We start from the raw sequence: 72,089 nt of genomic DNA, 5'->3' as shown, positions 1-72,089 counted from the left end.
ATGGGTCTTGACTCTTTATCCAGTTTGCCAGTCTGTGTCTTTTAATTGGAGCATTTAGTCCATTAACATTTAAGGTTAATATTGTTATGTGTGAACTTGATCCTGGCATTACGATATTAACTGGTTATTTTGCTCGTTAGTTGATGCAGTTTCTTCCTAGCCTCGATGGTCTTTACATTTTGGCATGTTTTTGCAATGGCTGGTACCGGTTGTTCCTTTCCATGTTTAGGGCTTCCTTCAGGGTCTTTTGTAAGGCGGGCTGGTGGTGACAAAATCTCTAAGCATTTGCTTATCTGTAAAGGATTTTATTTCTCCTTCACTTATGATACTTAGTTTGGCTGGATATGAAATTCTGGGCTTAAAATTCTTTTCTTTAAGAACGTTGAATATTGGCCCCCACTCTCTTCTGGCTTGTAGAGTTTCTGCCAAGAGATCTGCTGTTAGTCTGATGGGCTTCCCTTTGTGGGTAACCCGACCTTTCTCTCTGGCTGCCCTTAAGATTTTTTCCTTCATTTCAACTTTGGTGAATCTGGCAATTATGTGCCTTGGAGTTGCTGTTCTCGAGGAGTATCTTTGTGGCATTCTCTGTATTTCCTGAATTTGAATGTTGGCCTGCCCTACTAGGTTGTGGAAGTTCTCCTGGATGATATCCTGAAGAGTGTTTTCCAACTTGGTTCCATTTTCCCCCTCACTTTCAGGCACCCCAATCAGACATAGATTTCGTCTTTTTACATAATCCCATACTTCTTGCAGGCTTTGTTCATTTCTTTTTCTTCTTTTTTCTTTTGGTTTCTCTTCTCGCTTCATTTCATTCATTTGATCCTCAATCGCTGATACTCTTTCTTCCAGTTGATCGAGTCGGTTACTGAAGCTTGTGCATTTGTCACGTATTTCTCCTGTCATGGTTTTCATCTCTGTCATTTCGTTTATGATCTTCTCTGCATTAATTAGTCTAGCTGTCAATTCTTCCACTTTTTTTTCAAGATTTTTAGTTTCTTTGCGCTGGGTACGTAACTCCTCCTTTAGCTCTGAGAAGTTTGATGGACTGAAGCCTTCTTCTCTCATCTCGTCAAAGTCATTCTCTGACCAGCTTCGATCCGTTGCTGTCAATGGGCTGCGTTCCTTTGCAGGGGGAGATGCGCTCTTATTTTTTGAATTTCCAGCTTTTCTGCCCTGCTTTTTACCCATCTTTGTGGTTTTTTCTGTCTCTGGTCTTTGATGATGGTGACGTACTGATGGGGTTTTGGTATAGGTGTCCTTCCTGTTTGATAGTTTTCCTTCTGACAGTCAGGACCCTCATCTATAGGTCTGTTGGAGATTGCTTGAGGTCCACTCCAGACCCTGTTTGCCTGGGTATCAGCAGCAGAGGTTGCACAAGATAGAATATTGCTGAACAGCGAGTGTACCTGTCTGATTCTTACTTTGGAAACTTCCTCTCAGGGGTGTACTCCACCCTGTGAGGTGTGGCGTGTCAGACTGCCCCTAGTGGGTGATGTCTCCCAGTTAGGCTACTCAGGGGTCAGGGACCCACTTGAGCAGGCAGTCTGTCCTTTCTTAGATCTCAACCTCCGTGTTGGGAGAGCCACTGCTCTCTTCAAAGCTGTCAGACAGAGTTGTTCGCGTCTGCACAAGCCTCTGCTGCTTCCCCTGTTGTGCCCTGTCCCCAGAGGTGGAGTCTACAGAGACAGGCAGGTTTCCTTGAGCTGCTGTGAGCTCCACCCAGTTCGAGCTTCCCAGCGGCTTTGTTTACCTACTGAAGCCTCAGCAATGGCGGGTGCCCCTCCCCCAGCCTCCCTGCTGCCTTGAGGTTAGATCGCCGCAGACTGCTGTGTTAGCAATGAGGGAGGCTCCAGGGGCGTGGGACCCTCCTGGCCAGGTGTGGGATATATTCTCCTGGTGTGCCAGTTGGTTTAAAGCGCAGTATAGGGGTGGGAGTTACCCGATTTTCCAGGGTGTCTCAGTTCCCCTGGCTAGGAAAAGGGATTCCCTTCCCCCTTGCGCTTCTCAGGTGAGGCAATGCCTCGCCCTGCTTCAGCTCTCACTGGTCAGGCTGCAGCAGCTGACCAGCACCGATTGTCTGGCACTCCCTAGTGAGATGACCCCAGTACCTCAGTTGAAAATGCAGAAATCACTGGTCTTCTGTGTCGCTCACGCTGGGAGTTGGAGACTGGAGCTGTTCCTATTCGGCCATCTTGCTCCGCCCCCCTGTATCTTTATTTCTAGCACTTATTTGTTTATGTTCACTTTTTAAAGTTGAAGACACTGAATTTTGTTATCTACCTCTAAGTTGTAAAGTTTTTTTTTTTTTTCAACAGTCTGTTATTAGTACATTATCTTGATTTTACTGAGGGTTAGCTTTAATTTTACTTTATATAGGACAATCTATTTCTCTTTTGTCTGTTAATCCTAGAGAGATACCCTTAGTTCTGAGATATGGGTTTTAATTACAAGGCATAATCCTTCTGGGATTTTAGTGGAAAGCCTGAGATGGCTACTAGGGCCCTATAATTTGGCCTAAAATGGACATCAAACTCTTTCTTTCCAGCAGCCAGCAGCAATTAAAATCTGTGCTAAGATCTTTCTTCCTTAAGAGCTGTTGTTTCTCATGGACTGTATGGAGTCTCATCCTGTGCATGAACAATTCAGGTGTCAGCCACAAATTTATGTACAAGCTTGTGTGACAGTTTACACTCACACTTTATGGTCTCTTCTTTGTCCAGAATTTCTTTCCTTAAATTCTAGTTTCTCACTCAGTACTAAACTTCAACATCTGACTGCCTAGTGCAATAGGACTGCAGCTTTCATCTTGATCTCTACCTTCTACGTGGCTGTGACTCTAATTTTCTTTAGACAATCTGAGTATGATTTTCTTATTCAATAGTCATAGTGCCTCTAATTTTACCTTTTTCTTTTTGTTCCTCAGTTCCTTTCAACTGTTGTTTTACGTATATTGTCCTGGATTTATGATTGTTTTTATTAATAGTAGGAAATGTATAGTAGGAAATAGTAGTATGATATAATTTATATAATCTACCCTACCATTACTGTAAGGGCTAGAAGAAAAAGAGTTATTTTTTTATTTATTAGTTAAACTTTATCAGATGTGTGCACATATGTTATTCTCTATTTGCTTTTTTAATCATTAACATTTCTGACATCGATTACAATGTGGAACCTCTCTCAAATGACCATCTAGGCATTTTGGCTGTAAATGTTCTTTAGAAAATAACAAATAGTAGTGACTCAGTACCATTTCTCAAGATGAGTTTGGGGAGTCAATTTATTAGAGTGTGATGAGTTAATCACAAGTAAAAATAAGGATGCCTATGAGTAGACCATACCATTAATGAATGCACTATCTTTATTCAGTTCTTGAGCTCTGAGAATACTCCTCGGGCTTTATTGAACATATATATGCTTTCTTGCTTCTTCCCCTTTATTCACTCAACACTGATTGTGTGCCTACTATGGACCTATGTATTGTTCCAGATGCTGTGGATTAACTGAGCAAACCCAGAATATACCCTGGAGTATATAGTACAATGGCAGAGAAAGACAAAAATGTATATACATATACACACACACACACACACACACACACACAGAGGTTTAATTTCTTTTATAAGTATATATATAATATAAAAATATATAAAATATATAAAATTATAATTTATATAATATATAAAATATATTTTATCAAATATATTTTTAAAAGGTGTGTGTGTGTATATATATATATATATTTTTTTATATATATATATATAAAATTCAGATATTCACCATGAAATAGTATATCAGTGTGAAGGTCTAGAGTTACAGGTGCTATTTTAGTTAGAGTAGTAAATAGGGCCTCTCTGGCAAGAGAGTATTTAAACAGAGGTCTGGCTATAGTGTGTGTATGGGGAAGAGCCATGTAAATAACCGTAGAATAGCATTCTAGGTACTAGAAATAATGAGAACAAAGGCCTTGAGGATACAGTGTAATCAACATGCTCAAAAACAAAACAAAACAAAACAAAAACCATAAAGGCCAGTGGGATTGAAGCAGAATAAATGGAGGGTATAGTGGTAGAGATCATAGAAATAGGAATGGCTAGATGATGTTGGCCATGATAAGAAGTTTAGATCATAAAAGAGTAAAAGAAGCAAAACAGTTTTAAAAGCATGAGTGATAGGATCTTACTTATATTTTTAGCAGATTATTCTGACTGCTGTTGAAGAATAGACTGAATATGAGAAGCATGGAATAAGGAGATTATTTCTGTAGGATGCTATTACAGTAGACTATCCAAGAGATGATGATAGCTTTACTCAAAATCAAAGTCTTGAAAGTAAGTTGTTTTCTTTCCCAAACCATTAGCCTGTTTCAAAGGGATGCTTGCTTTCTTTTTTAATGATAGAATAGAGTCAAATCAACGTATGCCCTCTCTTAAAAGTACCAGTAGTGAAAAATAGCAATATGCGTCTCATAGAAAATAAACTTGCTTTACCATTAATAGGCCTTTTGAATAGTACTCTAGTTTAAATAAAATTGGGATAAGGAAATGCAAACCTATTAGTAAAGATATACAGCATTCATTTTAAAGCTAATCACATATAATGAAGCACATATGAAGGTTGTTCCCAGCAGCCTTAGTTTAGTGAGACAAAAAACGTCGTCCCCTTGTGCTGTAAAAATAGCTATAAGATTTCCATGTGAACAAATTTTCGACTATAGGATGGTGTAAAAGTAATTGTGTTTTTGCCATTCCTCTTAATTTCTTTCCTTAAATTCCAGTTGTCATTACTTTTAATTTCCTTTCTTAAATTCCAGTTTCTTTTGCCATTACTTTTAATGGCAAAAACTGCAATAGAAAATACTAGAAAATATTTGAAACCTTTAACAATCGTATTAAAAATACTGTTGGTTGGTGCAAAAGTAATGGCAGTTTTTGCCATTAAAAATTAAAAATTAATGGCAAAAACTGCCATTACTTTTGCACCACCCTAATACTTTTTGTTGACGCTTTATTCTGAGAGGCTTGAATCTTGGGTTTTAGCTTAGTATTTAGTTTGGTATCTAAATAGGCAGAGAATGCTATAATTGGAGACCCACCTGACATCTTCCTATCTGGGGATAAATGATTTTGTAAGTGAAGGAGGCAAAGGAGCACTGATATCAAGTAGAATCAGCAAACATTTATGGAATATCCTACAGGTTTAAGCACAAGAACAGTGTCGTAGGAAAATACAAATATTAGCTCTAATAGAAATAGGTCTTAATTTTTATCCTTTAAAGAAAACAGAGGTGTTCCTTTGTCAAAAATATAGGTGGTCATTTAGCTCCATGTGAAAAATAAGTGTTAGGGACTAGTATTTTCTCCTCAGTTTTGTTCTCCTAATTTCCATCCCATAGACAGAAGGCATGTGCTGTTTGGAATGTAATCTAATTATTGGTTTATGTAGTCTATCAGTATGCTTATCTGTAAACTTTATTTCAAAGAGTTCAAATCGCAGAGTGGTGAAACCATCGGCTATTGTTAATGGTAATGTTTGCTATGGGGAAAAGAAGCTGTTGAAACTCACTTTTATGATTCCTCGCCAGCCTTCAGCTTCTCCTGTCACTTCCATGCTGAGAAAAGAGAAAACATTAGCTGATCTCTAGAGAGAATCTCAGATAAGACTGTTGGGGTGAGGGTAGACTGAGCAAAATTTTCTGTCTTATCTTTCATCTCAGATACCTCACCCAATTTCTCATCAAAGGGTCTCTTTGAACATTTCTTCACACACAAAGAAAACAGCAGTTGTTTCTTTGTGGGTGCTAGATTTTCATAAGATAGGCAGGGTATGATTATTTCCCATGTGTTTTTATTTTCTAGCCTGATGAAAAAAGTTTGCAAGTTTTACATTTTCATAAAATAAATAGCACTGGGATTTTTGCAAAATATGCAGCTTATTTTATGTAGTTTTTCAGTTCTATTAGATGTTACTCAGTTACATTTTTTTTTCTTTAGATCCCGTGAAAGAGAAAGGTGAGGTGTTAAGAGAATACACTCAGAGACTTATTAAGGCAATAAAATAATGAAAGCTTGCAATGAGAAATACTGGGGTAAATGCATAACACACACACACAAAGACGAATAGGAGAATAGAGGAATGAAACAAATTAAGTATAGATATATGTATTGTTGTTATCTTCTTGGGTTTGTTTGGATTTTGTTTTCACATTTGGCTGGATATTCTTTCTTCAGCTCTTAATTATTACATGATGTATTAATAAATAACAATTATTTATTTCTAGAAAATAAGTGAGAAAATTAGCCTTTTGTTGTATAATAAAGTGAATATGATGGTTGGAAGCAGGTGAAGGAAAATACCTGTCTACTTCCCTCTGATTTAGATAATATTTAATTCTTTAGAAAATCCATTAAGTAGATAATTACTAGTTTTTAGCTTGTTGTCTTACCAACCTAAAATGTCATCTGTAGATGAGTAGCAGAAAAATATTACTTGGGAGCATATTGGAAATACAGAATCACTGGATCCACCCTAGAAGAACTGATTCAGATGTTCTGAGATGGGTCCGGGAATCTGTTTTATCAAATTCTCTTCATAGTTCTATGTATGATAAATTTTGAGAAACTCTGTTGTAGTTGTGTAGAAGTGCCCAAGATTTTGCATTTCTGAGAAGTTTCCAGGTGATGCCTATGCTGCTAGTCCATAATTCTGAGATTTTCTCTCTTCTTTTTGCCTTTTTCCCATATGAAAATAAATGTAAGTTAAAAGCTGTTGGAACTCCCCAAATACTTTATGTCTTGAGGGAGATGTAACTATGATCTGAGTCACATATGGTTACAATTTCTGTTTCTCAGATTATAGATTGACAAGCTTTCTTATATTTCTTGTTCTGTACAATGACTAGAGAGAATTAAATGACATCAGGGACAAAAACCTCCTGCCTTTTAAATTAATGATTCTTGCTATAGATTAACTTCCCCTTTGTGACCTGCTTTGCTTAGGCCAGATGACAGAAAACCCACGGCTATTAGACCCCCTGTAAAAGGTGTCAAATGTACCCTTTCCAAAAGGAAACATTGCCTATAACCAATCAAATTTATGTAACTACTTGTCAGTCTTGTATAAAAAATGTTGTCTGGATAAAGAAAATGTGGCACATATACACCGTGCAATACTATGCGGCCATAAAAAATGATGAGTTTATGTCCTTTGCAGGGACATAAATGAAGCTGAAAACCATCATTCTCAGCAAACTAACACAGGAACAGAAAACCAAACACCACAAGTTCTTACTCATAAGTGGGAGTTGAACAATGAGAACACATGGACACAGGGAGGGGAACATCACACACCAGTGCCTGTTGGGGGTCAGGGGCTAGGGGAGGGATAGCATTAGGAGAAATACCTAATGTAGACGATGCGTTGATGGGTACAGCAGACCACAATGGCACGTGTATACATATGTAACAAACCTGCCCGTTCTGCACATGTATCCCAGAACTTAAAGTATTAAAAAAAAAAAAAAGGTTGTCATCCTGCTGAAAACTCTTGTCTCTGACTCTATAAATGAAGCCTTTACTTTCCTATTTTAGATCACTGGCTCCATTACTTTGAGTTGCTCTTCTGGGTGGTTCATCCTCACAGTTTTCACTTGAATAAACTCCCTTTAAATTAGATTCTAATACTTTTGATTTCTTTAGGTTGACAGTCTCAGTGTTTACCTAACACCGCTCTCTCCTTCCCATACATGTGCACTGGTTTACTGAATGACTGGTATCCACCAAGCTACAAATGTAACATTTAAAAAAAAATATTTTTCCAATGACTGGTACCTTCAAACCAGCTCTACTGAATCTCTTTTTCCTGGATCCATAATAATATTCAAGATAGATTCTGCAACTTTACTTGTCTGTAGCCTGAGTCACATCAGTAGGAGCAGAAATTTGGTTATACTTCCCAACCTCTAGTTCTAGCTCCTCTGGGATGGGAGAGAAAGATGGAAAAAAGGTCTCCTATACTAGGCTACATTTTGGTAATGTGGAGAAATCCCTAGTTTCATATGTCTCTGTTAAGTATGTTTTCTGATAATAGAATCATTGAACTGCTGAAGTTCTTTTCTCTTCAAGGCGAGTCTTGGGTGCTGTGAAGAATTGCTAATTATTTTTTTCTCCCAGACACATAATACCTTGGTCCCTTATTGTTCAGTTGATGTAACCTTTTCCAATAGGCTTCTTCAGTACATTCTATGAAGGAAGTAGACGTAAGAGTCTATGTATGAGTGAAACTTATCCTAGGAGACCCACTTCAGGTTCACAAAACAATTCTCTTACTATGCACCATTTTGGCATTAGAACCTTGGAGGATCTGGAGCTTTCTGCAGATGAGCCAGTATTCAGCCACAAAGTAATAGACCTGGTCTTGTTCATCTTACTGATTATCTGATGACATCATCTGAGGTTGAGGATGTACAAAGTCAACAAGTTCTTCTTGATTCTTCTTCCTACCCACCAGTACATAGACAGCTTATTAACAAGCATTGAGAAAATTATCAGCAGGTACTATCAAGCTTTCTGTAGAGAGTCTGGTTACTCAATGCCTCTTTGACCTTATATATGATATATCTTAATTGTCAGGCAACTAGAAATATTCAATTACAAGCATATTGTCCTCCTCTTTGCTGCCAACATACCCAACTCAGCTCATCACTTACTCTACGGGTAGCCCCTGCTATTTAAATTTTATTGGTTAAGGAGAGAATTGCAATGGAAGCAGCCACATTTAGAAACCTTAGGCTGAAGTATTTGTAACTCAGATGACTATAAAGTAGTCTGTGGCAGAAAAGAGTTCTGAAGGCAGAAAACAAAAATCATTACCATCTTCCTTCTTTGAGAAACTCATTTTAAAATAAGCACAGATTATTGTGCACAATCTTGGTTATATACTAGAGAAAGATTATTTCTTTTATCATTTATAGATAGCATTTGAGATCACAAAAGTATATTAGAAATTATCATGCCCAATCCCTTTATTTGAAAAAAGAATCAAATATAGTCATGCATTAATTTAATGGACATTTGTTAGGTGGCTTCTATTGGCAAAAGACTGAATTTTAATAGGCTTTCTTAAGAAACCTTAGTGGTTAATGAAGGAGTTTACCACCTGGGTTCTGCCTGCTTCATGGTTTCACGTTTAAAAAATGTTTCCAAGTAACACTCTGTCTTTGTCAATTTTCTGTTACTTATGACAGAAGGCCTGAAACTAAGCAATGTATAAAGAAGAAGAATGTATTTCATGTAATTCTGGAGGCTTGGGAAATCTAGGTTAACAGGGTGAGAGCCTTCTTGCTGGTGAGGACTCTTAGCATCTTAAGGTGGCACAGGGCACCACATGACGAGGGGGCCGTGCACGCTTTCTCAAGTTTCTCTTCCTCTTATAAAGTCACCAGTTCCAATCCCAGGATAATCCATTGATTCATTAATCTATTAATCTATGAATTAATTAATCCATTCAGGAAAGCAAAGCTGTCATGCCCCAATCACCTCTTCAGGGCTCTACCTCTCGATACTTATGCGTTAGAAATTCAACTTTAACATGAGTTTTGGAGGGGACAAAATTAATTAAATGGCACATTTTAAGTATTAAAAATGATTCATGTAAATACTTAATTAGTCTTCTAAGAAAAGCCCTTTCATTTGGAGATAATGATGAGCTTAAATTGGAGCTGATTTTGGTATTTTAAAATTTACCAAATTATTTTTAAATGTGCCATTTATCACATCTTAGTAAGTCACAGTGAGGTGTCACTGCTTGCTTTATGATATTTCTGGTATAATTCAGGAACACTGCAGCCATTATGCATAGCAGCCCACATTACTCTTGACAGGTAGCTATGCCTTCTGGGAACCAGGGCCTATGCTGCTCCTGGAAGTAGCCACAGGGGTTCTCACTGTGATGTAAACACCTGCCCACCATGCTGGTAATGAGAGCCTATCACACCTGGTATCCCTTTAATAGCTGTAGGATGACCTGTCAACCACGGGCCAAATTCTGACTGATTACCACAAGGTGAAAAGTCTCAAATCCAATCAGCCATCCCATGAGCTATTCAGCCACCTGTACATGGTTAACATCTGTTGTTTGACGTTTGTGACTTTTTTGTTTTCTTTTCAAGCAATGCATTTTTTAAGCAACCAATATGAATTATGAAAGCTGATGATCACTTCAGAGAAATATTATAAAAATATCTCCAACAAAGTGACATTCCCATTGTAAATATTGTTGCCTTTAAAGTGCACATTTGGCTAAAATCTTACCTACTCAGTAATAAAGGTTTTGGTAAGAGTGACATGAGGAATGTTGAAGGGTCCTTCAGTAACATGAAGTGACTGATAACTCTTATAAAGAAATTTTAACCACTGTGTCTATCTTAGGAAATGTAATGAAAGCAATAATTATAAATGAAAATAATTTTAAAGATAAATATATACTAATTGGGGGATGATACAGTTTGGATGTGGTCCCCTTTAAATTTCACATTGAATTATAATCCACAGTGTTGGAGATGGTATCAGGGGAAACCCCACCCCCGATATTCAACGTGGGTTCTTTTCTATTTCCCTAAGCATCGGCTGGTCTGAGAAATAAAGGGAAAGAGTACAAGAGAGAGAAATTTTAAAGCTGGATATCCAGGGGAGACATCACATGTCAGCAGGTTCTGTGATGCTCCCTGAGCTATAAAACCAGCAAGTTTTTATTAGCGATTTTCAAAAGGGGAGGGAGTGTATGAATAGGGTGTGGGTCACAGAGATCACATGCTTCACAAGGTAATAAAATATCACAAAGCAAATGGAGGCAGGGCGAGATCATAGGACCACAGGATGGGGTGAAATTACAATTGCTCATAAAGTTTTGGGCATGCATTGGCATTGATAACATCTTATCAGGAGACAGCATTTGAGAGCAGACAACCTGTCTGATCAAAATTTATTAGGCAGGAATTTCCTCGTCCTAATAAGCCTGGGAGTGCTACAGGAGACCAGACCAAATCCCTTCAGCTTTGACTGTAAAAGACAGCTGCCCCCAAAGGGGCCATATAGAGGTCTACTCTCAGGGGCACATTCTCTTTCTCAGGGATGTTCCTTGCTGGGAAAAAGAATTCAGCAATATTTCTCCTATTTGCTTTTGAAAGAAGAGAAATATGGCTCTGTTCCATCTGGCTCACTGGCAGTCAGAGTTTAAGGTTATCTGCCTTGTTCCCTGAACATTGCTGTCATCTTTTGTCAAGGTGGCCAGATTTCATATTGTTCAAACACACATGCTCTACAAACAATTTGTGCAGTTAGCGCAATCATCACAGGGTCCCAAGGCAACATACATCCTCAGCTTATGAAGATGATGGGATTAAGAGATTAAAGTAAAGATAGGCATAGTAAATCACAAGAGTATTGATTGGGGAAGTGATAAGTGGCCATGAAATCTTCACAATTTATGTTGAGATTGCAGTAAAGACAGGCATGAGAAATTACAAAAGTATTAATTTGGGGAACTAATAAATGACCATGAAATCTTCACAATTTATGTACTTCTGCCACTGTTTCAGCAGGTCCCTCTGTTCGAGGTCCCTGACTTCCTGCAGCAGATGGGATCTGATGGAAGGTGATTGGTTTATGGGGGTGGATTTCTCATGCACGGTTTAGAGCCATCCTCTTGGTAGTATCCTTGCCATAGTGAGTGAAACAGTTCTCATGAAATCTGGTTGTTTAAAACTTTATGGTACCTCCTTTCTCTCTCTCTCTTGCTCCTGCTTTTGCCATGTGACATATCTGCTCCTGCTTCACCTTCTACCATAAGTAAAAGCTCCCTGCAGTCTCCCCAGAAGCTGAACAGATGCTGGCGCCATGCTTGTACAGCCTACAGAACTGTGAGCCAAAAACTTCTTTTCTTTATGGATTACCTAGTTTCAGGTATATCTTTACAGCAATGCAGGAATGGACTAACATAGGGGATATTATTGTTTTGAAGTACTGTATAATTTTATAAGATGAGTAGTTCAATGAAATTGCCTTAAGAAGGTGGATGACTTTAATTTGGCCTTTAAATACGTCAAACTTTCTGAGTCAATGGCAGAAGAGAGAAGAGAGTTCAGCAGCAAATCAGCATAGTAAGAAAGCTACTGCAGCAAGAATTAATTAATGTGCATGAGGAAATGGGTCTGAATAAAACAAATGGGCCGTGGAAAAGAGCAGTAGAAAGGCAACTTTTGTAGGGTAGAGGGAGTCTGAGACTTCAGAATTAATACAAGTAAAATATAAAAGTCACCGTGAGTTTTTCAAGGAGGCACTTGGATGAGCCCAAAACAAGGTTCAGGAGTCTGACTAATGTTTGTTTGATCAAGAAAGGATTAAAGGAGATGGTAAGTGTCGTCAAATGTAATATTTAAAGAAGGATGAATTAAGTTTGTAAGGGTAAAATAGACTCTGTTGCACATTTTGGAATTCGTAATTGAGAAAGTAATAATATATGTAATGTATGTCAATGTTTCTCATGTTATTAGCACTCATCTAAGCTGTTGTTTTAATACTTTTTCACAAAAATACTCCTAGGAACAGAAAGACATTGGAGTACAGTTTATTTCAAATTAGTCTGGTGGTATAGTTTGAAGCAGCAGATCAAAAACATGAAATGCATTAGATGTCTTATGTTTTACTGTAAAAATACATCAGATTTTTTTCCCACAATCTACTGATATCCTGGCTAACCTTTCAAAATCTGAAAGTCTAAAGCAAGCAAAAATTAACAAAAACATCCTTTTTAAATAAACTTTATACAATAAAGTATAAATATATTTCTTTACAACTCCACGTTTCCAGACACCTCACAGTCTGAAGACTACTGTCAACTTTTGAGACATATTGCTGTTTTTAGCTGTATGTGCCCCCTCCCCTATCCACCTCTATCAGGCCACCGAGTTATCTCAATTCATCTCCCAAGCATTGCCAAGAGAGAATACTCTACCTATTCCAGGACTGAAGTCAAAACAATGATACCTGTGGTTAGAATAAACAAAGCAAAGGGAATCTGTTATCAGATATTAATTTACATAGAATGGTGATGAAATTTGGAGAGGAAGAAGATGGGTATGTAATAATACAGTTGTTCTTGAGTATAAATATTAGGGTTTATATCAAACTAAAACCTCCTTTTTTGGTTGTTGTTATTGTTATCAGCCTTGTTATCATTGTTGCTTCTTCTAATTTTTATTCTGATTTCTAACCAGTATCTACATTTTGGGGGGTTTCACATTGTTGCCCACTTCCATTTCCAAACTAAGATTTTATATCCTTTTTATATTATAACCGCTGTGACTTGGTGTCATAGGTTCCCTTGCTTGGCGCCTGTGCACTCCTATCCCTATAATGCTAATCTATCCTTTTTTTTTTTTTTTTTTTTTTTTTTTTTTTTTTTTTTTTAACTAAGGCTGTGCAAACCATTCCATATGTTCTTGAGCCAAAATGTATAAAGGCTAAGCAGCTATTGTTTTCAGCTGGTGTTAAATTGGCCTATGGGTGTTTTCAGAATTCTTCTACTTATAGTGCCATTATTGATATAAGCTGTGATTTCTCTGTCAGGTAAGTCTACTTATTTCTGCAATGCTATTTGAACTCAACATTGATTCCTCCTTTATTGTGGATTATGGGCTGAAAGTGTGTGCACATTTTAGAGGACACTGCTAGGTTAACTTCCAAATACTTAACATCAATTTGTAGTTCTTGTAATCATGTAGGAGCATGACTATTTCCTATCTGTCATTACACTAGATATCATTTTTTAAAAAAATTTTTTAAAACCTAAGTGGTATAAAATTGTTTCCCAAAATGTTTAATTTACATTTACTGAACTGTTCGCGAGTTTCATGTTTTTATCAGCCATTTGAAATTCTTTTTTATAAAATATCCCTTCATAGCCTTTACTATATTTTCTAAGTGATGCTTGCCATTTCTTCATTGATATATAGGGGTACTCTATAACTACAGATAGAGAAGTTTTCTAGTATATGTATTTCAAGTATTGTGTCCCTGTCTACAGTTTGTGAATTTTGTATACAGAAAATTTTGTCGTGTAGGTTATTATAAATACATCTAGTCATAGTAAATGTCTCCTTGACTTGCTCAGGCATGTCTTCCTCACTGTGAGATATTTTGAAGTCATTCATTTTCTTCCGATTAATATCTTTTTTGGTTTTTTTTTTGAGTCCGAGTCTTGTTCTGTCACCAGGCTGGAGTGCAGTGGTATGATCTCGATTCACTGCAACCTCCGCCTCCCGGGTTTCAAGCAATTCTCCTGCCTCAGCCTCCCTAGTAGCTGGGACTACAGGAACACGCTACCACGCCGAGCTAATTTTTGTATTTTTAATAGAGATGAAGTTTCACCATGTTGGCCAGGATGGTCTCAATCTCCTGACCTCGTGATCCGCCCACCTCGGCCTCTCGAAGTGCTGAGATTACAGGCGTGAGTCACTGCATTCAGCCATATCTAATTCAGATATTAAATTCCATTTGGAATTCATATTAATGTTTGCAACTAGGAAGAAGTTTAACTATATACAGACACACAACACGCATTGACATATATTTACAAATAAACAATTATATAAATTCCTTTATTGAAAAACTTATCTCTTCTAGGTTAGTTGAGTCACCATTATCATATATTAAATGATCATACATGTATGGTTCTGCTTATATTTATTTCTCTACACCAGGTGGAATATTTAGTAATGTTGAAACAGATACCATTGTTTTGTTCTGGCCTTATTAAAAAAGTCTTTGTACTTGAGAAGCAATATGATGTTTGATATTGATCTTAGATAATTATGTTTCATAATATTCAGAAATTCTTCATTTAGTCCAATTGTATCTTGGTAATTTTATAAAAATGTGTGGTGTATATTATCAATATTTTTGTATCTACTATATATTCATAATTTCTTCCCATTATTTGCTAACTGGATGATAAATGTTTGTTTTCTCATACTTATCCATCCTTGAATTGCTAAAATTAAATATGTTTGGTCACATTTTTGCATTTCTAATGGAGCATGGATACATCTGTTACAAATTTAGATGCTATATTTAACTATAAAATAAATGTTTTTTAATAAAGGACCCATAAAACAAACAAGTTTCTCAAATGATTAGTGAAATAAATATACATTTACAATATAAATAAAATAGTTGCAAAATTCTCAGAATTTTTTTTGCTTTGCTTGTTTTGAGACAGAGTTTTGCTCTTGTTGCCCAGGCTGCAGTGCAATGGCTCTATCTCAGCTCACTGCAACCTCTGCCTCCCTGGTTCAAACCTCCCAAGTAGTGGGGATTACAGGTGCACACCACCATGCCCGGCTAATTTTTTGTATTTTTAGTAGAAATGGGGTTTCACCGTGTTGGCCAGGCTAGTCTGGAACTCCTGACCTGAGATGATCTGCCTGCCTCGGTCTCCAAAAGTGCTGGGATTACAGGCGTGAGCCACTGCACCTGGCCAATTCTCAAATTCTCAGAACTTTTTTTTTTTTTTTTGAGACAGAATCGCTTTGTTGCCCAGGCTGGAGTGCAGTGGTGTGATCTCGGCTTACTGCAACCTCTGCCTCCCAATTTCAAGCAATTCTTTCTTTCCCCTCACCCTCCTGAGTAGCTGGTATTACAGGAAGCACGCGCCACCACACCCAACTGATTTTTGTATTTTTAGTAGAAACGGGGTTTCATCATAATGGACAGGCTGATCTTGAACTCCTGACCTCAAGTGATCTGCCTACCTCAGCCTCCCAAAGTGCTGGGATTACAGGCGTGAGCCACCACACCTGGCCAATTCTCAGAATTTTATACCCACGCATGCACACACGCATGTGTGCACACACAGAGACTCACGCAGATTCTCTTTAACCATGAAAGTCTAAAGAGCAGTTATGAAAAGAAATAGATTATGGAATAAATTTTAGCACAGCATGATTCTTTAAAAATAGTGTAGTGTGAAATTTTGACGAAAAAATTTAGCTTTAAAAATCCTAGGAATTTAGCTTTGTACTGTCAATATAAATAACAGAAGGAGGCTCTCTAAAAGAAAGTAATTAATAGGTGTTAGGGAATAGATCACTGCAATGGAATACGTATGTCATAGTAAATGGAATATTCAGGGAGGAAAATAAAAACAAAGGTCTTCAAAGAAAAAGAGGAGGAGGATTACTTTTGGGTACAAAGATCAATAAGGAGGGTCAAACTAGTCAAAGGTTGGACAGGCAGTGGCTGAGAAAATGTCCTTGCAAAAGAGAAAGCTTTTTTGTGCAAGATTGGTATGGTCTGTGTGCAAGGTTGTTGGTTTTGCAGTCTTTTGTGATTTTTTTTTTTTTAAATAAGTCATTTATGTATGAGAATTCTTCTCTTCATGATCTTTTTTGGCTCTATTTGACAGGTACTCCCCAACTCCCAGCCCCCAACACACACACACACACACACACACACACACACACACACACACGAAACTTCACTTTGATTCTGATAGCTTTCACATTTCCTCCTTTTGATCAAGATCTTTCTTCAAAAGCATCACTAATCAATCATCCCATAGTTACATTTGTATGTTCCTTGGTGTAAGGATGGACCTGTCCTGAGTCGCTGGTCTTATCCTACATTGGAAGGATTGAATGGTGGGTAGGAGTCAGTGTTAAAATGCTTTTAGCCACATTTGAGCAACACGGGAGGATTGAAAGGAGTGGTTCGCAGACTAATTCTACTAGGAGTCCATTATTAAGTTCAGTTATATCTGTTCCATAGTTTCATAAAGTGCTGGGCCAGTATTATTCTCTTAGGAGTTATTGTCCGCAAAAAATTTTAAAGTTACATATACAAAGTTTTAAAAGGAAAAATGAAAAGAAACATTAATAGTAATATGACAGTCCTACTTTTATAATAGTTTTGAGATATGAACTGAGGCTGAAAGGCAGCCAAATGAATAAATTAAAGGACCTTTAGCTTGCCAAGTGAAAAAGTGGGCACTAAGATGGTTAAGAGTCTCATTATAACATGTCCTGGGAAACGTCTTGGGAAAAGCAGTGTAATGGGTGAAAACTTCAACTTATTTTCCAGGTTTGTAGTTTGAATGTCTCTGGTTATGGCATTGGGTGGGTTTGTGAATATTTGTGTGACCCTGGACATCAAGCTTGATAATTGTTTTGAAAAATGCATCTAGTTTCAGCTTACAGGGCTTCAGAAACAGAGCAGTTTTCATTTTTATTAATTCTGTGGAAGAAAATTAAACTGGAGGAACCTGGAAGAATTTAGGATTTAGTCTATTCTACTGGTTAAGAAGAGCTTGAAAACAATGCATAGAGCTACAGTCTAAAGCCAGGTATATAATAGCGTTTCCTTAGAAACATTTCTTTTATCTACATTAATCACACAGGAATCTCAGATTTAAAAATCTGTTGAGACTAGAAAGCCAAACCAAAGCAGACTTTAGATTTTTACCAGATTCCAGGCTTTCCAGGAAGTTACAATTTTTATGTTATCACTATAAGCTATAAATCCTTGAAGCCGGGTATTATATGCACTCAAACACAATATTTTAGTCAAAGTCTTAGTAATATAACCAGGGTTTCACTTGTATCATATTATAATGAAAGGGATGAGTTTTACTGGACATATGCAAATAACATATTGCCATAAGAATGCTCATGAGTAGCTTCTGTATTATGGAGAAATTAAGTAGGTAAAAAAAGACAAATGCTCTTATCTTTGTTCACAAAAACATATTTTAACAAATTGCTGTAAAGTATACATAGCTTAAGAAAGAAAATTTTCTTAAATGTGGAAAACACAACATTTAAGTGAAAAACCAATGTGTCAAGTAAAAGTCATAAAAACATTACCATCATCAATTATTCAATTATTTAATGGAAAAGCAATTTTTGGCTATAACTGATTACAGACGCTTTTAGAGCAAAATTAAAAAATAACCATAGATGAAAAAAACTTTTAATAGCCGTGGTTAAACTCAAATGAAAGTTCACCACTGACTAAAATTTAGTTATTTCTGTTATATACAACCTTTTATGTAATAACCAGAATCATGACAGTTTGAGAACCAGATTATCAAATGTTTATACATTTTATATCATCTTTAGAATATACACATAAGTAATATTTCTATACAATATAACTTTAAAAAAGATTTGACATAAAATAGTTATAACTAATAACATATTAGATTTTATGAATTTATATCATTTTTGAAACACTTATATCAATATTAACTTATAAATGTAACTGAAAAAATACCTAGACTTATCATTTGACAATGTTTCCCATACAATCTACCAAACAAGGCCTGATAATTTACTATATCTACAAGATGAGGAATACATTCTTTGAGGCTCTGCAGGATTCCCAACTTGAAAATCTGTAAGTTAATTCTAGATAACATAAGACTTAAATTTGAAGTTTTTGTGCTTTAAAAAATAGTTTTATTGAGGTACAATCAATGTACAAAGAATAACACTTATTTAACATGTGCAATTTGATAAATTTGGATATAAACAAACACCTGATACCATCACCAAATTCACAATGATAGACATATCATATTGAACACTTCCCAGAGTTTCCTTGTGTTCTTTTGTTTTCATTTCTTCTTGTGTGCGTGTGTGTGTGTGGGGGCGGGGGTAAGAACTCTTCACATGAGATCTTCTCTCAGCAAATTTTTAAGTGTACAATACTGTATTATTATCTATAGAGAATATTTAATAGAGCAGGTCTATAGAATTTAATAATTTAGAATTTGATCTTGGGAAGGTCTGCCAAAGATTTCAAAACTGTTTAAAATGCTTGATCATAACAAGATCACAGGTTAGTGTGAAATAACAATAATTTAAGTGGGGTGATAACTGAAAGCTTCATAAGCAATATAGAAAGTTACACACATATAGAAAATCTTAACCTTTTCAAAGCTCAGTTTTCTTAAGTAATCAATAACATAGAAAAGAGAACACAGGGCATTGTCTTAACAAAACACAAAATTATTATTTTTAGGCTTGTTACCAAAAAGGTAAAGGAAAATCCCCTGTACTGTGATTACTTCTCCTTATTGGGAGTCTATTCCATTTAGATAACCTGGAAATCAATCTGATAAAAAAGAGTAGTTGAATTTATCAGACACAGGAAGAGTGTGTCCAAGGTTATGCATGTATACCAGATTCTAGGGGAATGTAAACAAGAACACTAATATGGTGATCAGGGGAACACGTAACTTTTAGTAACAGCATGGAAAGTATTCTGCTTAAATGAAACAATTCAGATACATCAAGAAAAATGAAGTGTACCAAGTTACTCTGGAGGAAAACTTTGCTTCCTAGGCCTTTATGATACACATTTCAGCATTAGGTCATAATAGTAAAATTAGAATAGCAGAAGAAGGTTATAAGACCTGACAAAAAAAGTAAAAGGAAAGAGAGATTATCCCAGGCCTCTTTGGGAAAAATAACTAAAAGTAATGATACATGAACTAAAAAGAATATACTGTTGATTACAGAAAAAAATTAAAGTTTTCAGGTATGTATCTGAAAAGCTTCAAGAAGAAATCTTTGCTGCAAGAAATGAGATTACTATGCTGAATATAAAAAGATAGCATTTCTTATCTGAAACTTGAAAAATTAATTAAAATTAAGTAGGAGATACATGGCAGAAATAGAAGCTGCCTGCAGTTGAAAAGATGGCTATTACACAGATTTTAGAAATAGAAATCAATACCTGTTCCAGTTTGGCTAACAGCAGATTAATACTTCAAGAAAACCCTGTTGTAATATAGGGGACCAGATTTTCCGTTTTGTCTTAGTTTATTTTTAATATCAAAGCTCAAACTTTTGAATGGCATATAAATAATTTTCTTCTAATTATAGACAACTAGATCACATGCAAAATTACTTTGATAAACAAAGGAATGACAGTGTGAAGTTAGTCTTACTTATCAATCAACAAATATTCTGTTTAGGCTGGGTTTATTGTCTTAAAACCTTTGTGTCAAACCCTAACCCCTTAAAATATTTAGCAAAGACAAATTGAAAACTATATGACTCATAAATCCAGGAAAAATATATGTTATTTTGAATATATTTCTATTTGTATTTTTCCAGCAAGTTTAAGACCAAATTATTTATTAAAGATTAACTCAAATTGGGTTAAGTAAAAAGCATTTGAGTTAATTGCTACATATTTTACATGAGTGCTCATTTATTTAAGCCAAGCTGGATAGGATTCCTTAGGGATTTCTGGCTAACAATGCCAGATTTTACCATGTAAACACAATATAACATAGTGCATGTGCATGAGTATAAATACCTTTACACACACATATACACACAGAGATCTTGTAGCTTTCATTTAGAATTTTAGTCACAAGGCAACAAACATAACAATACAAATTAACTTGTTTACAAAAGATAGTTGTATCCAAATACTTCTGACAAAATAGGATCAGTTCACGCGAATAAAATTTCTTTGCCCCAATAGGTAACCTAGTGAAGACGGTGGATTGCAATTTTGGATAAAGCAGCTTTCATAGTATTTTAAGTTTAAAATGTTTCTTATTCAGTTTCAAATAAGTTGAGGTTAAATCTTTAAAGTTTACATTTTAGCTAAAACCGGTTGAATTGTGGAAGAGAAATAAAATCCTCAAATAATCTTAATTTTTCAGGAACAAATCTATCTTTTGTTTGCTATTTGGTTTGCTTAACTAGTCAAAATGGGCAGAGAAGCATTTTAGCAGTTTCCTTTTTTATTTCACTTGTTCTGCCCTTGCATGGCAGAACAATTAATTTGTATGCCTGACTGAAACAATGTACATTATTACTGTGAGCTCAGGATTTTGACCTATTTGATATGAAAGCCTAACTTTTATAAACTTTTATCTAGTTCTTTTGTCATTGACTATCAAGCCTTCAATTAACTGTTCTATCAACCTAGCAATTATTATCAAGTAAACCTAAATTTACATTTCCAAAATGTGTTTGGGTTGTTGATTAGCATGGAGTTCTTGTAATTTGTAAAGCCACTAATTTAGAAGTCCTTTAGGATTTTATTTTTAATATTGGCTGGAATACCATAAGCAGTGAGTTTTATTTCAACACCAGTAGACCTGACAGGAGATTCAAAATAGCAGAAAAACAACCAACCAACCAACCAAACAGACAATACAGTTATGAAGAACATAGAAGGCTCTACGTGTTAACTCTGGGAGTTAACATGTGTATTTGATACTTGTTTTTCAGGTTTTGTAAGAGAATTTGAATAGGGACCATTTTAACTCTGAACCTTCCTTGATGTAATTTGTCCCTCAATTAAAAATGAACACAAGAATGAACTACACTGTGTAGTTGGCTGGAGTCACATAAAACTTTGGCATTCCATAATGTTTGAGAATCCCATTACATTTCTTATTAATTTTCTGAAAGAAGTGAAAAATTTTATAAATCCTGTCAGAGTGTCAGAAATTTGGACCTGTATTTTAGATGGTGGTGACTGACTAGTCACTTTACATTAGCCACCATGTGTACATCATTTAGAGTGTTTCTTTCTGCTCTCAGAGGATTTTTAGAAATAAGCAAAGGAAAAGAGCCAACTAATTTATGAATGCATTGTAACTAAATCAAAATAAAATCACAAAGAGTGTTCACAAAAAATTTAACCCAGGTGCACATATGAAACAAAATATTAAATTAGGCATGTAGAGAGAACCAAAAGTAACTTCACAAGAAAAGTCATGCCTCACAGGCAGAACAAATTTTGTAGAAAGCAGATTTTGTAGAAAACAAGCAGAAAGATGCTTGTTTTCACACCTGAAAGGACTTGCCAGAAAATACAAAGAGTATTTTGTTATTCCAAGAGGGATGTAAAGATTTTTATTAAGGCAGGCTTAAAACCAAACCAAATCTCAAATAAACTGAAAACCTTCTAGCAAAAGAGGGAGGCTTAGTCTGAGAGAGGACTCACCTTGAGGAGAAAAGGTGAGTTGTGGAAACAAAGAGCTCAAAGGTTTCAAGTGGGTACCTCACACAGGTTTCAAGAATCAACAATTTTTTTTAGTGATTTTTCTTAAGACCCTATTTTTGACACAATTTATGTCAACCTAAATAACAAATAAAGAGAGATTCTCTAAAAGAAAATGATATTTATTTAAGAATAGGACATTGCAATGAAAATATGTGTGTCATAACAACATATGTGTGTATTCAGAGAGGTAAAGGAAGACAAAATTTTTTAAAGGAAGAATGAGGAGGATTACATTACTATCTTGAGATAATTATCCTTGGCTACAAGTATCACTGACAAGGGTTACATCATTCTAACTTTGGACAGGCAGTTGCTGGGCAGATGTCCTTTCAGAAGTGCTTTCTGTGTAAGGCTGTGATGACCTGTGTGCAGTGTTGTAATTTTTGCAGTGTTTTGTGACAGTATTTGTTATCAGGCATTTATGCATGAGAACTCACCCTTCCTGGCCTTATCCAGCTCTATTTGTCAGGGTTTTTTTTTTTTTTTTTTGGGGGGGGGCGGGGCTCTAACACCAATGACTCTATTTTGATGCTGACAATTTTCACAGTGCTTCTACTATTGAAAAAAAGATGAAAAATTCCAAGCCACATTTCTTTTCTATTATGTTATAGTTAAAAGCTCTATTCACTTCAGTGCTCTTTTGAAGGAGACATAACTTCCTGACTTTTCTTCCACTGCTTCTCCTCATTCTCTTGCTTCTTTACAAACTCCTTTTGGCTTTTGTAATCTGATTCTGTTAAGTGTGGGCCAAGGCAATAATGGGATGGGATCCCAACAATAAGCTGTGAATAGAGGCAATTTCAGAGACAGTAATATGGGTTTCAAGTCCTGTCTTGGGGTCATGATGCCAGGTACTCTCAGGGCAGAAGGGTGACTCTACACAATCAGAAGTTGAGCCATGACATAGGACCCATCCATGGGCAATGCTGGCCCAAGGGCATGATGACTGAAGCATCTCTTGAGAGTCACCTAGTGTTGCTGATGAAGCATGAAGGATGAGTTGACTCAGTTTTTTGTCCCCTCAGATCAATTTCCTTCTTTGTATATGCTTTGAAAACCTGAACACTTAGGTATACCAGACATGATCAGGCTTGTATATTCAGTTTCAATTCTCTCTCTTGGAATCCACAGTCTTACCATATACAATTTTACCCAAAAAGAAAGAAACATTCTCAGAGTTCAGCCATTTTGCAAAGGGAACTATTTTGCTGTTCTTCAAATAATTGCCACACTGGAATGAAAGTGTTGAAATCTTCTCACTGTCTTCTAGGAAGAAACCATTACAAAAATACCTGTCCCTCGTGTTTCACTGTGTGGTCTTGGAACTGCTCCAGATTCTGAAAATCTTATATATAGCCAAAATAAATATAATAATATAATTTTACTTAAAACGTGTCTCTTTTTGTCTTGTTTAAAAAGTGTGTAGTTGGCCCTCTGTATCCATGGGTTTTACATCTGTGAACTCAACAAACCATGAATCAAAAATTTAAAAAAAAAACAACAACTAAAACTACAAATAAAAATACAGTATAAAAACTATTTACATTATATTAGTTAATATAAGTAATCTGCAGATGATTTAAAATACACAGGAGGATGTGCATTATATGCACATACTACATTATTTTATATAAGAAATTTGAGAATCTTAAATTTTGGTTTCTGAAGGGGCACTTAGAACCAATCCGTTATGGATACAAAGAAACTACTCTATAGCAAGAAACTTATTAGGTATCAGAAAGGTATGGAAGGCAAATTGAAGTAACATTTCTGTATTCCTCTGAGACACTGAGCATATTCGTAAGTGAGACTAAGTGTGTTTTCTTTTCTCTGTTTTCTTCTTTGTTCTCCCTCTCCCTCTTCTCCCTTTCTCTCTTCTCTTATTGTTGATATTTTAAAAATGTTCTTTTTTTGTGTGCTGCCAGACATTTTCATTTTAAGGGCACATAGCCCAGATATCAGAAATACTACTTCTGCAGTGAGGGTGCATATTTTTACTTCTAACTCTCTTCATATAAATATTCTGAGCAAGACATGCATCCTTCTTAAATTTCAGACTTCCTATCACTAACATGGGCATGAAAATGCTGTTTATATTAAAAGTGACTTTATGATAATTAAAATAATTTAAATAGAAGAATGTATATCAAGCACTCTATAGATATTAAGTAATGTATTATTTTAGAATTAGCATAGTTAATAAAGTTATAGTAAATTATCATTTTAACGTAAGTATTTATTAAATAAATCATGACCTTTTTTAATGTCTTTTTTGTTCCTGAATAGTTAGGTGACATAGAGAAAAAAAAAGAAGCACTTGACTGTGAAACACTGACTCCAATACAGTGCTTAATCTTTGATGCTATTTTCTGTGTGTTTTATGGCTGTCAGTTTAGCTACTTGAGTGAATTAAGATCAAATGTATTTTAAAATTTAACTAAGTTTTCAAATTTGTCATGAAATTTTATTGAATATACTTCTGATTACTTAACCTCATTTATTTTCTTTGACTCAATGTTATTGTATATTTGTAGTGTTTCTCTAGATACATTTGTTAGCTATGTCTGTTTTACAAATCCTTGATAAGCATTATAATTTTTATTAATTTTGATGTTTATAATTTTCTGTTTACTTAACTTTGCTTTTATTTTAATTAATTAATTTTTTTTGAGATGGGATCTAACTCTGTCACCAAGGCTGGAGTGCAGTGGTGCAATCACGGCTCACTGTAGCCTCAACCTCCCTGGGCTCAGGTTATCCTCCCACCTGGGCCTGCCGAGTATCTGGGACTACAGGCATGCACCACCATGCCTAGATAATGTTTATGTAATTTTTGTAGAGTCGGGGTTTTGCCATGTTGCCCAGTCTGGTCTTGAACTCCTGAGCTCAAGTGATCTGCCGTCTTGGCCTCCCAGTGTGCTGGGATTACAGGTGTGAGTCACTATGCACGGCCTATTTTTATTTTTTAATTTTATATATTTTCTTTGATTTTATGTGTGTGTCTTTTATTAAATGAAGTAATCTAAATATATCTTTTTTAACTTAAAAAATAAATCTTTAAGACTCTATTTTTCTATTGAGTACAGTGATTTATATTGATTCTCAGTGATTGATCTTTTTCTATATATGATTCTTGAACAATCTGGATATTTTTCAGAAGTGAGATGCCTGGGATTCAGTCAAAAATGTCTACGTCAAAATATTAGAAAGCAAACGACACACAGTTGCATTAAAATATATAATTGTTAACTATAATAGTTTCTACATTTTTAGTTAAATAATTTCCATTACTTTCTCGATCACATTGCAGTTTAGTTACTTTAAAGCTAATATTAATTTTAACAAATATTTTAGGCATTTCAAAAATGGTTAAACTTTTATTTTTTGTGTTTGTTGTAATTTATCTTTTCATTGTTGATTTTGTTTGTTTGTTTATCACTTTTGGTCAGAAAAAGCACCTTTACTATTTAGAATTTATTTACATTCTCCTTATGTTCAAACATAAAATTATTTTACAAAATGTCTTATAAACAAAAATTGTAGCCTCTGTTAATTATAGCATTAACATTGTTTTCATACTAATCCATATTTTTTATTCTTCATTGCTAAAATTCCAGAGAAGTAAATTAAAATCCCTCACTATAATTGTTCTTTTCCTTTTATTAAGTTTATCTGCAGGTGTTTTTATTTAATCAAAAACTATATGCTAATGTTTGCCATTTACAGAATGACTGCTGTTGGAATTCAAGTAGCTCACAATTCTGTGTAAATGCCATATAAATTCACAATATATCATAATCAAGTTTGTACTAGAAATGGGTGCTTATAGAAACACTAATGAGCAAGGCCTCACAGAGATGACATTGATATGGGCTATGAAAATGAGACATTGAGGAATAATATTTTAGGTAGAGGGATTCGTGTAGACAAAGTCATAGATATGTGTTTCTTGAACACTAGAGTGTTTGTTGAACACTAACTGCGATGTGGTTACAGTAAAACCCAAAACATAGGATGTGGGATGAATCCAGACTGGGCCAGTCCTGAACGGCATGCCAAGTTGTTGGCTTTTAGAATATAAACAAGAATGAATTAACAGTAAGCCATTGTAAATGGTGACACATGATATAACTAGATGGATTTTGAGAAAGGGAACATTAATAATGTTGCAGAAGATAAACAGAATGAGGAGGAGAGGGAAGATAATGAGAGACAGTTGGTAGGAAAAGGTTTCAGATATGAGAGGCATTTTTTAAAGTTGGAATTTTTGTGATTTGTTTGCTGTTTGGATATTAGAGATGAAGAGGAGGCAGGAATTCAAATAAATATTACCTACTTAAAGAGTATTACTTAATACTTATAACAACTCTAAGAAATAGATGTCATTATCCTCATTTTAAAAATCAGTAGTTCTTAATTTTTGTGGGTACATAGTAGGTATGTGTATTTATGAGTTACGTGAGATATTTTGTTACAGACACGCAATGCTTAAGAATTATATCATGGAAAATTGGGTAATCATCCCCTGAAATGAGAGAAGATCCTGAATCTAAAAGAGTTTAGCTAATTTGCTGTGATACTTGTTGCTTACAGATACTGAAGTTCCAAGAAAACCCCAGTTTATCTGATTGCTGAACTGACATCAAAACCTTACTTCCACAGAGGTAGCTTGGGGTACTGAGTGTATGGTAATTCCTCAACCGATCTGGGGAATAAAGGAGAGAAACATGTTTGATGGTGTCGGGAGAAGGAAGATATATATTCTTGCAGATAATTTTCAATCTCAAATTCTCACTCAACATAATTATTATGAACTGTTTTTGTGCTATTTTTGAAAGGAAGTAAAAAGCTCAATTGACCTACCTCATTATAGAGTTGGTGCAGTAGAAAGTAGGAGGGTATAAACATTTGAAGCCGATTTAAATTTTCTGCAGTAAAACTGTTCCTAATACATGAGTTAGCCTTTTCATAGCTATATAGTTTATGGCAGTCTTTCTACTCATCCTCTTACAAGACTTTGTTTACCAAAAATGGGGAATTTTTACATCTTAAATCACAACCACTTTGATCAAATATGCAATATTTTCTTAAAAATTGGAAAAATATTAAACTTAAAATACCAAGTTTTAAAAATGTATTGTATCCAAATTTAGCTTTAATAACATACCAGAAGTTATAATTATGCACACATTGCTTTGAGATATATTGCTATGAAGTAAAATTATTTTAGTATTTAACTTGAAGCTGATAATTCATTTTTAAGGATCTGTAATTTATGACATAAAATAGTTTTATATTTATAATAATGATAAGTAATAATGAGGCTTATCTCCCTTCTAAACTTTCTTAGGTTTGAAAACGTTTTATTTAAAAGACATTTTGCTATAAAAGAAAGTACACTTTTGGAGTGTTTGCCAGTGTAATTAATGTCATCACGCTTAAATGCATCAACAAGCTCAAATTGGCAGAGCTTGTACTATGAAAAATTGAACATTTTTTATTATCAGCTACTTTCTTTGGTGGAAAAAAACAAGAGTTATGAGTTATATGTTTTCACATAAATGTATTTATCAAAAGGCATGGCATAATTTGATATGGATCTTTTGCCTCTAATGTAAGGAAATGAGAAGGTAAAACAATGACATCAAAGACATGGGATGGACATTTTATTTGATTAATGTGTCAGCCTGGGGAATTCCATAAACACTGTAATGGTATCTGGTTAAAAAAGGTGATCTTATTTTTAAACTGTTTATGTTATAATTTTTTAAAAAAGGAAAACTGTATTTCCACAATATTTCAGCACTTTTTAAATCATCTATAACTCTACAACCTAGCACAATTAAAGTTCTTATATTTTCTCTATTTTGTTCATATGCCTATAAAATTTTATATCATTATAATCAAAGCATATGTACCATTTGGCAATTTAACATTTTCTATTACATTCTATAAATTTACACAATTCTACACATTCTTCATATACTTTAAATTGTATTTTAATACACAAGTAAGCATAGTGACATTTTTCAAAGAGAGAAAAAAGACCTAAGTTATCAGCAAAGTTATGGAATTTTCTGTTGTTTAGAATTAGTTTTACTCAATGAAATATCTTAAACTGAATTGTTGTAGTAGCTTTATGGTTGTAACTAATTTTATTGGTTTGCCAGACAGCAATGATTAACATTGGAACTTCACCCTGGTGAGAATGACTTTGACCTTCATATCACTTTCACTTCTTATTCCCATGAAACCTTAGAAATCTTAGCCTAAAGTCAGTTTTCTTCCCTCTCAATCATTTTCAACATGTGTCCTTTCCAAACATAAGTAATATAAGGTAGCCTTCAGCACATGTTTTTGTGCTTGTCTAAGAGAATGTATAAACATTATTCTCAGAAACTTAATGATGATTACTAGAGAAATAGATTTAGTCCATAAATATATGTGAAATCATAAAAATTGTATATCTGTAGACACATATGCAAGCACACATCCCTTGCTACCCCCTTCCACCATCACACATCTTTCATCTTCCTTTTTCTTTTTGTGACTGACTCTCACTTGTTCTATTCTGTCATCTTAAAATGGCTAAATGGATTGTAAAAGTCCAGGATGTTATGTTCATTGATCTTCTCAGAACACCTGAGTATCCTAATATAGAGTTTGGGAAGCAGTAACAGTGGCCCAGATGAAATATGCAGATGGAAATTTCTCATTAAATCTCCTCATTTAAATTCATTGTTTAATTTAATATCATTTTATATTCATTAAGATTTACATAATAAATTAGACCCAGGTGATCAACTTAATATCATTTCTAGTGCTATAACAATGAACCCCCAAACCCACAATGTCATGAAATGTCTTCCCAAACCCCTCAGTTCTCTCATGTCATTTCTGAAACAGATGCTCACACACAGGGAATAGTAATATTCATTATTCATTCTAGACAGGTTAACAGAGCATCTTCTAAATACTTAGCATTTTTCTAAGCAGCATGGGAAATGCAAAGAAGATGAAGTTCTTGACCTTAAGAGACACAGAATTTAGTTTAGGAAGCAAGACATATTGACAGGAACACTCTCATAACCAAACAGGGCATCAAAGTAAGGTGCCAGGTCTAAGAAAGAAAGCAAACATTTTAGAGATTCACAAAATAATTGAGTGCCATGCATGCGAATGAGAGAAGGATCTAAGATCTGGCTTAACCCTTTAGTATTTAACACTCTATAATGTGCAATATAGAGATGCCTTGTATCTCTTAGTTATTTGGTAATTCTGTAAGTACTTGTGACTCGTGTGGTTGGCTAAGTGCGAGGATCCACCATAATCTTCAAATGTCTACTGTTCTATCAGCTTTTTTATTTGCTTCCACTGCAGGCTCTCAAATTGACTTTTAGAATAGCGGAAAGATCATCTGACTCTTTCTGAGTTTCAGGTAGTGATCTTATTATCATAGTATCTTGCAGTTTGTGTCTCACGTCTCCTGCTCCAGCGGCTTGCCTGCATGCTGGCTTTCTTGCTTTGCCCTACCTTTCCATCTTCATAAGTTTCTGGACCTTTCTTTGACGGGTTTTTGACCTACATCTTTGATTTGTTCTCGAGTGACCAAGGTGTCGCTCTGCTTACTCTCTTCTCTCTGTTTGGTTTGCTATATGGCTTTTCCTCAGAGCTCTAATCTATTGTGTTCACTGATTCAACTCACTCCCAGGTTTCTATGTTTTCTCCTGCTGTGTCATGTATCTTTTCCGATGTATCTATACAGCAAACTCTAAATATTGTGGTTTCTATTGAATCTCAGCTCCATCCCCTCAACTCATGAATTCCAGTGGGCTCTGCCTGGGATCTTCTTTCTCTCCTGCAGCCTAGAGACTCTCCAGGCAGAAAGCTAGAGCAACAATAAGCTGATTCCTATATGGAAAGGGGTGGTGGTACTTTCATTTAGTAGCTTGAAGCCAGAAATGTTGCTAAAAATTTCATAATATACAGGACAGTCCCCCACAACAACAAGTCATCCAGCTTCAAATGCCAATAGTGCTGAAATTGAAAAATTTTACCCTAGGCATAAACAGCATCAAGTGTTTTGGAGCAAAATTATGCTCACTTTTTCTCTTTCTGTATATTTTAGTCCTAAGAGATGATTGTGTGTTTGATTTCGATTCAATTTCTGTATATTAACAATTTCGGCATATTCAAAGAGAGAAGCAAGAGTTCCTATTTTTTGCCGCTAAAGAATAAAAACCACAGTGAGATCTGAAAGGGAAAATAGAGCAAGTGAAAGAAAATCAGTAAGATACAAAGATACAGAAAGACTACTAAACTTTCTGTTATCACCCACACCACCTCAGGCATCAGTTGACTTCTCTGTTCCTTACATAATTAGAATAATAACACATGGCAGTTTTTATAAAATACTTATAGAGTGTTAAAATGTAATAATTAAGGTAAGTCTCAATCTAACAAATTTCAATTGAGTTTATTATTTGGGGATAACAGAAAGTAGAAGAGTTAATGTTTTAACTTGGTTCTTTCTAACTCCTAAGGCTTCATCCATCACTTCTTATGCTGCATGAAACAACAGAGATAGGCTAATGTGAAACTTCAAGCTGTTGAGTAAAAAGGTTTAGTTTTACTGTCTCACAACTAAGATTTTTGTTGGTGATAGAGGAAACTCTGTTCTGATCTTGGGAGAAATAGGACCATATAAACTGGCCACCTGGAAAATCTAGAGAATGTTTATCTCAAGGTATTATTTTTTTTTAGTAGAACATCTAAGAGGAAATAAGCCCCATGAAGACAGCCTTTTAAAAGGAGGAGAAATTACTTGACTTTTTGAGAGTCAGAAGAATTGTGTGCCCCAGGGATCCCTATATATAACATAACATCCCTATGTATAACATCCCTACATATAACATTCCTATATATAACCTTATATATAACATTATATACCTATATATAACATTACCGGGGGAAACTTTGTTCTTCAGTTTAAAGCTTTCTAATGCAAAACAGATGATACTCTTGGGAGCAGCTGAGCTCTTGGTACTCTGAATGTCATGATTATTTTAAAAATAAGGTCACCAAGCTGAAATTAACACAATAGAAATCATACATCGGCAGGGAGTGTAATACTAGTCTGAATATTTTTCCTGTAATATAGCATCGGTTTGGAGCAACAGAGTTTTGATATAGTCTATAAGCATCTTGACTTCTCATTGCATCTTCGTAGTTCTCAGGTCCCCTACATATATCTTCAGACTGACTCCTTCTTTTTTTTTTTTTTTTTTTTTTTTTTTTTTTTATAAAGAAAAGAGGTTTAATTTGCTTCTGGTTCTGCAGGCTGTATAGAAAGCTTAGCGGCTTCTGCTTGGCTTCTATGGAGACCTCAGGAAACTTACAATTATGGCAGAAAGAAAAGGATAAACAGGAACATCTTATATGGCCGGAGCAGAAGCAAGAGAGAGAGGTGGGGGAGGTGCTACTTACTTTTAAAACAACCAGTTCTTGTGATAACTCACTCACTATACAGTACCAACAGAGGATGGTGATAAAACTTTCATGAGAACTCATGATCCAGTGCCAGCCATGATCCAAACACCTCCCACCAGGCCCCTACTCTAACATTGGGGGTTATAATTCAATGTGAGATTTGGGCGGGGACACAGATCCAAACCATATCAGAAATATACTTGTATTTTTAAAATTCATTATTCCCCTCTTTTCAACTTCATCTGTTTCAGCATTTGCTCTGTTTCAAGCTTACTTCTGCACATTAGATTTTTTTTTTTCTTTCTTTTTTTTTTTTATTATACTTTAAGTTCTGGGGTACATGTGCATAACGTGCAGGTTTGTTACATATGTATACTTATGCCATGTTGGTGTGCTGCACCCATCAACTCGTCAGCACCCATCAATTCATCATTTATATCATGTATAACTCCCCAATGCAATAACTCCCTCCTCCCCCCTCCCTCCTCCCCATGATAGACCCCAGTGTGTGATGTTCCCCTTCCCGAGTCCAAGTGATCTCATTGTTCAGTTCCCACCTATGAGTGAGAACATGCGGTGTTTGGTTTTCTCTTCTTGTGATAGTTTGCTAAGAATGATGGTTTCCAGCTGCATCCATGTCCCTACAAAGGACGCAAACTCATCCTTTTTTATGGCTGCATAGTATTCCATGGTGTATATGTGCCACATTTTCTTAATCCAGTCTGTCACAGATGGACATTTGGGTTGATTCCAAGTCTTTGCTATTGTGAATAGTGCCGCAATAAACATACGTGTACATGTGTCTTTGTAGTAGACTAATTTATAATCCTTTGGGTATATACCCAGTAGTGGGATGGCTGGGTCATATGGTACATCTAGTTCTAGATCCTTGAGGAATTGCCATACTGTTTTCCATAATGGTTGAACTAGTTTACAATCCCACCAACAGTGTAAAAGTGTTCCTATTTCTCCACATCCTCTCCAACACCTGTTGTTTCCTGACTTCTTAATGATTGCCATTCTAACTGGTGTGAGATGGTATCTCATTGTGGTTTTGATTTGCATTTCTCTGATGACCAGTGATGATGAGCATTTTTTCATGTGTCTGTTGGCTGTATGAATATCTTCTTTTGAGAAATGTCTGTTCATATCCTTTCCCCACTTTTTGATGGGGTTGTTTGTTTTTTTCTCGTATATTTGTTTGAGTTCTTTGTAGATTCTGGATATTAGCCCTTTGTCATTTGAGTAGGTTGCAAAATTTTCTCCCATTCTGTAGGTTGCCTGTTCACTCTGATGGTAGTTTCTTTTGCTGTGCAAAAGCTCTTTAGTTTAATTAGATCCCATTTGTCAATTTTGGCTTTTGCTGCCGTTGCTTTTGGTGTTTTAGACATGAAGTCCTTGCCCATGCCTATGTCCTGAATGGTACTACCTAGATTTTCTTCTAGGGTTTTTATGGTATTAGGTCTAACATTTAAGTCTCTAATCCATCTTGAATTAATCTTCGTATAAGGGGTAAGGAAAGGATCCAGTTTCAGCTTTCTACTTATGGCTAGCCAATTTTCCCAGCACCATTTATTAAATAGGGAATCCTTTCCCCATTTCTTGTTTCTCTCAGGTTTGTCAAAGATCAGATGGCTGTAGATGTGCGGTATTATTTCTGAGGACTCTGTTCTGTTCCATTGGTCTATATCTCTGTTTTGGTACCAGTACCATGCTGTTTTGGTTACTGTAGCCTTGTAGTATAGTTTGAAGTCAGGTAGCGTGACGCCTCCAGCTTTGTCCTTTTGACTTAGGATTGTCTTGGCAATGCGGGCTCTTTTTTGGTTCCATATGAACTTTAAAGCAGTGTTTTCCAATTCTGTGAAGAAAGTCATTGGTAGCTTGATGGGGATGGCATTGAATCTATAAATAACCTTGGGGAGTATGGCCATTTTCACGATATTGATTCTTCCTATCCATGAGCATGGTATGTTCTTCCATTTGTTTGTGTCCTCTTTGATTTCACTGAGCAGTGGTTTGTAGTTCTCCTTGAAGAGGTCCTTTGCATCCCTTGTAAGCTGGATTCCTAGGTATTTTATTCTCTTTGAAGCAATTGTGAATGGAAGTTCATTCCTGATTTGGCTCTCTGCTTGTCTGTTGCTGGTGTATAAGAATGCTTGTGATTTTTGCACATTAATTTTGTATCCTGAGACTTTGCTGAAGTTGCTTATCAGCTTAAGGAGATTTTGGGCTGAGACGATGGGGTTTTCTAAATATACAATCATGTCATCTGCAAACAGGGACAATTTGACTTCTTCTTTTCCTAACTGGATACCCTTGATTTCTTTCTCTTGCCTGATTGCCCTAGCCAGAACTTCCAACACTATGTTGAATAGGAGTGGTGAGAGAGGGCATCCCTGTCTTGTGCCAGTTTTCAAAGGGAATTTTTCCAGTTTTTGCCCATTCAGTATGATATTAGCTGTGGGTTTGTCATAAATAGCTCTTATTATTTTGAGGTACGTTCCATCAATACCGAATTTATTGAGCGTTTTTAGCATGAAGGGCTGTTGAATTTTGTCAAAAGCCTTTTCTGCATCTATAGAGACAATCATGTGGTTCTTGTCTTTGGTTCTGTTTATATGCTGGATTACGTTTATTGATTTGCGAATGTTGAACCAGCCTTGCATCCCAGGGATGAAGCCCACTTGATCATGGTGGATAAGCTTTTTGATGTGCTGCTGAATCCGGTTTGCCAGTATTTTATTGAGGATTTTTGCATCAATGTTCATCAGGGATATTGGTCTAAAATTCTCTTTTTTTGTTGTGTCTCTGCCAGGCTTTGGTATCAGGATGATGTTGGCCTCATAAAATGAGTTAGGGAGGATTCCCTCTTTTTCTATTGATTGGAATAGTTTCAGAAGGAATGGTACCAGCTCCTCCTTGTACCTCTGGTAGAATTCAGCTGTGAATCCATCTGGTCCTGGACTTTTTTTGGTGGGTAGGCTATTAATTGTTGCCTCAATTTCAGAGCCTGCTATTGGTCTATTCAGGGATTCAACTTCTTCCTGGTTTAGCCTTGGGAGAGTGTAAGTGTCCAGGAAATTATCCATTTCTTCTAGATTTTCTAGTTGATTTGCGTAGAGGCGTTTATAGTATTCTCTGATGGTAGTTTGTATTTCTGTGGGGTCAGTGGTGATATCCCCTTTATCATTTTTTAATTGCATCTATTTGATTCCTCTCTCTTTTTTTCTTTATTAGCCTTGCTAGCGGTCTGTCAATTTTGTTGATCTTTTCAAAAAACCAACTCCTGGATTCATTGATTTTTTGGAGGGTTTTTTGTGTCTCTATCTCCTTCAGTTCTGCTCTGATCTTAGTTATTTCTTGCCTTCTGCTAGCTTTTGAATGTGATTGCTCTTGCCTCTCTAGTTCTTTTAATTGTGATGTTAGAGTGTCAATTTTAGATCTTTCCTGTTTTCTCTTGTGGGCATTTAGTGCTATAAATTTCCCTCTACACACTGCTTTAAATGTGTCCCAGAGATTCTGGTATGTTGTATCTTTGTTCTCATTGGTTTCAAAGAACATCTTTATTTCCGCTTTCATTTCGTTATGTACCCAGTAGTCATTCAGGAGCAGGTTGTTCAGTTTCCATGTAGTTGAGCGGTTTTGATTGAGTTTCTTAGTCCTGAGTTCTAGTTTGATTGCACTGTGGTCTGAGAGACAGTTTGTTATAATTTCTGTTCTTTTACATTTGCTGAGGAGTACTTTACTTCCAATTATGTGGTCAATTTTGGAATAAGTGCGATGTGGTGCTGATAAGAATGTATATTCTGTTGATTTGGGGTGGAGAGTTCTATAGATGTCTATTAGGTCCGCTTGGTGCAGAGATGAGTTCAATTCCTGGATATCCTTGTTAACTTTCTGTCTCGTTGATCTGTCTAATGTTGACAGCGGAGTGTTGAAGTCTCCCATTATTATTGTATGGGAGTCTAAGTCTCTTTGTAAGTCTCTAAGGACTTGCTTTATGAATCTGGGTGCTCCTGTATTGGGTGCATATATATTTAGGAGAGTTAGCTCTTCCTGTTGAATTGATCCCTTTAGCATTATGTAATGGCCTTCTTTGTCTCTTTTGATCTTTGATGGTTTAAAGTCTGTTTTATCAGAGACTAGGATTGCAACCCCTGCTTTTTTTTGTTCTCCATTTGCTTGGTAGATCTTCCTCCATCCCTTTATTTTGAGCCTATGTATGTCTCTGCATGTGAGATGGGTCTCCTGAATACAGCAGACTGATGGGTCTTGACTCTTTATCCAGTTTGCCAGTCTGTGTCTTTTAATTGGAGCATTTAGTCCATTAACATTTAAGGTTAATATTGTTATGTGTGAACTTGATCCTGCCATTATGATATTAACTGGTTATTTTGCTCGTTAGTTGATGCAGTTTCTTCCTAGCCTCGATGGTCTTTACATTTTGCCATGTTTTTGCGATGGCTGGTACCGGTTTTTCCTTTCCATGTTTAGGGCTTCCTTCAGGGTCTCTTGTAAGGCAGGCCTGGTGGTGACAAAATCTCTAAGCATTTGCTTATCTGTAAAGGATTTTATTTCTCCTTCACTTATGAAACTTAGTTTGGCTGGATATGAAATTCTGGGTTGAAAATTCTTTTCTTTAAGAACGTTGAATATTGGCCCCCACTCTCTTCTGGCTTGTAGAGTTTCTGCCGAGAGATCTGCTGTTAGTCTGATGGGCTTCCCTTTGTGGGTAACCCGACCTTTCTCTCTGGCTGCCCTTAAGATTTTTTCCTTCATTTCAACTTCGGTGAATCTGGCAATTATGTGTCTTGGAGTTGCTCTTCTGGAGGAGTATCTTTGTGGCGTTCTCTGTATTTCCTGAATTTGAATGTTGGCCTGCCCTACTAGGTTGGGGAAGTTCTCCTGGATGATATCCTGAAGAGTGTTTTCCAACTTGGTTCCATTTTCCCCCTCACTTTCAGGCACCCCAATCAGACGTAGATTTGGTCTTTTTACGTAATCCCATACTTCTTGCAGGCTTTGCTCATTTCTTTTTCTTCTTTTTTCTTTTGGTTTCTCTTCTCGCTTCATTTCATTCATTTGATCTTCGATCGCTGATACTCTTTCTTCCAGTTGATCGAGTCGGTTACTGAAGCTTGTGCATTTGTCACGTATTTCTCGTGTCATGGTTTTCATCTCTGTCATTTCGTTTATGATCTTCTCTGCATTAATGAGTCTAGCTGTCAATTCTTCCACTCTTTTTTCAAGATTTTTAGTTTCTTTGCGCTGGGTACGTAATTCCTCCTTTAGCTCTGATAAGTTTGATGGACTGAAGCCTTCTTCTCTCCTCTCGTCCAAGTCATTCTCTGACCAGCTTTGATCCGTTGCTGGTGATGGGCTGCGCTCCTTTGCAGGGGGAGATGCCCTCTTATTTTTTGAATTTCCAGCTTTTCTGCCCTGCTTCTTCCCCATCTTTATGGTTTTATCTGTCTCTGGTCTTTGATGGTGGTGACGAACTGATGGGGTTTTGGTATAGGTGTCCTTCCTGTTTGATAGTTTTCCTTCTGACAGTCAGAAGGACTCTCTGTTGGTCTGTTGGAGATTGCTTGAGGTCCACTCCAGACCCTGTTTGCCTGGGTATCAGCAGCAGAGGTTGCCGAAGATAGAATATTGCTGAACAGCGAGTGTACCTGTCTGATTCTTCCTTTGAAAGTGTCCTCTCAGGGGTGTACTCCACCCTGTGAGGTGTGGGGTGTCAGACTGCCCCTAGTGGGGGATTTCTCCCAGCTAGGCTACTCAGGGGTCAGGGACACACCTGAGCAGGCAGTCTGTCCGTTCTCAGATCTCAACCTCCGCGTTGGGAGATCCACGGCTCTCCCCAAAGCTGTCAGACAGAGTCGTTCGCGTCTGCACCGGCTCCCGCTACTTCCCCTGTTGGTCTTCAGCTGTGCGCTGTCCCCAGAGGTGGAGACTACAGAGACAGGCAGGCTTCCTTGAGCTGCTGTGAGCTCCACCCAGTTCGAGCTTCCCAGCGGCTTTGTTTACCTACTTAAGCCTCAGCAATGGCGGGCGCCCCTCCCCCAGCCTCGCTGCTGCCTTGCGGATAGATCGCGGCAGACTGCTGTGTTAGCAGTGAGGGAGGCTTCGTGGGCGTGGGACCCTCCCGGCCAGGTGTGGGATATATTCTCCTGGAATGCCTGTATGCTTACAGCGCAGTATTGGGGTGGGAGTTACCTGATTTTCCAGGTGTTGTGTGTCTCAGTTCCCCTGGCTAGGAAAACGGATCCCCTTCCCCCTTGCGCTTCCAGGTGAGGCGATGCCTCGCCCTGCTTCAGCTCTCGCTGGTCAGGCTGCAGCAGCTGACCAGCACCGATTGTCCGGCACTCCCTAGTGAGATGACCCCAGTACCTCAGTTGAAAATGCAGAAATCACCGGTCTTCTGTGTCGCTCGCGCTGGGAGTTGGAGACTGGAGCTGTTCCTATTCGGCCATCTTGCTCCGCCCCCCAGACTGACTCCTTCTTGACATCATCTGTACCAAACAAAGCACCTGGTTTGTTCTCAAAAGCTTTACAACCAATCCCCAACTGGTGTTGTCTTTACTCATTCATTTAATTGAAGTCTAATCTTATATGAGACCTTGTAATTAACAAATTAGTGGTGACTTCTTTTCTTCTTCCTCAAATATACTGTACAATCCCTGCTTACTTTATGAATTAATGTGAAGAGCCTTGTAAGGCTGCCATTATGCGTATTTCTGTCTGTAATTTCAGTACCCTCTTTATGACTCTGTCTTCTGCTGGCTGTGTGCACCCTGAGGTACTGGAACAAAGAAGATTGTTTTATTCTGCTTTTTTTGATGGAAGATACTTCTATATTAGAGTTAAAACCCTCTCAGATATAGCAAACTCTTGTTTGGCAATTTCTCATGAGCTGTACCATAAGCAATGATGGCTGAGCCAAATATGAACCTGTGTCACTTTGGTTAAAAGGTATAACACTTTAAGGAACACCAAAGCTGAACAACAACAAAAAAAGGCAGACGAAAACAAGGACAACTAAGTGTCCTGCCAAAATGATATCGTTTATACCACTGTTGTAATTCATATAAACATTGGCTAAAATCCAGGTTTTTTTCCTCTGGAAAAGTGATGGATACTGCTTTCTCACAAAATTCTGTCATGTTTACAGAAAAGTGAAATCCCATTCATGTGACAAACAGCAAAGGTACAGAGTAAGTAGACATTTAAACACAGTCTGAAATTTTATGTGAAGGTACAGTAGTTTCATTTATTTGCCTGGCAGAGAGAGTAAGTGGTAGAAAGGAAGTAGATTATACATATATCAGCATTTTTAATGCATTTCGATCACCAGCCTTAAAATGTAACTCATACATAAGATCATTATGTGTTCTATTACCTTCCTTTTCTTCTCTGATTATTCTATTCTATTCTATTCTATTCTATTCTATTCTATTCTATTCTATTCTATTCTATTCTATTCCTTCTATTCCAGTCCATTTTGATTTATTCTACTCTATTTCCTCTTTTTAAAAGATGATAAAAGAATTAAACAACAAATTGGTGTTTTGACTCAAAAATGTATTACAGCCAAATGATATAGATTGATTTGTAGACTTTCAGTTATTTTTAAGCAACAGTTAGAAGTCAATATTCTTTTTTGTTGCTAGTATCCATTTTTAAACAGCATTAGTGAGATATAACTCACATATCACAAATTCACCTATTTAAAGTATATAGTTCAATGGTTTTCAGTATATCCTCTGAGTTGAGCAATCACCACAAAAATCTAATTTTGTAACATTTTTATTACCCCATAAAGAAATCTTGTACCCATTAACAGTCATTCTTCACTCAGTCCCCTCCTTCCTGGCTGGCTTGAATAACCACTAATTGAGTTTTTTCTGTATCTTTATTTTTAGGCATTACATATAAATGAAATTACACAATGTATAGTCTTTTGTGACTGGCTTAACCTAGCATAACATTTTTAAGGCTTAACAATGTCATAGCATGTATAAGCATTTTTGTCTTTTTTCTGATTTTTTTTTTTTTTTTTTTTTTTAATCTGTTCTGGAAGCTTTTTATCGTTGCTCTAAGTTTAAGAATTTTCACTGATGGCAGAAAACCAACACTCAGACAACCTCCCACATAGCCCTGCCCAGCTTCTGAATCTTGGTCTTGACAGACATGCCAACATATTTCTCTCCAATGCGCACAATCATTTCACCCATGATTGACGGATCAGTCTTAGCCTCCAATTTCAATACTTGGCCTTGACTTAGGAAGCTCTTGAGGACAGCTTTTAATTCAGAGAGTATGGCTTCTTCTAAAGGAGATGCAGTGGTCACCGAGCAAGGTACCTCTCCGCGATGGACACTCATCATGGTGAAAAAGGCAGAAACGACTCCTTGGGTATTGCTTAAGCAACCGTTTTCAGCAAGCAAATTGATCCGGTTGGTGGTGAGGCGAGAGAGCCTCTCTGTTGCTGTGATGTCATTTAGGCTTTTCACTCTAACAGAACGCTTCACATAGGGATTCAAAACAGAAGCAGCCACTTTGGGTTCCTTCAGGATTTGTGCTACTCTCAACAACTCCTTTTCTACTTGCTCCAACTTACTCTGTTTTGATGCAGCAGAATAAAGAGCTGTGGCATAGCGACCTTCAATACTGTATACCTGAACAGGAGGCCTCACAAGCTTGGCAAATGGTCTGACCACAGAGGTACTGAAGCATCGCACCTGCCGGGAGAGCCCGGACACTGCTGGGGCAGCCATCTTCTCGCTGTTCTGATGTTCTTTTATAACAAAATTTTATAGATGCACAGCATTTTACATATTTATGGGTTACATGTGATATTTGGTTACACGGATAGAGTATGTAATGATCAAGTCAGGATACTTGAGGTATCCATCATTTTGAGTGTTTATCATTTCTGTGTTTGGAACAATTTAAGTTATCTCCTCTATCTATTTTGAAATATACAATACATTGCAACTATTTGAAATACACAACACATTGTAACTAACTATACTTAAACTTTTTATCTAGCTGTATGTTGGTACCTGTTAACACACCTCTTTTTATCCCTCTTCCCATTCACTCCACCTTCTCAGGTTCTAGTATCTATTATTCTACTCTACCTATATGAGACTTACTTTTTTAGCTCCCACATATGAGTGAGAATATGAGATTTGTCTTTCTGTGCATAGGATATTTCAATTAACATAGTGACTTCCAGTTTCACTACGTTGCTGCAAATAACATGATTTCATTCTTTTTATGGCTGAATAGTATTCCTCTGTATATACACACCATATTTTCTTTATTCATTCATCTGTTGATGGATACTATTAGGTTGATGCCATATGTTTGCTAGTTTAGATAGTGCTGCAATAAACATGAGGAGGCAAGTATCCCTTTGATATAATGCTTTTCTTTGGTTAGACAGACAGTAGTAGGATTGCTGGATGGTATTGTACTTCTATTTTCAATGTTTTGAAAAATTTCCATACTGGTTTGACATTCCCACCAACAGTACATAGGAGTTTCCTCTTTACCCACATCCTTGCCAGCATGTTATTATTATGTTTTGTCTTTTTAATAAGAGCTATTTTAACTGGAGTAATATGATATCTCACTGCGGTTTTTATTTTTGCTTTTCTGATGATTGTGATATTGAGCAATTTTTCATAAACCTGTTCGGTATTTGCATGTTTACTTTTGAGAATTATCTATTCATGTCCTTTGCCCATTTTTAATGAGATTAGTTGTTTCATTTTCTATTGCTGAGTTGTTTGGGTTTCTTATGTATTCTAGATATTAGTCCATGGTTGGATGAATAATTTGCAAGTATTTTCTCCCATTCTACAGCTTGTTTCTTTACTGTTGATTTCTTCTTTGCTGTGCAGAAGCTTTTTAGTTTAATATAGTCCCATTTGTCTATTTTTGTTTTAGTTATCTGTGCTTCTGCGGTGTTAACCATAAAATATTTACCTCGACCAATCTCCTGAAATGTTTTCCCTATTTTTTCTAGTAGTTTTATATTTTGAGGTCTTACATTTATGTTATTAATCCATTGTGAGTTAATTTTTGTATATAGTGAGGGATAGAGGTCCAGTTTCATTTTTCTGCATATAGATATCTAATTTTCCCAGCACCATTTATCGAAGAGGGTATCCTTTGCTATTGTATGTTCTTGATGTTTTTGTCAAAGATGAGTTTGCTATAATATATATGTATTTGTGTGTATGTTCTCAATTCTGCTCCAGTGGTCTATATCTCTATTTTTATACCATATCATGTGGTTTTGGTTATGATAGGCTTGTTATATATTTTAAAGTTAAGCAGTGTAATGTTTTCAGCTTTGTTCTTTTTGCTCAGGATTGCTCTGTATATTCTGGCTTTTTTTTTTTTTTTTTTTTTTTTTTTTTTTTTTTTTTTTTTTTTTTTTTTACTTTTATACAAATTGTAGGCTAAGGTTTTCTATTTCTGTGAAAAATAACATTGTTATTTTGATAGGGATTACATTGAATCTATAGATTGCTTTGGGCAGTGTGAATTAGAGATAATCCTCTACTCTTCATATTTTTTGAATTAGTTTCAGGAGGATTGATATTAGCTCTTCTCTATATGCTCCATAGAATTTAGTAGTGAATCCATCCAGTCCTGAAATTTTCTTTATTGTGAAACTTTTTTATTATTGATTCAATTCCACTATGCGTTATTTAACTGTTCGGATTTTCTATTTCTTCCTGATTCAATCTTGGTAGCTTGTACATGTGCAGAAATGTATCTACTTTTTCTAGGTTGTCCAGTTTGTTAGCGATCATTTGTATTTCAGTGACGTCAATTGTATTGTCTCCGTTTTCATTTCTGATTTTGTTTATTTGCATCGTTTCTCTTTTCTCTTGGTTTGTCAGTGAGTGGTTTATCACTTTTGTTTGTTTACAAAAAATAACTTCTTCATTTTGGTGATCGTTTGTATTTTTACATCTACTTCATTTAGGTCTATTCTCATGTATATTATTTCTTTCATTCTGCTAATTTTGGGTTTGGTTTGTTCTTGCTTTCCTAATTCCTTCAGCTACATCATTAGATTGTTTATTTCCAATCTGTACCTTTTTATATCGGAATTGATTGCTATAAACTTCCCTCTTAGCTCTGCATTTGCTGTATCCCAAAGGTTTGGGTATTTTTTTTCATTTTCATTTGTTTCAAGAAATTTTTTAATTTGCATTTTTATTTTTTAATAGACTCAGTGGTCATTCAGGAGCATGTTGCTTAATTTCTATGTATTTATTTAGTTTCCAAAGTTTCTCTTGGTATTGGCTTCTAGTTTTATTCCAGTGTGGTCTGAGAAGATACTTGATATTATTTTAGTTTTTTGAATTTTTTTTTGAAACGAGTTTTGTGGCCTAACATGTGGTCTATTCTGGAGAATGTTCCACATACTGATGAGAAGAACACGTATTCTGCAGTTATTGGTTAAAATGTTTTTTGATTGTTAGGTCTAAAGTTCACTTTAAATCTAATGTTTCGTTGTTGACATTTTGTCTCGGTTATCAGTCTAATGTTAAGAGTTGGGTATTGAAGTTTCCCACTATTTGAGTCTCTCTCTTTAGATTTAATAATATTTGCTTTATGAATCTGAGTGCTCCAGTGTTGAATCCATATATATTTTGAATTTAGTCTGAGCTACTTCAGAATTAATACTTGGACTTGTTTTTACAAGATTTCATGAAGTTCTTTCTGATTGGGAACATTTCTGAAAAGTTATTTTGTTCCTTTAGAGGTGTCATATTTCCTTGTTTTTTCGTGTTTCCTGTGCTCTCATTTTGATGTCTACACATCTGATGTAATAGGCTATTTTTCCAGTTTTTTGAATTTGCTTTCATAGTGTGTATCTGTAGTGTCGATTGGGTAGGGCACTTGGGCTTTACTTCTTGGTGTGTGTGGTAATGCAGTCTCTGTATGATTTCTTCACTGTAAACAGTGTCAGTGGTATGCGTGATTTTCTCAGTTGCTTAGAGTGTAGTTTTTCATGGGGGCTGTGGTGAAGTTTTTCTGGGGACAGGGATGCCAGGTAGGCCAGTCTTTGGGCCCCAGTAGTGGTAGCAGTGGGTTTAGTGTGTCTGCCCTTGGGTTCCAGAGTAGTGTACACTGACACTGGTGTTAACAAATCAGGTCAATCCTGTGACCTCCATGTGCCTTATCTGGATTCCAGTAGTGGCAGTAGTAGGTCAGGTAGATGAGAGGCTTCTTTGTTCCCTGGCCAGTCATATGGCATGAGTGATCGCAATGGCAAGGTCTTGAGTGGTGTGTGTTGGTGGTGACAGTGGCTTCAATGAGTTGAGTAGGCCAGTGTCTAGGCCCACAGGTGGCACATGAAGGTAGGTGCCAATTGTGGCATTAATAACTGGGTGAGTAGGTCTAACCTCAGGCCTGGGAGGAGTGTTCTAGTGTCAATGGTGATGGACTGGGTTGGGCAATCCTCTGGCCTCCACACTGTATACTCTGGCATGGGATGTGAGACAAAGCTGGGCTAGGGAGTCTTGTTTTTAGGTCTCTTGGTGATACATGCAAGAGCCAGTCATGGTAGATAGGGGTGGGTTGATTCCCAGGCCACCATTGGAAAGCTTGTGTGGCGGGGATCAGAAGTCACGCTGTTGCTTTGCCATTGGAGAGGGAGGTGCCACTCTCAGAGATAGCAGCTTAGGCTGGCAGGTGTGGTATAGCATGAGTGCTACTTGTGCCTCAGCTCAGGCAGCTATAGCAACTCAGTCCCTGCTGTGGCAGCTGATATTCACAGCTTTGGGTAGGGTAGCCTGCAGCTGTTCACACCTCAGACACAGTGGTGGTAGCTTACATCTCAATCACGCCTCAGCCCTATCTTTAGTAGTTATGGACTACTAGTCACTCATGTCTCAGCTCTGGGGGCAGCAGTCTGCTCTTTTCTTGTGCCTTACCTACAGAACCACAGGGCTACAGGACAGTGTATAGTCTGTTGGGGATAGAGCTCTACATTGACTCCTTGCTGTAGCTGCTTAGGTCTCAAGGAGTGTGTAGGATTCAGTGTGAACTTCCTCCCTGTAGCAGTACCATCACATGGTCTCCTGACAGCTTCCTATGTTAGTTTCATGGCCCACGACATTTGAGGGGCTCTCTCTTGATAGGATTTGGTGAGTCCATGGTGGAAACGTGGTTCTCTGGGAGTCTCTCACTTACACTTTACCCACACTGGTGAGTCTCTCCTGACTTCCAGCCAATCCTAGCTGAGCAGGCTGCCTTGCTTCCATCATCTTCCTTATTTTAGATATTTCCTATCACTTTTTTGTTGAATTCAGTGTTCTTTCTTGGATGATCTACTCAAAGTGTGATTATCTACTCATCATTTGGTTTTTCTTAGAAGAGGAGGTGAGTATGAAATGCCTATAGTTAGCTGTCTTGAAGCTCCTCCTTGTGCCTACTTCATTCTTTTCTATTGCTGAGTAATATTCTATTGCATAAATATACCATATTTTGTTTATGCATTCATTAGTTGAAGGAAAATAGAGTTGTTTTAAATTTGGGGCTTTTATGAGTAATGCTGCTTTGAACATTTAGTTGTATAATGTGTGTGTGTGTCTGTGCATTTGTGTGAACACCTGTTTTCTTGAGCATACATCTAGGTGTGGAATCACTGGGTCATATGATAACTGTATATTAAACATTTTGAGGAATTGCCAGGCTGTTTTCCAAAGCAGCTCTACCTTTTACATTCTCATCAGCAATGTATAATGGTTCCAGTTTCTCCACATTCTTGCCAACACTTGTTATTATCTATCTCTTTCATTGTAGCCATTTTAGTGAGTGCAGAGTTATATCTCCTTATAGTATTGATTTAGATTTTCCTACTGACACATTATTTTTAAAGTATTTTTACATATTTTCATGTGCTTATTTTCTATTTGTGTATCTTTGGAGAAATGGCTATGCAGATGCATAACCCATTTTTAAAATGGTTCATTTTTCTTGTATTATTGAGGTATGAGTGTTAGTTATACATTCTGGGCATAAGTTTCATATCAGATATATAATTTGCAAATATTTTATCTCATTCTGTGGTTTGTCTTTTTACTTTCTTAATGGAATTAATTTCAACACAAAAAGCTTATTTTTAATTAATTGACAAGTAAAAATTGTATATATTTATAGTGTATAATATGATGTTTCAATATATGTATACATTGTGGAATGACTAAATCTAATTAGCATATGTGTTACCGCACATCTGTATCAGTTTTTTTGGGAGTGAGATCACTTAAAATCTACTTTTTTAAAACAATTTTCACATATACAGTATATTGTTGTCAAGTATAGTCACCATAATGTATAATAGGTCCCTTGAAGGTATTTCTCCTGTCTACCTGAAATTTTGTTTCTTTTGACTAACATTTACCAATTATGCCACTCACCAACCTTTGGTAATCACCATTTACTCTCTGTTTCTGTAAGTCCAACTTTTTTACATTCCACATATGTGAAATTATGCAGTATTTGTCTTTCTGTGTCTGGTTTATTTCATTTAACATAGTATCCTCCAGATCCATCCAGGTTGTCACAAATGACAAGATTTTCTTCTATGTTATGGCTGAAGAGTATTCCATTGTGTGTATATAACACAATGTCTTTAACCATTCATTCATGGATGGACATTTAGGTTGCTTCCATATCTTGGCTATTATGAATAATGCTGCAATGAACACAGGACTGAAGATGTCTCCTCAACATACTGATTTCATGTACTTTAAGTATACTCAGTAGTGGGATTACTATAAAATGGTAGTTCTATTTTTAATTTTGAGGAAAGTTTGTATTGTTTTCCTTAATGGCTGTACTAATAAAAGGCTTTAATTTTGATGAAGCTCAACTTATTTATTTTTGTTGTTGTTGTTGCTTGTCTTTTTGGTGTCATATCTAAGAAACTATTGCCTAAAACTCTGTAATGAAATTTTACTTTTAAACTTTCTTTTAAGAGTTTTGTATTTTTAGGTCTTACATTTAGAATATTATCAATTTTGATTTAATTTTGTAGTGAGTACTTTTTAAAATCAATTTCACTGATAGGTCTAAAAGAGTAGAGAATGTGTTTATGACAACATAGCAGAAATAAATAGAAAAAAGTAGAGACGGCACAGGCACATGGATATAATAAATCCATTTCGGTAAGCTATCTGGGTCAAACCAATGAAAGATGACAACACAAAAACTTTATAACTGAGTTCAGAAAATAAGTCTCAAGCTGATTAGAATAGTTGAATTTTCCTATTTAGGAAAAGTGAAGCTGAGGGGAATGATGAGTCCTGCCAGGTAATGAGGATTGACCTCCTTCATGAGACCAGTAAATCTGAAGTTGTTCAGGAGAATGTTCAGATTTGGCTGCAATATGTTAAAAAGAAATAACTACTTAGCTATATGCAAATTTTTAGCAATGGACTATTGCTATTCTTAATCCTCACCAGCTTTTGTGATTGATCTCTTTCATCATATTACACTGACTTTCAAATCAGAAATTTCCTGGTTTCAATTGTTAGAAGCGATTTTTATACAGGCCTTCAAACTCAGGAAGCTGAATGTACTCACTTTCAAATGTATCAGTTCTGCAGTTTTGTTAAGTTGACAAGTGACAGAAAAATTTTAGCATTCTCCTTCTATTGAATTAATCTTAAAAGAAAATTACTCAGTGAACTCTTTCCTCCTCTCATATTCTAATATAAAAATAAATGCTGCATTAGCAAACTGTAACCAGTCATCAGTCGAAATGAAGTTGAGGTGGAATACTTACTGTCCATCAACCATGATAATCCTTGGATCAGTGCAGAACTGGCACTGTCAGAAGGTTTCGAACTGTGACCTGATTAAAAAGAAAAGTCTAATGAATAGAATCCATGCGGCAGTTTCCCTTCATTATTCTCTCTCGACAAAACGTCACAGGCAGTATCTGGTGTCAGGAACAAATCATATTCTGACTTATGTCTACACTAAACACTTTTGCAGCCATAAAACATGCTGCAAACTGGCTCAGAGACATCCATTTTTAAACAGCTGACATTAATGATGTATAGAGAGAGAGCAAAAAGCTGTATTTTGCCCATCTCAGTATGCTATATTTTCTGGTGAAATCCTTTTGGAAGAAAAACTTGTGTATCAAACTTCCTTTTAAGAAGAAATGGCCCCTCCAGAGTATGAAATGCTGTTACAGCTATTTCCTCATTTAAGAGGGTGAAGTGTGTGGTGAGGAAATATGCAATTATGTACCATTAGCATATTTTTGCAACTAGTAAACATCCAGCAATATGACCTTATATTTTACTGTACAAACCTTGATTAAGTAACTTACCACACAGATTACTACTAGTGTTCTTAAAATATACAATAAGAAGTGCAAGTGCAAGAAGAGGCAAAGCAATATGCATCCTTTTCTTTGATGCAAAATAGTATTTGTCCCACTTCTTATAGTGAGTACCATAGAACAAGCTAAAATAATTCCTAAGGAGTAGATATTAAAAGGTTAAAAGGTGGCAATGATTTCATATTTGCCCAGTGTAAATGAAGTATATCAAGAGCAGACAAACTAAAATCAACTACAATTATGACAGTACTAGTGGCATTTGAGCACTATGTTACAATAAATCAATCACATAACATTGCAGGACATGAAACAGCTCAAGGAGATGATTAGGTCATGAAGGTGATACTCTCATGAATGGGATTAGTGCCTTTATAAAAGTGGACACAGAAAGAAGACTCTGACTATGAGGCCAAAAGTGGGCCCTCACCAGAAACTAACCTGCTGGTGCTTTTATCTTGGACTCTGCTCAGACTCCAGTACCATGAGAAATAAGTTTCTGTTGCCTGTAAGCTACCCAGTTTATGATAGTTTCTTATAGCAGTCTCAACGGACTAAGACAGAGGTAAAGACAAGACGCTTTCCAGAGATTTGCTAGTGCTTCATCCTAGAAGACTGTTTTTAGTTCTCAAGGGTGTTAAACTTGGGACTTTTCTATATACAGCCTGAATTTTTCTTTTAGCCCCATCCTTATAAGTGGTTCTTGCATTCCTATATATTTGTCTTGTTATTTTATCCCTTAAATTTCTAGTCCTTTCAAAAAACTCTTTTTAAGTTTGTGTTCATAAGTGTTTTCTCTTTTCAAATCTTATTTTTCTACTTTATTCTTCAAGATTTTTTCATATCAACCATCTCTTAACATTATGTAATTATCCTAGCTCATTAACTTTATATTTGTAAAATTTTGTCTTAATTCAGTTTACTTTTACCCTACTTCATTTTTCTTATTAGTATTGCTTAGCATTGATCTTTCTTTTTCATTTTTGTTAAATAATGAGGCAAATAAAATTCCTGGACATGTTTAGCTTGGCTCTAAAAACTAAAACATACTTTTAATAAGAAGGTTGGTCTATTTTTTCTTTCTCCAATTATTACTGATATTTTTCTATGATGCGGGCATTTATTGGGTTATAAGCTATGTCTGTTATATTTTGAAACATCAAAAAATTGATGGAAGTCAATATATATGCAGTTTAGAAGTTTCTGAATATAATATTTTGGTTTTACATTATCTATTCAGACTCTGATTCAAGCTAACCTAGGTTTCTGTCCTTTACTGCCTAAACGTGCTCTCTGCTGTGTGCCTACCATGGTTGGACCACATTCCCCTCCAATTACCCTTGAATATCCTCCTAGTCCCATGTAGTGGTTCTCCAAATGTAAAGCGTTCACTTCTAAATAACTAAATTGGCAGCACAATAGTATATTCTAATCAAAATTCTTTCTGATCTAACAGTAGGCTAATGAAAAGATTCTCTTACGAGATTTGTCAAAAAGTTTCTAAATTTTCACGCATCGTTTAGTCATTTTGCAAAGACTTCAGATTTGAAATCCAAAGTCTCTATCTAATGGAATTCATCTTTATTTTTTAATACATGAAAACAGACCACTGCAAATTGGACCTAGGATGCCTGGGCAGATTTCTATTCAGGAAAGATCGCTGTAAGGACCCGTATTGCATTTAAAATTAATAATCAATGACTTTGAATTATTCAACAGAACTCCTCTAATGAGAAATAATGAAGAATTATTAAGACTACTGAGTTAAAATTAAAATCTTCTAGGTTGAGTTTCTAGATTATAAGAAACTTCTAAAATGTGTGTTTTTGGTGCCTGCTTTATAGAGTTCATTGGGTAGTAAGTAAGGACCAGGAACCCGAATATTTAATAAGCACACCCCCATGAATCTGAACCAGGTGGTCCACAGACTGCACTTTAGAAACACTACCTGTAACACTGATCTTTCTATTTCCCTGCCCTATTCTGAGCATCAAGATTTTTATCCAGATCAGAAATTTAGACAAATTGGCATTTTAGAAAAAAAATGAAACCTTATTAGAGTTATGTAAGAAAATAACAAACCTAGATTTGTCCCATAGGCTGCCATTGAGCTGTATTTGATTCTATCTGTTGATCAACAAGACCGATTCTTGTTCCCTTATAGGGAGGGACCTATATAACAAGACCACTTCTTCCCCCTTATAACAAGAAAGAAACAGGTTTAAAAGTGAAGGAACTTCTACTGTAAAAGTCATGTATTTTAGGCCTGAAATAAAGTTGCTTTCACATTTAGAAACCCTTTCTTCTAATTGTTGGAAATAAATCTTACTCTAGTTTTTTAGAGATGAGTTTAGTCACCCTACCAAGTCATTTACTTCTGTTAGTTTCAATAATTCCATTAGATTTGGGTGCCTTTTTCATATGAATTAGTAAATATTATTTCTTTTTTATTCTTTCTGAGTTGGTGCATACAGATAGTGCTCAGCAAGGTACAATGAACAAGATTGGCACTTTTCATGCTGTTGCTCACATACTGGCTATCCTGAATTATCCTTCATACTAAAGACTTTGATTGTTATCAGAGGGAATTATAAGAATCAGCATTTTGAATGCTATTTCTTTAAGCTTTGAAAGTATCAATAAGAAATTGTCCTCTTATCCCCACAATACCACTCTATGTACATGCAAATGCATTTTGTAGGGTTTAGGTGAAGAAGGGTCCATTGTAACTACTTTTTGAATAATAAGTTAGAAAAATCCGTATCTTTCCTCCTTTCTCATTGTCTGCCAGAATAGATGCTCATTATGATACAAATGGCTTTCCTTTTGTTTCTTCGTAAATTCTGCTGATTTATTTTTATGTATTAATTTTATTTTAAAAATTATTTTAGATTTGGATTTGGTTTGGTTTTACCCTGATCCACCAGACTAGGTGGATTGATTTGATTCATTGTTTTGATTCATATTCTTTAGTTTGGTGACATCATTTCTTCACTGGTCCAAGTAATACCCCACTGTTTTTCATTTTTAATACTTTTATACCCCATTCCCAGTTCTATTTTCCTATTCTGACATCCATTTTAACATATTTAAGGTGAATGTTGCTAATCTATTTTTTTTTTTACTGTTTCTTGTATGTGTAAAGTCAGTGAAACATGAACAAAAATATTTGATGTTCACTCTAAGATGTTACATTGAAATATATCTCACTGCACTTTTCTTTGTAAAATATTTTCTCAACATTATTTTAAAAATTCATTTATTTTGATACTTATAAATCAGATCATTATTTTTAATTGCTATATAGCATTTCATCACGATGTAACTGATTTCTTCCTTCCCTGATGGAATAAAGGCTGTTTCCAATACTTTTGCTGTTATGAATTATTGTGAACATCTTTTTACATTCATGTGAAAGTATAGGTAACACAATTAAAGATGAAGATTTTTTTATTTTCAGATGCCATTTTATCTATATAGGACAATCAAAATAATAAATGGGTAAATTTAAGTAAGAATTAATTTTTTTAAAGTTTAATAGGGCGTCTGAATACAAGATCAATATTTTAAAAGTAGTAGTGTTTTTCCATTAGCTTCAGTAATTACAATTACAGACTTTCTTTTCTCTCTTCGAATTCCATTTCTTTATCTTCCTTTTTCAAATTTTTATATTACACTTGTCATCTCATTATTTTTTTCTGATGTAATGAAAGAAAATTCCTAAATCAAAATTTGGATTTGTTTACTGTTTAGTGCAACAATGGACTGTTTTTGTTTAAAACTTTATTTTTTATCTTCACCTTCACCATCTCCAGATATTTGTTTATACATTTTTTCTAACTCTTTCTGCTGATGTTCCTTTGATTAAATACCTTCTCTCGTCTTCCTGAATTTGTTAGTTTTATTTGGTTTGACTTTTTCTAGCTGCTCTGTCATCTCTTTCCTTGGATATAATGTCTTTTGTTTGCTTCAGTTTCTTTAGGCTCTGGTGTTTCTTGGACGTCTGGTAGTTTTTTGCTTCATTAATGTTTCCAGTTGAGAAACCGCACAACACTGTTGGCTGCTGCTCCTCTATCTCAGCGCTCTCCCAGCTTTCAGCAAGGGCCCCAGGCTACTGTTCTAATCCTGTATCTGACCCCATTTGCCCTCAGTCTCTAAGGTCCTTAACAACATCTGTTGTTGCGAGATATATCCTTTTATCTCCAGCCATTGGCATTTTTTTTTTTATTTTTTATCCTCAACATATATTGATTATGGAGAAGGCAGATAACAAATTGAACTATCTTCTATTTGTGTTTTAATGTACAAAGAATTATCCTGAGGTGGTCATATAATTTATCAAACCCATACACTTACGAATGTTAAAAGTGACACTAACTCAAACATATGGTCTACTTTAATTCTTCTTGAATAAAAGATGGACTATCAAACGATTTCATAGGTTTATAAAAATAAATTCTTCTGGCAGGTGCAGTGGCTCACACCTGTAATCCCAGTACTTTGGGAGGCCGAGGCAGGTGGGTCACCTGAGGTCAGTAGTTCCAGACTAGACTGGCCAACATGGTGAAACCCCATCTCTACTAAAAAAAAAATACAAAAATTAGCCGGGTGTGGTGGCGTGTGCCTATAGTCCCAGCTACATGGGCGGTTGAGGCAGGTGAATCGCTTGAACCCAGGAGGCGGAGGTTGCAGTGAGCCGAGATAGCACCACGGTACTGCAGCCTTTGACAGAGTGAGACTCCGTCTCAACATAAATAATAAATAAATTTTTCTATCTAACGAGTTTTCATGAAAGTATCTGTGATACATATTTTAAAGTAACATTTTATGTGAAAAAGTGTGTAACCTATTAAGTATGATATTATTTTGGAGAAACTATACACTTAACAAAGTTTGGAAACTGCTTTTCTTTTCCTTTTGCTTTTTTGCTTTCAAATGAGATGAATAACAAAACAATTGTAGTGTATCAATGGCATGATGTTGTCCTGCACATGAAAGATTCCCTATGTTTGTTAAATCTATTGAAAATAATCCTTTAGTCTATAATGGTAGAAAGTAATTGCCCAATAATTCCAATCTTAGCAAATTAACTAATTTCCTTTTCCTGTCTCATTGAGATGGATGAGACCAGAAACTGCTATAGGAATTGGATAAGAAATTAATTGGAGTTCCAAAAATCTCACATTCCGACAGTAAGGCTTTGTTGTCAAATGATGAACTTCTACCCTTGATTCTTACTTAATGAGGTTTACATATTACGCTTGAAACTGTAATGTGGGAAACAGAATAGCAGTCCCCAAAAGATGTCCATGCCCTAATCCCAGAACCTGTGAATGTGTTACTTCATGTTGGAAAAGAGATTTTGTAGACTTTAAAAATCTCAATATTGGAAGATTATCCTGGATTTTATGAGTGAGCCCAATAGAGTTGCAAAAGTTCTTATAAGGGGGAGGCAGAAAGTTCAGATTCAGAAAAGGAGATGAGACAATGGAAGCAGAGGACAGACAGTAAAAGAAGGATTTAAAGATGCTAAGCTGCTGGCCTTGAACATGAGGGAAAGGGTCATGAACCAAGAAATGTAAATAGCCTCTAGCAGCTGAAAAATGTAAGGGAAACATTCTCCCTTAGAGCCTTCAGAAGGAATGTGGCCGCCCTGATGACACCTGGACTTCAGAGCTTCTGAACTCCAGAACTACAAAATAATAAATTTATGTTGTTTTAAGACACTAAGTTTGAGGCAATTTGTTACAGAAGCAATAAGAGACTAATATGTATATGTGTCCTTGGAAAACTTACATAGAGTATGTCCTCTAGGCATTGGACCCAAGTTTTAGTTTTGCTGAATTATCCTCTTGTTTCTGCCATCCAAAATGATAGCACAGTATCAAACAGGAGTTTAAACAAATATAATATCTATTATTATATATACACAACTGATTACATATTCATATAATATATTACATAGTTATAATGTAGTATATAATTATGTATTAAATATAAATATATATTTATATAGACTTAAATTTGTTCAAATATAAATAAATACATAGTCACAGCATCAGTGTATTTTTGGGAACTTGCTTTGTATTGCTATAAGTAAAGTCAGATTCAACCTTTGTGGCATAATTTATACTCATGACAGATAATTTTGCTGTCAATTTACCACTTAATAATTTCCTTTATTAAACTTTCATCTACAGAGAACACATGTGGGTTAGTGATATAACTCCCCAAGTTGTTTCTACATTCTCCAGCTCTTCTCTCCCAATCCTAACTCTCCCTGCATTCAGAATCCTAAAGAAGATCTTCAATTAGCACGGTCTTTCTTGAGATTAGGGAAACTGCTCTTTAATCATCATATTTTTTTACTCACTCAAAACTATAACTCCTTTAAAATGTTCTCATAATACCCAGAGTCAAATTTCAAGAATTCAGAAAATTCTTTACTCGATGAAAGCCAGGCTCGTATTAATAAGAAGTGCTCTGAATTTTATTTTTATTTCTGCTACACAAACAAAAATATTTATTTATAAATTATTATGTCCTGTTTGTTCTAGGCTAATGTATACTTCTCCTTGAGGCAATAAATGCTACTGGGTGGAGTGTAATAATAGTAACAACGAGAAATGAAACCTTGCTTACTTTCTCAAAAAGCTTACACTATACTAGATCTATTGCTTGGCTCAATCACCTCAAGGAAAAAGGATTAACCCTGGATAGTGATGCCCCTTACATATGTATTCGCAGAGATGGAGGAAAACAATCACGGGCATGCCCCAGGGGCCAGGACATTTTACAGCCCTTTCTCTGCAATCTCTTCTTTTGGGAAATCTCTGCTTAATCAACTATCTGCTTTTTTGTAGCCTGAAGAGTGCTTTCATTTATAAGATTCATTGTGTATCTGTTTTTGTGCTTTAAAAGTAAACATCAGAAGAAATTTCCTGTTGGTATGCAGTAATCTTAGTCAAATCTCAGCTTCCAATACCACCAATCATCACCATCAGCATTTCAATATTTCTGTTTTTTTTTTTTTTCTTTTTTATGTAATTTCTGGTAACCATTTGTGTGGATTAATCTTCACATTTGTGGACTGAGACTCCCAGGAATGAGTTTCCTAACATGTAGGGGTAAAGGGAATTTTCCCTACCCTTCAAATGCTTGAATTAGATAAAACAAACAAACAAACAAACAACACTGACAGTAGATTAACGGAAGAAAATGGAAAGTTTAGTATGAGTACAAGGAAACCACAGGAGAGTGATTACTCAATGACCCAGTGAGATGCAGAAGCTTATATACTCTTCTTCATAGTGAAGAGGGAGACGGGGGAAAAGTAGGTAAATTTGAGGGGTAGTACATGATTTTTAGGATCATCGAATGGGCCCCCAAACAGACCATAGTTTGTAAATGATTCTTTTTGGAAATTGAATGGGACTGAAGAACAGACAATGGCTTGTGACAGTCAGTCTATGTTTGATGACATTCCTCAGTCTTCCTTTCTACAATCTGAGTTGAATTTTTCCTGCTTAAGACATTTTAGGGAGGGGTTGGAAGGCAAATGCTTTCCTCCTGGAGGAACTTCAGACAAGGGAACTTCAGAGAGAGAGTTCACCCTGTGCTTGTGGGTGGAAACAGAAGGTCAGAAAGTCCATGGTTCTGAGACTGCTTCCAAGGCCTTTTGATTTTCTTCAGTTCAAAGTGCTCAGCATGCCAAAGTGCCATACTTTGGAGAATTATTTTCTGAGCTGCAATACATCCAACAGCTTTTTTTGCGAATCTGGAATAGTTATTATGTATAAATCATGCTGGTGTCTTACCCAGGAAGGTACAGATTCAATATTACGAAGATGAAGAATAAGTATCTGCCTACAGAAATAGGTGTAAGCATTGCAGAAAGCCTCCTGAAATAAAACTATCCAGCAGACTCTCCTATGTGGCTCATTAAAATCAATCTGTAAAAGCAACAGGTATGTAGTGGGAGAAGAGCTTAGATTAAAGAAGAAAGTTCTGGTTAGATTTGAAACATATGAAGAAGAGGGTAGGCTTGTGAGAAGCAAATTACCATGTACTGTGACAGTCCATGGTTTTCGTTTGCTAAGGGATAGCACTGGGATTCTCAGAATGTGGTAATGAAATTAATAAAAGAGAAAAATGAGGTAATCCAGTGGAGGTTGGAGAAGACCCATATTTCACACATTCAGGTAGTCACACTCTTCCAGCATTGTGGGTTTTGATAACAACATGCTCCCTTGAAATTGTGGAAATTGTTTGGATGAACGGAGGTAAGATGGTGCACTTCCGGGTTCTTCATCACCAACTTTTCCCACGCGTGCGAAAATGCAGCTGGCGCTTGGGAAGGTGCAGACCAACTGGGCATGCGCCAGGTGATGTCAATCCGAAGAGACCAAGATTTACCTGGTCGCACCTATGGAACGCCCCCTGACACGCCCGTGCCCCGCCTATTGCCCTCCCACTCCTAGAAAAGCCACTCCCGGCAGATGCCCCACGCGGACTTCCCAGCTCCTCCACTCCTGTCGGGACTGCAGGAACTCCATCCGAGAGCCCCACAGGGTGACTCTGTTGGCCTCCTTTGCCGGAGGCCGACAGACCTCTCCCTACCCACACCTTCTTCCCTGAAGCTAGGTGACCAAAGAATAAATTTGCAGTTTTGCTCCTACCCTTGCCTACTCGCTGGTTCTTTTGTGCCCGCTCTGGTGGTCTTAGAAAAACAAATCAGTTGGTGCTGAAATCCGGGAGGAGACCCCTCCTCAGGCCTCTAAGGGTTGAGGAACCTCCTCCTGCTCCCATGCCACAGATGGACCAGGACCTGAGACCCGCTTCCCTCACTCTCACGGCCTCTCTCGGGTAAGTGCCCTTGTCTCTTCTTTACCTCCCTTGGCCAAAAATCCTGCGCAGGTCCGAGGCCCACTTTTGAGCCACCATGTGGCTTGGGAGACCCGTTCAGGACGGAGACGTCCACCTGAAGGTAATCTCCACTTTGGCTCCATGAGCCTCCAGTCTGTCTCTGGTGGTTCCAAAGGACGCTTTGAAGCCAGGCAGAGATCCACTTCCATTTCTATTGTGTCCATTGTGTAAGTAAAGAGGAAACAAATGGGAAATCCCCAGTCCAAATTTCCAAAGAGCACCCCTTTAGGGTGCCTCCTAGCCAATTTAAAAACCTTACAGGTCGAACAAGACTTTAGGAGGAAGCGGTTAATTTTCCTTTCCACTGTGGCGTGATCGACCTCAGCAATTTCTGCCAGCGGCTAGGCAAGTGGCCCGAAATTAATTACATACAAGGCTTTTGGGCCTTACGCTCTCGTTCCGACCTGCCCTATACTCCTCCTTCTCTCCCCGCTCTCTCCACCCCCTCCCTTCCTGCCCAGACTCCTCCTCCTCCCCCCATCCAGACTCCTCCTCCCTCCTCCTTATCTACTAGTAATCCACTCGGTCCCGTGCCTCCTTCGGGGCCCCCAACTGGCTGTCTCGAGTCTCCTGTCTCTGCCCACACCCACTCTAAGTGCCCTGTTGATGCCTCCACTCCTGCCCCACACCCTCCTACAGTGTTAGCACGTTTTCGAGAGGTAGCTAGGGTGGAGGGGGTAGTCAGAGTACATGTCCCTTTTTCACTGGCCGATCTTTCCAAAATTGAGAAGCATTTAGGTGATTTCTCAGCTAATCCTACCACATACATAAAGGAATTTAGATATCTTTGTCAGGCCTATGATTTAACTTGGCATGACCTCCAGGTTATCCTAATTTCTACCCTACATCCTGAGGAGCAAGAGCACATCCTAGTGGCAGCTTTACAGCCCAGTCATAACCCCAAACCAGAGAGCACACACCCCGCAGACTCCAAGGCTACAAAAGGAGCCTGCTATAAGTGCGGCAAGGCAGGACACTATGCCAACAGGTGTCCACAAGGTCCCCGAGCCCCAACGCAGCCTTGCTATAAGTTCAAGGCATCAGGACATTGGGCCAGTGAATGTCCTAACCCTCGTCCACCAGCAACCCCCTGCCCTGCTTGCCAGCAGGGAGGACACTGGAAGTCTGATTGCCCCACCCTGAGAACAGGTGCCACACCTCCACGTGACCCCCTTTCCCAGGATCCTGGGAGCTCCTTCCAGCTCCTACATCTGGACGATGACAAATGAAGGTGCCGAGACTTGGGGACCCCCATCACCCTCGCCGAGCCATGGGTAACTCTCCTGGTAGCGGGTAAGACAATTAATTTTTTAATCGACAGCGGGGTACCTATTCTCTTTTGCTGTCCTTCTCTGGACCTAGCCTTCCATCCAATATCTCTGTAGTAGGAGTAAGCGGAAAGCCATCCACTCCACGAAAAACTCCATTCCTTAATTGCTGCCTGGCCAACAACTACTTTGCGCACTCGTTCCTCATTCCCAGCTAAAAAGGGCCCCTACCGAAAGCAATCAGTGGAAATCAGTTTGGCTGTCCCCCACTCACCTCAAACTTACTAAATTTTAACTATCTCATACTCCCCAGCCTTGCCAGGACTATCCTCCTGGGTTTTGTCCATGTTCCAATGAATGCTTCCATTCCTCATTCCTATACTAATACTGTGCCTTATTTTATTCTTCATCCGTATGTCCAAATGCCAACCATGGGCCCCGACCTTAATGACACCCCTTAACAGCAGGGAGTAGCCAGACAGACCACTGCGCCCCTTATCACTATTACCAACAAAAGGTTGGACTGTTTGGACAAACGGAGGTAAGATGGCACACTTCTGGGTTCTTCATCACCAACTTTTCCCGTGCGTGCGAAAATGCAGCTGGCGCCCGGGAAGGTGCAGACCAACTGGGCATGCGCCAGGCGACGTCAATCCGAAGAGACCAAGATTTACTTGGTTCCACCTACAGAACGCCCCCTGACATGCCCGTGCCCTGCCTATTGCCCTCCCACTCCTAGAAAAGCCGCTCCCGGCAGACGCCCCACGCAGACTTCCCAGCTCCTCCACTCCTGTCGGGACTGCAGGAACTCCGTCCGAGAGCCCCACCGGTTGACTCTGCTGGCCTCCTTTGCCGGAGGCCGACAGACCTCTCCCTACCCACACCTTCTTCCCTGAAGCTAGGTGACCAAAGAATAAATTTGCAGTTTTGCTCCTACCCTTGCCTACTCGCTGGTTCTTTTGTGCCCACTCTGGTGGTCTTAGAAAAACAAATCAGAAATGAGGTACACTAATACTAAATTTTCAAAGCTTATCAACAGTGCAGAAACATTTCATTCAGATCCTTCTTTGGGAACTGGATCATAATATGGGTTGAAAGTAGTGTCAGGAATTCAGCTAAACTGGGAGAGAATGAGATTGCTGAGCTGTCAGGTGTCAGGATAGCCGAATAAAGCAATAAGTCAAAAAAGAAAGCCTTAAGATTTTAATCCCTTATGGCCATGGTATACGCAAGAGGCTAAAACCAGAGAAAACACAGACTCCCTGTGCTCCATTTTCCACCACAGAACAGAGCACCTATGGCAGGTCAGGTGAATCAATACAGATGTGGAGTCCTCTCACAGCTGAGGGAGCCTCCAACAAAAGGCTTGGCAATGTTATGGACTCTGGGGTTGGTGGAGAGGTGAAGGAAGAGCGGTAGTAGTGGAAAAGTGCTGGGTGCTGCATCAGAGTGGGAAAAAGTGTCTTTAAGCCCCCACCTGCAAACCATAAGGAAGCCTTGGTAGAGACACCTGAAGAGAAACTCTGCCCAAGGCCTCAGATAGAGACCTAGGAAAGAAGACACCTGGACTAGGAAGGTAAATGCACAAATTTATTGGGATCTCCACTAAAATGAATATTTTTGTTGCATCTATTATTGCTGAAGCTGCCACTTTATTTCAAGTACCAGTATAGGCAATATGCAAAGTGTTCACTTTAAAGTGTATGCAGGAAAGGAACATTAAATATTAAATGAATATACTTATTATCTGTATTTGCCTTCGTGTCATTCAGATGATCACCCTTCAAGCAGGGTATTCAAGGGCAAGGGTTTATTAGTTTAGGCTACAAGCAGTAAAGATTAGAACTGACAGAAACCCAAGGCTCAATAGAGGACTTTTTCTCCATACTGAGGGTTAATTTAACTTGTGGCTTAGCTAGGAGGATTTTGTTTAAACAAACAATGGGAGTAGGAATATCTTAACCAATGATTCTTTCACTTGCTGTAAATTACAGGAATTCTTTTTTTATTTTTTGACACAGTCTCACTCTGTCACCCAGGCTGGAGTGCAGTGGCACAATCTTGGTTCACTGCAACCTCTGCCTCCCAGGTTCAAGTGATTCTCCCACCTCAGCCTCCTGAGTAGCTGGGAATACAGGCGCCCGCCACCACTCCCAGCTAGTTTTTGTATTTTTAGTAGAGATAGGTTTTTCACCACGTGGACCAGGGTGGTCTTGAGCTCCTGACCTCAAGTGATCCACCCACCTTGGCCTCCCAAAGTGCTGGGATAACAGGTGTGAGCCACCGCACCCAGTCAAAAATTCATTTTAAATAAAATTCTAAGAGAAAAATATTTTGAAAAAGCAGCAAGTGCTAAAGCAGATACATTAAAAATGGAGCATCGTTCATAGCTTTGACTGATATTTTGGTGTTTGCAAAATATACCTCACTGGGTAAGCATTTTTGGAAGCAAAAGCTGATACAGTTTTCCTCATTTATTTAAAACACAGTATTGGTAAATTTCAAAGCATTTCTGCTGTGCAAAAGTTTAGAGAAATGTGCTCTTTGAAATATCCACTTGTCTGAATAATTGGGAATGTTTTTAGCTAAACAACAGATATGTATTTTAATTTTTTTTGTTCTTTCTCCAGATATATGATCTCTGGTTGTTTTGTGATCCCAGTGTCTACTGAGATGTATAGCAATAGAAGTTATGAAGGTCCTGGGTTTTCTGGCTTTTGTAAGTTTCCCAGTTTCTCCATTGCTCTTGAGTATCATTTTTCAGGGCAATCATAAAAACGGGCAGGGCATGAAGCACTGTACTTCTTCTAAAACTTGCAAATCTGAAAACTGGATTTCCAAACATATCAGAGGTATGTGTAAAATAAGAATACCTATTTTCTGAGTGAAGGCTTGAGGGAGTCCTCTATGAATAAGTGACACTATTTTGACTACCTAGAGGTCATTTTTGTGTTCCTTTGTTTTATTTGTTAGACAGGTGAAGCTGCTTGGTATTTAAATTCTACCCAGGAGGGATGTTACTGTATTTCTTTGGATTACCTATCATTTTCTCCATTGAGATGAAAGGTTTCAGATGTCAGAGGATAATGGAAAACAGTGAGGTGAAGAGTTCAGTTTCCTGCACATGCATCTGACTTTTACCATCTTGTAAGACAGAGAGTCTAGATTCTGTAGCTTATTAGAATTTTCCAGGGGGCTTTTAATATATATCTTTATAGTTGGCTTTACCCCAGTCTTTCTAGGGGTAGGGACCTGGGCATTGGATATTTTCAAAATCCCCAACTGCTTCTAATGTGCAGGAGGTTGTGAATCATTGGTCTAATGTCAAGTCAATGATATTCTCCAAAATCAAGTTTCCCATCTATATAATAAAAATGTTGGATTACAAAATGGCTTCCACTTTTTTTTGAAAGGGGACACAAATCTCAATCTATATCTTACATGAAATCTTACATTTGTGGAAATAAACAAAGACCAATCAAATTAGAAAACAAAAGCAATGTATTCAAAGCTTGCTATAGCAAGGGAGTCAGCCCTTGTCCCTTGCATTTTGGCAGAGACTCAAAGGCAGGCAGAGGAGTGGAAAAGTTTTAAACAGCGGAGAAAGAGAAGGTTTCAATTATGCCCTGATCAAAGACTGTTGGCATGGGGAATGCTACAGGCTAACTAGAGGTGGGACATCCTATGGGATGGTTAAGGGATACATATCTGGGTTTCTCTGGTTGGTCCTAAGTTGGACATGGAAACCAAAATTAGAAAGGTTGTAATTTATTAAGTTCTGAGTATTTAGAGTTGATTGTTACAGAAGTTCTTGCTTCTAGAATGTTACTCGAGATGGCAGTCTGGCTTCCTACAAGTCTGGCTCATGGCAGGCTGGCTTCCTGCTTGGGATCCTAGGCAGGTTGCTGCCAGCTGTGGGACAGAGTTTTATATTTATACATGGTCTGGCCATTGCCCATTGGTATATTCAGTCTCTCACATTTATAATCCAAATTCCTGTCACTCCCTTCTCCCTGCCCCCAACAAAAAAATAAAACAAAAGGAAAGGCTTAAACCTTATCTCATATAATAGTGGAATCTATTCCCTATTTCAGTTCTCATCAATCATCTCCTTCCTCTCTATCCTGGAGGGAAAGCAGAATTGCCTGAATGTACCTCTTGAGTATTGGCAGCCTGCTTTTCCGCAGTTATCTAGCTCATAAGCATTGTTTCAGCATCTCTGAAACATGGTCTCCACTCCCACAGAAGGACCCAGGTTACAGCAGCTCTTCCTCTACTTTCCCTGTAATATAAACATGGCTATTAGTATCACATTATTACTAAAGTTTTACAGATCATGGAAGTGGTATTGGGATACTTTTAGCAAAAAGAATAAAACAAATCATAATTTAATACCCTGAATTCTAAAATTCACTGACCACCTCCACCACAAGAACATTCTTACAGGTCGTCTTCTGAGATTTCACTTGGTATCATGTTGCAAAGCAAACTCCCCACATCCGCCCTTCCATTAATTCTCTCTTCTGCTTCTTGTGCACAACAAGGTCACTCTTACCACTATTCTGACAGCATTTTATTTCAAAGGTATAGCAGGAAGAAATTGAACACGTTTCTTATATTATAATACAGTATAGTTTGCATATTTGGTATAAAGCTCTTATCAATATCAGGCCCAAAGAACTTTGCTTTTTTACCAAAGGGCTTATTAAGATATTTTCTGCAAACCAAATTTAATAGCATATTAGAAGAATCATATACCATGATCAACTGAGATCTATCCCTGGGATGCAACAATGATTCAACATATGCAAATGAATAAATGTGATACACCACATTAACAGAATCAAGAATAAAAATTGTATGATCATCTCAACTGAGGCAGAAAAAGCAGTCCAAAAAATCCAATTTTTTAATGATAAAAATTCTCAACAAATAAAGTATAGTATGTTCCTCCACATCACTATCAGGGAAATGCAAATAAAAACATCAGAGACAGATTTTCTTCACATTTATTAGAATGGTTATTATAAAAAAGGTGGAAGATAAGCGTTAGTAAGAATAGAAAGAAAAGGAAACCTTTTTACATTGTTTGTAAAAATGTAAATTTGTACAGTCATTAGGAAAAAACAGATAGAAATTCCTCAAAAGATTAAAGACAGAACTACCATATGAAACTTGAAATCTCATATCTGGGTGTATATCCAAAGGAAATAAAATCAGTATGTTGAAGAGATATCTGCACTCCATGTTCACTGCAGCATTATTTACTATGGCCAAGATATAAAATCAAGCTAATTCTCTATTATTGGATGAATAGATAGAGAAAATATGGTGTATATATGCAGTGGACTATTACTCAACCTTAAAAAAGAAAGAAATTCTGCCATTTGCAACAACGTGGATGAACCTGGAGGTGAAATAAGCTATGCACAGAAAGACAAATACTGCATGATCTCTCTTAATATGTGGAATCTAAAAAGCAGAACTCAATGGTGGTTGTCAGGAGCTGAGGAGTCAGGAAACAGAAAAATATTCATTAAAGGGTAAAAAGTTTCAGCTATGTATGAGAAATAAATTTTGGAATTCTAATCTATAGTCCCCATGATGGGGACTATAGTTAATACTGTATTGTGTACTTGGAACTCACTAAGAGAGTAGATCTTAAATGGTCTTGTCACACCCACATACAAGGTAACTGTGATGTGATGGATATAATAACTTGCTTGATTGTGGCAATCTTTTCACAATATATGTGTATACCAAAACAACAATATGTACAACTTTTGCTTATCACTTTTACTTCAATGAAACTGAATAGAAGTGATATTTTCTGGAATAAGTCTTTGACCTCTAAGGCAATTCCTACTATTCCCCTTGATTATGGGAGAAAAGGTAGTTTAATTTTTTTCTCATATTTTTTCTTCTACTTATATATTTTAATCCCATATGTAAAACAGATAAGATCACCAAATCTGACTCAAATTAAATATAGATCAAGTGTGGGCAAACTTTTTGTAGACAGGGGCAGTAAACATTTTAGATTCTTCCCATTTTATGATCTCTGTCACAATTCATCTCTGTCACAACTCCTGCAACAAAATCTCCTGTTGAATCATAAAGTGTCCGCAGACAATACATAAGTAAATAGTTATAGCTGTTTTCCAGTAAAATTTTATTTATAAAAACACATTGTGCGATTTGGCAACAAGACATAATTGGCCAACCTGCCATCTAGATAGACTGACTCTAGAGCCCTGGTCAATCACCTGCCATTTCTTTCCATATTCCCCTTTCTTGTTCTATTTATGATTCCCTGGAAGTTTCCTCTGAGCTCTATTGATTCCAAGGGATACACTTTGGAAAGGTACATTTATAAAAAATATATGAAAAGTCTTAAATTTCAGAATCATGTAAGTTTAATAAAAAAAATTGTTAGGCCGGGCACGGTGGCTCAAGCCTGTAATCCCAGAACTTTGGGAGGCCTAGACGGGCGGATCACGAGGTCAGGAGATCGAGACCATCCTGGCTAACACGGTGAAACCCCATCTCTACTAAAAAATACAAAAACTAGCCGGGCGAGGTGGCGGGTGCCTGTAGTCCCAGCTACTCGGGAGGCTGAGGCAGGAGAATTGCGTAAACCCGGGAGGCGGAGCTTGCAGTGAGCTGAGATCTGGCCACTGCACTCCAGCCTGGGCGACAGAGCGAGACTCCATCTCAAGGAAAAAAAAAAAAAAAAAAAATATTGTTAAAGACTACATGTGTTTCTAAGTCATGTTTTTCATATGTCTCAATTTGGAATTTAGATCTATGGTAGAAGTAGAAACTTTCCACGTGAATTTTACCAGAAGAATAGAAGTTTCTTGCAGTAGAGTTATGCGTATGTATTTCTTGCCCCATTAGGGCTGTGCACTTCTTAAAAGTGGGTATTTTATTTTTCTCATCTCTATGCCAAGCATAATAATTCATATAGAATAAGTGGTTAGTTAATATAGAATAATTGCATTGAAAAATTTGTATCCTTCTATATTTTGAGATTGTTAGCACTTTATCCTAATTATCAGATTAGTCTCTGGAAATAAATAAAAATGAAATTTTTGTAAACCCTATTTCCTCTTAAAGTCACTGGCTTTAAGAAGAAAGATAGTTGCTTCATAGGAAAGACAGTTGCTTAGGATAATTAAATCTTAAATACTTTAGAAGTATCCCATGTTTGAAAAATAGCCCAGAAATCACTGGGAGAAAAGAAAGAAAAAATAATTGGTTATGCAGCCATTTACACATCCCAATTTCCTGAATAACAACTCCAAATTCTATTTTGTTTTCTTTTGAAAAGAGAGGCTGGCTACTGTCTGTCCAGTCTAACTTCTGTGACCACTTTCCTTCTGAAGAGCTATGCTCATGACTGCCTAGGGACTCAAGCTGATAGGTTTTCCCTGGCTGAACATACATTAGAGGCCTATATTAATTCAGAAATTCTCCCAACTACTTCCATTTTTTTAGGGTATACCCTTAGATTCTGGTAATTTATTTAAAACCAAACAAATAGGTGCCCAGAATTGTCCATTTTCAGATTGCATAAGGTGTGTGCTCTGTGTTCTCATTTAAAAACAAGCAAGTAAAGAAACAAGAAAACTTGAACAACAAAACTAAAATACAGTTCTCCCACTGAGTGCATTTTAACATTTTATTTTATTTTATTTATTTTGTTTTGTTTTATTTTATTTTATCTTTGGTTATTTTTCTTAGGTAAAGAGCAGCTTCATAACTGGGCACAAAAAAAAAAAAAAAAAAGCAAGATAAAGATCAAAACAAACCATGTACCACCACTTCTAAATATAAACCAACATTCATTATGAAATGTTCATTCTGAAAAAATGAAGTGCTTAAAAAACAAAATCAAGCTGAAACTTCTTGTTTCTGGTGAAGGACCAAGTAAGAGATCATTAACTGGGCTACATTTGTGGTATAATTTCATGTAGATCACTGGTCATAAGCTTATTTTATACACAAGCACACATGTAAGTGTGAACACACTCAATAGCCATATATGTAGCTCTTTCATGGATCACTTACCATCAAATATATATAAAAAATAAAAACATTAGACTTGCAGCAACTGCTATTGGTTAATCATTGACTATCCTTAAGTTTTTAAGTGACTCAGAAATATTAGTCATATGGGAGGATAATTTAGTTAAAATGAATACAAAGATTCTTGTACATTCATTCTAATTTCTTTTTTTTTTCTTAGCAATTGTTTTTCAGGGTACTAAGAAGAATAGCTACAGAAAACAGAGCAGTTAAAACAGTAAAGTCAAGACCTTCAAAGTGTATTAAAAGAGTAAAGAACTATCCAGAGGTAATAGGGGAAGACAGTGCCTCTCTCTAGCAGAGCACTGCAGGATAAACCAGGAACCATGGCTCTCATGGTTTGGAGTTAGAGCCAGTACCCTGCCAGCAATGGAAAGGAGAGATCTTACCCTGTGCTTTAGGTAGCTTCTGAAATGGCTACCAAGGATCCCTGCTTCCTTGTATTCACACCTTGTGTAATCATCCCTCTGAGTGTAGGCTGGACCTACAGACTTGCTTCTAACAATTAAAATTCATTAAAAATGATGACATGTCACTTCCAAGATTAGATCCCAAAAAGGTTTCAGGTTGAGAACGCTTTCTCGCCCTCTCATGTGCTGGATCTGAGGAAAGCAAGCCGCCAGGCTGAGAGGTGACCTATGGAGAGGCAATGTATTTTGAGGGTCTGGTACTATGGTAGGCAGTAAAAATTTAGCATTCAGCAAGACTGACATGATACAACCTCAGTCCTTACAGAGCTTTCATTATTACTTAGCAAAAGAGAGCACGGATTTTTTGTCAAGCAGACCTGGGCCTTTATTCAATTTTCTACACATATTATCATGACTTGGAGGAAGTCTCTTAACCTTTCTAATTTTTAATTTCTTCTTTTTTAAAGTGTGGGGGTGATAAAAGTACTTCTTCCATGAAATTGCTGGGGTTAAGTGAGATAACAGTAAGTGTCTTTGTAAAGAGATTATTGTAAGCACTTATAACGAGTAAATACTATGTTGCTATTCCTCTTACCTGTATCCTGGTCATCATTGTTAGAAAAGGGGACACATTTTTTTTTCCCATTTCTTTATTTCCAGAAAGAGGAGTTATCCCAGACTACATTATATATCTCTCTTGTCTTTTTACTCTTTTCACCTTTGGGGAATTGAAATAATTTATTTTTAAGTCAGTAACTGTGACAGAAGAACACAAAATCACTGGATGAGAGAAATAGACGATTTTTAAAGCAAAAAGATCAGGCAGAGCAGCATCTTGCATCAGTTCCTAGCACCCCAGTTCCCAAAGGGCAATATGATGAAGGCCAACTGTTACCTGTGTGTGCAGAGGGTAACATCACAGGACAGGAATCGTGACCATAGGAGACTGACTTGCTGTGGGGCTGGTGGCACATCTACCTTTCTTGTCATGAGAGACAGAGAGAGAAAGAGTGAGAGAGAGAGAGAGAGAGAGAACATATTACCCTGGTATAGAAGCAAATGTCTCCAGGAAGGAGAAAAAGAGGGCATTATGGTTATTATCCTTAGGTAGTTCTGGGACGGTTTGTCTTCAGATCGCTCTGGAGACATATATCATCTGTAAGACTGCTCTTTAAAGAAAGGCCCTCACCATGCAGGTGCATGGAAAATCGTCTTTCAATAGTAACCTAGTAGGAAATCGAGAAAGAATAATTTACTAGATTAAGCTCAGCTCTACCTTTTTACCTCAAACAGTGACCTTTCCACTGGAAGCATTGAAGGCCTAGAGAAAAACTTGAATCAGGAGGGTTAATAAGCATGAGGTTCCAGCAGCAGGTCCAGTTGGCTGTTACATAAATTGTTCATATTCATCATAACAGCCCCATGTCACTGAAGCAATTATTTTGTTCAATATGATTTATTTAAAAATACATGAAAATATAATTTAGTTTGGAAAATTTTCATCCAAAATCATGAGAATCAATTTTAGATGTTTAAAGCTATTGTTTATGTATTATTTCAACTAGGTTTCGGAAGTGGATTTAAAAAAAAAAAAAACACTTTTGTATTCGGTAACATTCGTATGAATGTGTAAATTCATGCTATTTTGTCAACTAATTTTTTTTAGTTGTCTGGATTGCAGCAGGGCCCATTACTACAGCAAATAATAGGGTGGCCCAAGATTTTATGACAAGATAGAGAAGGATCCTCTAAGCATGTGAGAGGCTGAAAGTTGAAAAATAAATAGGCCCTGGCCAAGGTGGTAGGGGTAGAGTGAAGAGAAGGTTCTAAGTATAAAGAAGAGCAAAGGAGTGATCACTGTACTCAGAAAGGACTTGGGAATGATGTGACTCTGAAAAAAAAGCCACTATGGCAGAATTTCCCAAAGGAAGGGAAAGACACATCAAGATGAAGCTAGAGAAGGAAGCCAGAACTGGATCCTATAAGGACTTAGAGTGCAGGTTGAGGATTGTACCCTTTATCTTAAGAATTATTGCCGGGCGCGGTGGCTCAAGCCTGTAATCCCAGCACTTTGGGAGGCCGAGACGGGCGGATCACGAAGTCAGGAGATCGAGACCATCCTGGTTAACACGGTGAAACCCCGTCTCTACTAAAAAAAAAATACAAAAAAGCTAGCCGGGCGAGGTGGCGGGCGTCTGTGGTCCCAGCTACTCGGGAGGCTGAGGCAGGAGAATGGCGTAAACCCGGGAGGCGGAGCTTGCAGTGAGCTGAGATCCGGCCACTGCACTCCAGCCTAGGCGACAGAGCGAGACTCCGTCTCAAAAAAAAAAAAAAAAAAAAAAAAAAAATAGAATTATTATAGTATAGTAATAAGGACACTGGGATAATTGCATAATTTATATCAAGAGAACAGAAATTGGTGAGGAAACCAGTTAGCAGGCTATAGCAGTTGTCCAAGTGAGGGACATAAATGGAAGAAACTTCCTGGGTCGGGCAGGAACTTTCCAATATAGAGACTTTCCCGCCACAAAAAGGAGAAAAACAGGTCCTCATTGCCCTATAGGATAAACTAGAACACGGAGGTTAGAGGATTCAGTTCCTAACCAATCAAATAGAGGATTCAAAAGCAATCAAGAGGAGGATTGAAAAATAGACTCTTTTGAGCGGACAAAGGGAGAACAGGGGAGGGAACAATATGGGGATGTAAGTCGGACTAGCAAAGGCACCCTCTTCCAGGTCCCCTTCCACCAAGTGGAAGCTTTACTTTTGCTTTGCTCAATAAACTAACCAGCTGCTGCGCACTCTTCTGGACTGTGAATTTCTTTGAGCTGCAACACTCACCGCTGGACCGTGTCCCATTGCTCCGTTCTTCGGAGTCAGTGAGGCCAAGAACCTAAGCTCAACTCCAGTTACACAAGCAGGTAATTAAACTGGCCCAGCAGAGTAGGTGACATTAGAAACAGTGGAAAGCAAGTAGATTCCAGATATATTTAGACAAAAGGATTATATTCAGATTAATTCTCCAAAGTGAATGCTGTGTCTTATACACTTAAAGTTCAACAGTAAATGTTCACCAGTAGTGCTAAGCACATCACCTACCGAACATTTTTTGATTTACCTAGCTTCTTGCTTTTTGTAGAAAACCAAGAAAAGACTGCACAGAACATTCTTTCTGAAGCAAAAAGCTCAAGCTAAATTACACAAAGCAGGTAACTTATTAAGAAACAATTGTTTAGACAACTGTTATAAATCTACACTTTTCCTGGTTAATAGTCGGATGTGGAAGACAGAGTATTTGTTTTGATATACATAATGTTTCCTCTGGGAAAAAAACAATGAGAAAGTGTCTGGAAGTCATAAAGTTGGATAGTGCTATCAGAGACACCCTTTCAACAATGAAAATGGTAACCATATGACTCCTCCATCGGCTAACAGCTGTTGGAAAAGGGCCTAAGCCTTTCTATGCATTGAGTCCAATTAAGTTGTAAAATCCTGACATACTAAATTGGTCTGTGGCCCACATTTTGAAGAGCTTTAAATAATTACTTACTCCTGCTGGAGAAGCTCAGTTTCTAAAGACATTTGGGTTATTTAATTGGGTGGCATTCATCCTTGCACTTATAGTTTCTACTAGGGGTGATGTGGTTGTGATAAATCCATTATAAATTGATTCTATGAAGACAATCTTTAAAAGCTAATACTTCCTTAAAAGCTCCAGGGATTATGTGTCTGTAGCTTGAAGGAGTGACCAGTAGATGGGGCTCAGGATAATAAAATTTTAAAAAGAAAAAAAATAAAGTGATCCATTTATGTGTTGTTTAGTCAAAAATTCTTATTGAGCCACCATTGTGCATCTTGGATTATGCTAGGCACTGGGAGTATAAGAAATTAAAAAAAATATATGGTTTACTAAGGTATATGGATTTTTTTTAATTGTAATCATAGCAATGAGTCTAAATTAGAAGCATGCTGATGTTACAGTGTTGACACAAAGAAAGAAGTGGTCGTTTATCTGAGGTCAGAATTAAAATGTTTATGGAAGCCAATCATTTGATCTGAGTGTTAAAATGAGTGTATTTAGTATGAAAGGGAGAAGGCATGCATTTGAGACAGAGGGATCAGTATATGCAAAGCACAACAGATTGAACTTTGTATGCTTTTGGAAAGAAATACAATTTTGGCTAGGTTGAAGCAATCAGAAAAGAGGAAGTTAACCATTAAAGAAATTATGGGAAACAAAGACCCAAGGAGGCCAAGGGAAGCAAAGAGTTCAGCGATCGTGAAGGCTGGAAGAAGCATGGACACAATCAGAAAAGACAAAGTAAACCATTAAAGAGCCCCAAATTCAAATGAATTCATGGGTTAGGCAGAAAGGTGTCTAACATGAAGAATGTCAGCAAGTAAGATACAGGAAACGATTGAATTCTGTATTGAAGGGGATGAGTGAAGCCACTAATTGAATACATTCAAATCTAATGCTTTTAAAACACCAAAAAGTGCCAAACAAAATATATCTGAAGAATGAATGGATTAAGGGTTTTAAAATCCTACATTATCTTAAGGTGCTGAGATCATTAACAAATTCAAGGAGAGTGACATGATCAGATTTAGTTTTAAAACAGTCACTGTGGCTATAGACTGAGGAACAAAGTGAGATGATACATCTATGGAGGAGGAGAAATTTTATCCTATATGCTCCATAGGTCTACCAGAATCATTGTTTAAAAAATTACTGTACATCTAGTAGGCTATTATAATTGGAAAAGATAAGGTAGTAAATTGGACTGAGATCAATAGTGATAGCAATAAGTATATATTTCTAAGAACCACTTAAAATACAGAATTTTTAAAAAATGTGATAATATGATAAGATGTGGTGGTGGAGAAAGGGATGAGAGATAACTCCCTATTCTACAGCTATAATTATAATCAAATGCATTGTTTGTTCAAACGGGCATATCAGATTAGCATATTTAAAAAGGAAAAACACTTCCAGAGGTTAACAACTTAAATCAAAACCTAAAAAGTACTTAGATGAAAATGAGAAAGTCAGATTTTAATTAGTCCTTTTTTGACTTTTAATATTTGAGGCATTGGAAGGCACGCAAGTGGAGATACCTTCTCTGGGCCTGTAGTGTCTGCAGAGAGCTGTATTTAGAGGTGTGGAGTACAAAATGAAGATCTTTAACTTGGAGTTAGTGGTATGAAGGTAGGTAAAGCTATGGAAGTGCATGGGCTGTTTCTAAGGGCAGTAACAGAGTGAGAACACAAAAGAGCTTAGTATAGAACCTTGAATAACAACAACGACAAACTTAAATGAAGGTCAGATGGTGAAGAACTGACACAAAACTGAAAGAAGTCCATTGAAATGATGGGAAACAAAGACCTAAGGAAGCCAGGGAACAATGGCTTCTTTCCAAAAGAT

The 72,089-nt window shown here is 37.0% G+C and overlaps 1 pseudogene across 1 annotated transcript; it reads right to left on the bottom strand.

Annotated features, from left to right (window-relative positions):
• Positions 1–39,715: 39,715 nt before the first annotated feature.
• On the bottom strand, positions 39,716–40,359 carry LOC104658123 (annotated as a pseudogene). The gene has a single exon (XR_747386.1). The product of XR_747386.1 is annotated as an ATP synthase subunit O, mitochondrial pseudogene (transcript).
• Between the last annotated feature and the right edge of the window lie 31,730 nt (positions 40,360–72,089).

Source organism: Rhinopithecus roxellana, chromosome 14 (genome assembly GCF_007565055.1).
Source record: "Rhinopithecus roxellana isolate Shanxi Qingling chromosome 14, ASM756505v1, whole genome shotgun sequence".
Taxonomy (NCBI): Eukaryota; Metazoa; Chordata; class Mammalia; order Primates; family Cercopithecidae; genus Rhinopithecus; species Rhinopithecus roxellana.
Note: the sequence above shows the minus strand (reverse complement) of the source record. Positions and strands in the feature narration are given on the sequence as shown.